Here is a 62,337-nt window from a genome sequence, read left to right on the forward strand (position 1 = left end):
GAGCTTCAGAGGGTGGACAAAATAACAGAGACACTTGATACAATAGCCCTGCAGTAACTACCAGTCTGGTGAAGCTTCATACTTTAGATTTTTGTTTGACAGATTTCTGGTTTCTTTGTGAGGTGTGTAATGTTTTCTTGAGAACTCAGTAATAATAGTGGCGACTGTCAGACTATTGAAGTTGCCGCACACTGCTAAATGGCATTCAACTTCCTGTGACTCACTTAAGGAGCTGCTTTTGTAATAGTTTTTTTTTTGCCCAAACAGTCAAATTTAGATGGCTATATCGAGGGCATTGATGAAAAATCACTTTCTTCCAAGAAATTTATTTCTGTTGTCAATAAAAAGGTAATTTCTCATTTTGAATCAAGACAGAACCATTTGTGTAGTCTGGCTATCACCAGGCCAAGCTCAATCTTTTAAGATTGAACATTAGTCTGGGGGAGTCTGCTCTGTATTTTCTCTGCACAAGAGGCGTGATCAACGGGCGTAGTTCAAATGACTCTGTATGCAAGTGGATAGTCCTTCAACCAATCAGACCAACGATTCGGGTGACGTAGCAGCAACAGCGGCATCAATGGGTTGCTGCCATGGAGTGGTGCGCTTCGGTGGCCGGCTGGTTGAATGTAAACAAAAAGCTGCTTGGTACCCACCCAATCATTAAATGGCTTGTTGATTTTCCTGCGAGAGGATTAGTGTCCAGGATTTATGCTAAACTGTTGCAAGTATCCGTAGGCGAACTCCCAATAGTAAAGAAATGGGAGCGAGAGCTGAGCACTGAGGGGAATGTAATTAATTGGGAGACAGTTTGGGACAACATTTCCTACTGTTCCAAGAACCCAAATCACCAGCAGATCCACTTCAACATATGTCATAGGACATACTGGACTCCTCAGAAGAGATACTTCTCTAAAGTCATTCCTACTCCCTATTGCACGTTCTGTCAACCTGAACAAACTGGAACTTTCCTGCACATGGTCTGGGAGCGTGAACAGGTGCATGAGTTCTGGAATAAAACAACACCAATAATTTCTGATGTGATAGGATGTCGAATTCCTACTGATCCGATTGTTTTGTTACTTAATAACGACTCTAAATTACATCTGCTTGGGAGACAGAGGAAAGTTTGGCTAGCTGGCTCAACTGCGACCAAGAAAATGATAGCTCAACGCTGGCTCCCCCCCCCCACTCGCTTTGTATAAAACAGTGGTTGGCGTATTTTCTGGACATCTACAGCTACAACTACAACTACAGCTACAACTCTACAGCAAGGATTAACAAGGCCAAATCATCAACTATAGACCTATGGAAAGGTGCAGCAGCACAAATATCAGACCTAATGACCTCAGAATCACAAGAAATAGAGGAAGGCGACTAGGCAAGGTGTGATTTCTGTTTTTGTTTACTTTTTCTCTTTCTTTTCCTCGAGAGGGTGGTTGTTCCTGTTCAAGTGTGTTTGTCTGTTCTGATGTTTAAAATGTATCTTAAAAAAAAAAAAAGCTGCTTGGTCGCTTCTCTATCGTCATTGTGTTAAACCTGCCAATAGCGCGCCAGGTGGATAAGCCAGTTTGTGATTAAGCCTGCAAATTTGTAACGGAAGCAGGATAGATAAACGTACAGGTTTCCAGCCTGAGCTGCAGGGTGAAATCAAATCGCCGGCAGATCGGGCTGGGTTTACCCAGTCTACCATTTGTGCCTTATCAGGACAATTACAAAACAATGTGTCACAACATGAAAATATAGCGAGAATTGAAGGACATAGCCTACAACAACTAATGTTTCAGCAAGACCTAGACCTAAGACTTTTCAGCATGTGTATTTTTAGTGGGCCAGACTACTGTGATGGTGTCTATGTAGATTTCAAAAACAAAAAAAGCAAAGTTAAGTGGATTAAAACATAACATGGGAGCTTTTAGTTTCTCTCCATCACATTCATATCTGGAACAATCTTCCAGCAGATCTGAGTTTGCATCTGCTTTTTTATTACATTTTAGGGTTTTATTTCTGCCCTGTGCAATATAAGATTTTTTTTTTTCCTCAACTGAGGCACATGAAAGATTAATTGATATTGTAAATAACTGATTATATAAACCGTCATCAGTTGCAGCCCTAAATCACACATTAATTAATTAATTAATCAGCACATTTGTTTTTACTGCGGGATTATTGTAGTGGCTGTTAATTTGTCCTCTACATCACTTAAAAACCAAAGAAGAAACATAGTAAAGGCCAGAAATGGTAATGTATGGTGAGAAACACAGTCAAGTATTTCACGCTGAAATGTCCACAACAACAATGTTGTGAAAATGTTAATTTGTTCATAAAGCGAGCCGTGGTTTGCTTGTAATACAGCAGTGCATACAAAAACCTAAACAAAACATACAGAAATGAACTTTTCGTCAATGACTGGATTGAAATCAACTGTTTTTGTTGTGATGGAACTTTTGATGGGCAGCTGTGGCTCAGTGGTGCCTGCCAATCCAAGACACTGAACCCCGAGTTGATCCCGATGCTGTGCCATCGGTGTGTAAATTGTGTGAATGGTTCCTCTACTATGTAAAAGCTTTGAGTAGTTGTTAAGACTAGGAAAGCGCTATATAAAAACAGTCCATTTACATTTACTTATAAAGTCAGTATGCGTACTAATGGTAGGTGGAGGTCCTACACGTACCTTTGGCGTTGGGGTATTTTTTGAGCTCCTGCTGCAGAGCGTCCAGTGGGAACGGACATAGCTCCTCCACACGGATGAGTGCTGTGTTTTGGTTGGCTGCTGATGTCTCCCTCTGTTTCAGCAGGGCATAGTAATGTTTCCCTGAGCACAGCACCACCTTCTGGACACTGCATAGCATAAAATTGAGTGGGCTTAATGTATGAGTTATGCTTTTTTAAATGTCTTCCACGTGGAGCAGGTTTTTCTAAAAGGACTATTCAAAACAACCAATGACACAATTCTTGTTTAAGAAATGTAGTCTATGAACACTGCATTGACATCTGAAGCCTTGCAATTTGAATTATTCTTTAAATATATTTCACCACATTGAGGACACACTACAGAATACATGTTTAATTATTAGAGGTTGTGACTTCTTTACCTTTCTGCTGTGACTGAAGTATCACCCAACACTGGTCTGAAAGATGTTCCTGGCATCATTGCAGTCAGACTGGACGCTGCCCCCTGTGAAAACGACACACATTATTCAGCCACCAGCATGGAAATGTCTGTGAAAGGGAGTTGGAAATGTTATACGTTTCTACAGTGCTTACAGAAAATCTGAGCAGTGTCTTGGGTCCAACCACAATGAGAGGTTTGCGGAAGTTCCGGATCATCTGTCTCCTCAGCAGGTGGAAGTACTGAGCAGAAGTGGTTGGGTTGACCACAGCCATGTTCACGTTGTCACCGTCCACACCCTCTTCTTTACTGTCACACATCTAAGAGACAAAACAGGACAAGTTAGCAATCATTTACAATTCAGGTAAAAGCACATTACCAACTAGGAAGCTGCTGGTAAGAAACATCCAAACATAAATCTGTAAAGCAGTTAACAAATAACGGCAGAGATAGAGCAGTGCTTTAAAAAACTAATCAAAAATCAAAAGATTACTGTCATGTGACACTAAAGCTGTCAGTGATGACGCAAAATGACGATGATTCTTAAATGTCTCAATTAATAAACTACAGTGTGCCTATTACAGAGGGAGTAAAGAGTGATTTCAGACACAGCCTCCATCTGATGTCTTTTGTCTGCTGATTGCTAATGGACAATGAAGAGACATTAGCTCTGTTGATTTGTTATTGATTACACCGGTTAGTGGCATAGTAGTTGTGTGAGTGAAATACTGTGTGTTGACAACATAGCACTATATCCATTACATTTAGATTTAACTACCTTAAACAACAGACTTTGTCTGACCTGAGGCGTCCATGTTTGATTTTCAGGCAGTAACGTAATATTAAAAGGGGAACTATGCAGTTTTTTAGCTTAATTTACCATAACTGAACAGCTTCGGAATCATTGGAATGGTTATATGACTGTTTTTTGGGTTGAATGGTGGTCATCTCGCTTCCCCCTAGCGCCTGTGAGCGGAAAAACCACCCTTGCAACTTTGGGCCGGCGAGCCCCCGGCCTCAGCGAGTATCGCGTGATATCAGGTCTCGCAATGTAACAAATTGCTTCACGGCACTGCACACATACACGCCGCTACACGCCTGCATCCAGGAACCGGCTAGCTATAACAACAAGGTAGCGATGGAGTTTTTCACACTATTGTCATGGCTGAGCCGGCAAAAAAGAAGCAGAAAGCTAGGAAAGCATTGTCGGTGGAACAGAGAAACAGGAAACGGCAGACTGAGAGAGTGAGGAGTCAGATACGAGTAAACATCGGACCTGCATATTCAGAATGGCGAGAACTGAGACAAACAGAAGCCTGCAAATCCGATGCTGACCTGGCGTTCTTGCTGTTGCACTTGTAAGTATCTTTGATCAGAAACTTTATCTGCCACAGAGTTTCTTGTCAGCTTGATGTTGGCAAATGCAAGTTGCTTCTGCTCCGACAGTGTTCTAAGGCCATTGTAGGAAAAAAGAATAATGTTACGGACCCGGGAGAGAAGGGTAATATTTCGAGAAAAACCTCAGTGGACACGGCTCCGTGCGTTCGCCGGCTTCTTTGAAAACAAATGCACATGACCAGAGGGAGAAGATGGGAGGGGGAGAGTTGCCAACGAGTTTTTATGACAGTGTTGCCAAATATCTATTCTGAAGCTGTAGGTGGAGCTCTATAGAGAAACCTGCGAGCAAAAAGCGAGAAAACAGCGAAGAAATTGCTGAAACTGCATAGCGCAAGTGCCAAGACTGACACATCGTCTCCCAGTTCTAATTACAACTGGGATGTTGACATGGCTATCATGTTGACTGGCTTTACATTTCAGTCCCACAGACCTGGAGGAAGCGCTCCATACGGCAGGATGAGTGTTCGGGTCCGGCTCCATCATAGCCGTGAGGCAGCAGGATCACCATCCCACTCTGTAACAGCCACTTGGCTTCACCTGGGGACACAGCAGTTTCATATCTGATGTGTGAAGAAATTTCAGAAATCCAGAAATATGATGATAAGAGTAATTGTTAATCTGTTGATAGCACAAGTGTAGTCAGAATGTACCTCCAGTGAGGAAGGCATCAAAGATGATCTGCGCTCCGTTGAAGAAATCTCCAAACTGAGCCTCCCAGATGGGAAGGAGCTTCGGCTGTGCGATACTCATACCATATTCAAATCCAAGCACCGCCTCCTCAGACAGTGGGCTGTTACACACCTACACACCCACACACCATAATATGAAACAGAAAAGGATGAAAATTGTTTGATATTATTAGGGCCCCGAGAACGTCGGCGAAGGCCATATTAAAATTGAAGGAATTAATATTCCAACAAATGAATCGCCTTTTTGAGGGCCTAAACATGCTCAAAAATTCACCTGAATTTGCCTATGCATCGGGCCTGGTGGAAAACTTTATATTTTAAGGGTTTCAGAAATAGACGTGCAAAAATGGCTCGCTAGCGCCCCCTACAAAACTTCAAAAATTGAGCTCCTGCTGTACGTTTCAGGTAGACTAATGAAAATCGGCACACATACTGTATGTATCATGGCAAGACGTACATAAAAGCCTCCTGGAGCCCCGCCCTAAACTCAACAGTAAGTACGCCATTTTGAATTGACCGTGCGTAATTAGTGCATTTTTGGCCATTTCCACGCGTCATATTTTAACGAACTCCGTCCTAGAGATGTCATCCACTCAACTTCAAATTTGGTCCGTGCCATCTTAAGACCATAAAGATGAGAAGTTATTAAAAGCAAGACTTTTCATCAAACAGTGTGGGCGTGGCGGCCATTTTGAGCATTTATCGATGAAGTTGTTCTAACTCCAGTGTACATTGTCCAATCTGCTCAAAATTTCCCGTGATTGACAAGGGTCCAGGCCTGAGGACATCTACAGACCAATATTGACTCGTAGTCATAGCACCCCCTGCTGGCAACAGGAAATCAGCCTTATATGACAAACATCATCTGATTTACATGAAATTTACAATGTGTGGTCTAAATGTAATATTGAGCCGCCCCCTGCATTTTGACCATGCCCCTACACGTTGGCCACGCCCCCTTTCACAACTCATGAACCGTTTGACAGAGTCTTGTGTGAGGTATCATTGAACTCAGCAGAGAGTTCCTTTTTCATTGGTTGTTTTCCTATGCTTTAGCCACGCCCCTTTCATAACTAAAGACCCATTTCTCATAGACTCTTGTGTGAGGTATCACTGAACTCAGCAGAGAGTTCCTTTTTTCATTGGTGACGGTTTGCGGTGTCCGACGGTCACGCAAATGCACGGCAGAAAGGAGCGGCGTCTGTCGGTAACCCCGACGTGCACAAAGGTGTGAGGGCCCGTCCAACGCTGCTTGCAGCTTTAATTTAAGAATTAAGGATATGAATATGTCATGCTTTAAACAGATTGTGTTCACACTGATGTTTTATACGAATTTTACCTCCAGGAAGCCTGTCTGCTGCGGGCTGATGTGGTTCAGAGGGATGTACATGTCATTAGTGTCTTGACACACCACCATGGCATGTCGCTGACTGAACGTGCCTCTTCCAACATCCTGTCCGCTGATTCGAATATTAAAGCCTGTAACCACAATCATTTTAAATCTACAAATCCATTTCTTGACAGCAATAATAAATAAGCAATCATAAATAAATATTCCAAGATTCTTATATTTGATCTGGTGTACAGTATTTTCTGCTTAACACTGACCTTGGGAGAGGAGAGAGCCGAAAGCCAAGGCCTCTGCTGTGGACCAGTCCAGTTTGGTCCCTTCTTCCAACTTGTTTAACCGAGCCTGAGTTCACACAGGAGGAAAACATCATCTAGCTGCTGCCATGTCAACAACAGACAATCCAATAGAAATTACAGAGACGATGGTCCACCTGTACATGGGTCTTTCCAAGGTGTCTGTGCAGCTGGATTTGCTCAGGGATGGCCACAGATTTTGCTCCTACAAACTGCAGCAGGGTAATGGGGACACCTGTGTCCCACGTGGTGACTCTGGCCTGGGGTTCCACCAGATCCCCCCAGCGGCCCTGCAGGTTGGTGGGTGGAGGGCTGTACAGGGTCATGTTAGACAGCTTGTCGTTGAGCATGCCGTAGTGTTGGGACTTGATCGCATCACGCTCGACATCGGTCATCAGACCCTCAGAGATCAGCTGGTCTGAGTAGTAGTCAGGGACGCTCTTACGGGATCTGTGAGGATGCAACAATGTGACAATGTCTGTGTCATTCACCAGTATATTACACAATATGTCTGTTTTTAAGCTATACAAATGATTCCGAATTGCTTCAGGCAAACAAACTTTTTTGGTTTAACTCTATTTTGGAAAAAATCTTGAAATCTCCAAATGGAATTTAAAGACACTCAAAGCAATTTCTTATGTACGTCAAGATGCAACTTCCAATGGTACTGTTCCCATGGGCTCCGCTTGCAGGGTTTCCGCGGCTCGCCAAGTTGACTTCCTGCTGTGCATCGGGAGATTTTTGTTTTTTAAATGTATTTTTAAGATGTTCTTTAAACTAAAATGTGTTACACAAGTAACTCTTTTAAGGAATAACTTAGGGCGTAGGATGTGTGCGAGTGTGCAGTCGAGAGTTTTATCATGTGCTAAAGAACCCTGAGAAATATGCTGTCTATGCTACAGTAACTTTTAAAGTGAAAATGCGTTGTGATACAAAGTAAACAAGGTGAATATAACTGACCGGATGATCTTGTACATGGCTGGGTTGGTGAAGAAAGGCTCGTCCAGCTCGTTGTGGCCCCACTGACGGTAGCAGATCAGGTCTACGATGACGTCTTTCCTAAAAAGCCTCTGGTAGTCCACAGCCAGCCGAGTGGCCCGCAGCACCTCCTCTGCATCATCACCGTTTACGTGGATCACAGCACAGTTCACCATCTTACCTGTGTAACAAATTTGACCATAACTTTCGGATTATAAACAGGATACATGACTTGTGTCAAGTAATATTTAAAAAAAAAAACATATTTCGTACCACACTTGGACAATTCAAATAGGTTTCACCTTTTCAAATACTTTCAAATATACTTTCAAATATGATTTGACAGAGATGTCTATGCTTGATTTTATATATATATATAATTATTTTGATATGTTTCACTGACCAACATCACTACAGTACAAAGAGGATCTCGCTCTCTCGGATGGAGTGGTGTAACCCACTTGGTTGTTCACAATGAGATGGATGCTCCCACCGACTCTGTAGTGAGGGAGGTTTGAAAGGGTCAACGTTTCTGGAACAATCCCTTGGCCAGGAAAAGCACCATCACCATGGACCTGTGGAGAAGACAACAGAGATTGTCCTGAGCTTTTAGTAAAACTGCAGGACAGATTGATAATGACTTCTTTAACAAGGCCCAGAGAGGTTAAGTGTCATTACCTCCTGCTAAGTCTGAACCCTGAATCAGAATAGAAGAGTAAAGAAGACATTTAGATGTCTATTATTGGAGATGCACATGTTGTAGGCAACAGTGGCAATTGTTTTCATTCTAGTAAGTATATTGGTTATTGAGAAATAACGCTTTAAAAATGGTCACATGTGGGCACCCAGATAGCTCAGTTGGTAGAGCGGGCGCCCATATGTAGAGGTGTGCTCCTCGACGCAGTGGGCCCGGGGTTCGACTCCGACCTGCGGCCCTTTGCTGCATGTCATTTCCCTTTCTCTCTCCCCTTTCATTTCTTCAGCTGTCCTGTCAATAAAGGCCTAAAAATGCCCAAAAAGTAATCTTTAAAAAAATAATAGTCAAAAGTTTCGATGGAGAGTAAAATGGAGGGGATTTAAAGACTGGAGAAACTAAGAAAAAAATAATGGCTCCTTTTGGGCGGCTAATTACTGCAGATAGAAAAGAAGAATAAGAATAATTTATATGCAGTGATATATATTTATATATATGAATGCATGGGCTGTGGTGGAATTTCCAGATATACCATGATAAGATGAGACAAAGGCAAAGCTTAGACACATTAGGTTATTCATAGGTCACAGGTCAGGAGACAACACCATTCGGCCAGTCTTTAATAACTACACCTCTTCATGTATGAATACGTTTGTGTCTCTACAGCCTCAGAGTCTAGACAGCTGTATGATAAGGGAATGTTTTGTTCCAGGACTGTCTCCTTTTGGAGGTCGGTGGAAACCGCGTAAAGGGGCCTGCCACAGTTTGGCATACATCCCAGAACTAGGCTAAAGGTGACCATCTTTTGTTTTGGCGCCATCAATTTCTTGGTATAAACACAAACTTGACAGCTTGTGCTAAGGATATTTGCATCAGCCAAAAGGAACAGAACCTCAGAGTTGAGGACGACACTGCCAATAACACATTGTGTTTAAACTGTACCGTCTACCTTAATCTCTCCTCGATCAACATCAATAAAGGCTTATGTGTAAGACGTTAATTCTCTTGAACCTTCATGTATCCAGAAGTTAAGCAGCTCCTGAGTTTTTCCTTAACATGGGCTGATCACTGACATAGTGTAACTGGATACATTTGCTTTGCCCTGTAGTAATGAGTGATAAAGATGTAATCACAATAACAACAAATATGTTTTATGAAACTCCAAAACCCAAAATGAATACAATAGCCCAACACATTTCATTACAATTTGTTTTGATTTATCAATTAATTTCAAATTACAGGGGAATGTATAATTTATTGTATAACCTGTATTACATGTCATAATCCTGTCTCTCCCCATGTTTTTAGTCTCTCCTGCGTTACTATTAAATAAAAGGCAAGGTATTAAGTTGTTCTTCCTCTTCTTGTAAAGTTAAACCTATTGACTGCATGTGTGTATTAGTTTTTGTGTACCTGCAGACAGACGACTTGGTCCCCCGGCTGGGCGTTGTCTTCAGGTGAATAGTCTCCTTCCTGCCTGAGCTGCTGCCTGGCTCTGGTTTTGCCAAGAGCCACGGGGTTGATCGCCTCGAGGTGAGATGGGTTGGGCAGCATGGTCACATGAAGAGGGTGTCCAGCTCCAAACTCCAGCTCCACCGAGGAGGTGAGGTGGGAGAGAACGTCACCGATGGCAGACGAGGTGTCGGGGAACTCGCTGAGGCCACGCATCTTACGGAACATGAGCTGGAGAGAAAAAAAATGATGGAAGAACAGTGTGGGTTGATGTTATCTTACCATTGTTAATTTGTCAGCTGGCTGTGACTTTCTGTTTACTTCTGCTGCTGATTACAGTCATGCAACATAAACAATCTAATCTTGTCAGGTCACAGATAATTTAGCTAAAGTACACGTCTCATCAAATGTGGCTGTGTAAGACTAATTAACCTCTGGTGGGAACTTCAGCAGGCCTGTCAGAAGGTTAAGTCGGCCTCTGTGGGGCATGCCGATGACAATGTCAGTGACTCCGCTGTGGGCCAACTGGTGGAAAAGCTCGTAGAAGAAGGCCATCATGCTCTCTGCTCCTTCTCCTCCATAACGTTTCACAGTAGCAAACTTGGTAGCCAAGAAGTGGTCAAATTCCTACAGGTGGGGAAAGAAAAAGTTAAGAAACAGATTTTTGAAAAAATGATAAGATCTGTCAAATAATACAGTACATTTTTTGCACCCTCCTCTTTCTTCTTGGACCTACCTGAGATTCCAGCATGATCTTGGCCAGCTGCCTCCTCTCCTCTGTGGAGAAATTATTTTTCCTGAGTTCCTCAAAGCGGTCAGCAAACCACTCCCTCTCGTCGAGGCTGCTGAGCTGGCTGGTCTCCACTGACAGGTGGCCACAGTAGGCTTCTTCCAGGTAGGCCTGAACCTCTTCCACTGAAGCCTCCGCTTTGCCAATGTGCCGTAGACCTGCAGAAGCACATTGAATGAGCCGTGATAACACCGACAAGTGATCAGAGGGGAGCGCTGTTTTTCATGTTTGTTGATTTTCATGTTTTACTCCTCAGGACTGAGAGCGCCACAGTCTTTATTCTAATCTTATCTAATAAAGGACTATTCTATACATGGTGTAACTGGTGAATGCAATTAACTAGCTGACTTTTTCAAATTTTTATTTTAACCTGAGCTAAAAGGTAACACCATCCTCCAACCATTTCCATCCTTAGGTTTATAAAACAATAAAATGTACAACTAAATAAAATCACAGTACTTTGTATAGCACTTCGCCAAATACTCAGATAATTTAACATTAGAAAAGACAGAAGAATAAACTGTTTTAAAACGTTTACCAGGTTTTTGTAAATGTGTTCTTTCAGTTACTTTCAGTTTTCACTTGGCAACAGGCCTACATTACAATTAACTGTGGTGGAATGTAACTAAGTAAATGTACTCAAGTACTGTAATTAAGTACAATTTTGACATACTTGTACATTACTTGAATGCTTTAATATAACGCTACTTTAAAAGTTGTACTCCACTACACTTAAGGGAATATTGTACTTTTTACTCCTCTACATTTATTGGACAGGTGTATTATTTTACAATTATTTTACATACAAATGACAAAATATGATATATTGTAACAACTGCCAAACTTTCTATAAAATAGTTAAAATTAGCTCCACCTTGACCAGCTACTTATACATGACTGCATCAGTAATATTAAACAAATAATAAAGCACAGCTTTTTAAAACTTTATTTTGCTGATACTTACATACTTTTACTAACTAACTGATTTTGAATATATACATTGTACTTGTATGGGAATATTTTTACATTGTTGTATTGCTACCTTAACTGGATTAAAAGGATCTAAACTTCTACCACAATCAATGAATCACTATCAGTGACGTTTACCCTGCAAAGCATGAGAAAATGTGAATAAATATAATAATGACAAAATGTTGCATGTATACAAGTAATAAAACAAGGTAACAAGGAGGAGAGATTGTCATTATCCCAACTTCTGCATGCTTTCTGTAGGTCTCCATCCACAGCTGTAATGTAACAGTTACCTGAGGTGTTGAGTGGTCCTGTGATGGTGCCAGTCAGCATGTTTATCTCCGGGACGCTGTGAGCAACAGGCTGTTGGGGTAGTAAGGGGTTAATTTTAGCAGCTTTGTGTCCATGTGCTCTGTATGCCTCAACCAGACGGGCAAGACCATGATCTGCAAGACAACACATTACACTCAGCCATTGGGTGTAATGTCAACTTCGGCTAACGTTAATTGCAACAACCATCCTCTATAAATCAAGACAAGTGTCAATTTAAATGGAATAATATTTTACACACATAATACTGGAATAAAATAACGCTATAAAATAGAATCAATGCACGTCTCTTAGTCAGTAGCGTTACTTCAGTTCCTCCTCTTCTTATCGGGTGATGTTAAATTGTGCACACAGTAAATTAACCCCATACTGACCTTGATTCAGTGCTGCGATGCGGTCGCTTAACTTGTGGTTGCTCTCGGTCAGTTTGGGTCGGTATCCGTAAACACCTTTCTCGGTGTGATAACAACAGCCAACCACCTGCCGAGCGACACTCGGTGGCAGTTTGCTCAACGACTTTTTAAGGAAAAGTACGGCCGACATTGTTTGAAAGTGTAAAACTATAATCTTTATATCCACACACACCAACGATTACAGGACGGCGGCCATACTGCCGAGAGAGAGGCGTTATGGGAGGAGACGACGCATCTGAAGCCTATTGGCTGAGGTTCATGTAACGTTACACGTTTCATAAGTTAACCTTTCACTTTTAATTTTTCATTACTTTTGTCTCAGATTTATAAAAAAAACCCCACCACTTTTGTATTTGTAATACATGATAATACATTTTGGAGCAACGGCTCCTCGTGTTAAAATTCCGAAGTACTTCAAGGAGCCCCGTGACGTAGCGCCAGTGTCTAGGAACGAGATCAGTGCTGCGTTCATGTGTTTATTGTAAATTCCAGACTCCACATTTGAACGTTGGAAAGCAGGATTTTACGTGGTTTTGGTAAGAAATTGACAATTTTCTATTTTTCTATATGTTGCTTTTTATAGTTATTAATTTATCTCATATTCTCCTTAGTCTAATAGCATACAGTTCAACAACAGAGGAAACTGTATAATAAAACAAGCGGAGATGCCTCCTGATCTTTCTCCACCCACACCACTGTTATTAGACCATGATGCAATGCAGCAGGACATGTGTCTTGGTTAGAGGGTGAGATATAGGTGAGGCTCCCTTTGTCCAATAGAAATATCTTTAATATACCACGTTAAACTGATATTACTATACTACACAATAGTCAAGTTGCTCTGAAAGCGCTACATCTTTATTTGCATCTTTTTACAGCAAAGCCATCTCTAAGACGCACTACAAACAAACACTGAAACAGGGAATGTTGTCAAAGTAACAGAACTATCTCATCTCATGAGGAAAAGGTAGGCAAATTAAAATATGCAATTAGTTTAGTTTAGTAGTTCAAATTAGTATATGATGTAATAGTGGCATTAGAATGTGCCAGAGGCCACCAAATTTGGGCTTTCACAGCCAAAAATTCTCAGAGCGGGGTATGCCTCTGGACCCCCCTCCCCCCACACACCCCTCACCTGGTTTTTGGAGCTTTTCTATGGAATAGGGCTGCAATTTATAATTATTTACCTTATCAATTAGTTAATCAAAAGATGCTTTTTGTCATTTTGTCTACAAAATGCCAGAAAATGGAGAAAACACCCATTACAATTTACAGAACTCTAGGTGACGTTTTCCAATTGCTTTTTTTCCAACCAAAGGTTTAAAGTCCGAATGAACTTAGCACAAAAAGTAAGGAAATTTGTGTTTGGTAGATTATTTCTCTGTGGTAACAATGATTTTTGGCAATTAATCTTATACCGTTGGAAAGCCTGTTTAGTTCCCTTTCAAATGGTGCCCCATTTGTAAGGAACATGCATTTATGGGATGAGCAGCAGCGCTGAGTATGTGGGTTGCAGCCATAAAAAATGTGCCAAATCTTCTCTGCCAATGCCAGACAGCTTATTCTGCCATTGACTCGTTTGGTGTTTGGTGGATTGAATGATTGAAGTTTGAAGAAACAAGACATATTGGCAATTTAACAATTTATTCATTTCACAAACAGGAGCCTCAGTAGCGTGTGGAAGAACCATACACAGCCACAACAGCCTGGCACCTCCTCCTCATGCTGGTCACCAACCTGGTCACACACTGCTGTGGCATCCCATTCTTCAACCAGCATTTGTCGCAAGTCAGCCAACGTGGTTGTGTTGGTCACTCTGGCACGAACAGCACGCCCAAGCTGATCCCACAAGTGTTCAATGGGGTTAAGGTCAGGACTGCTGGCAGGCCATTCCATCCTCTCCACTCCCACATTCTGGAGGTAGTCTCTGATAACCCCCGCCCCCTGTGGGGGCGAGCGTTGTCATTTTGGAGGATAGAGTTTGGTCCCAGACCTTGGAGATATGGGATTGCCACTAGTTGCAGAATCTCATCTCTATATATCTCTGCATTGAGATTGCCTCCAATGATGACAAGCCTCATTTTTCCAGTGAGGGAGATGCCGCCCCACACCATCACACTGCCTCCACCAAAAGGTCTTACTCTATCAGTGCAGCAATCAGCATAGCGTTCTCCGCGTCTTCTCCACACTTTGACCCTACGATCCATCTGCCATCGGCAGAATTTATCCAAACACCAAACGAGTCAATGGCAGAATAAGCTGTTTGGCATTGGCAGAGAAGATTTGGCAAATTTTTCATGGGCGCAACCCACATACTCAGCGCTGCTGCTCATCCCATAAATGCATGTTCCTTACAAATGGAGCACCATTTGAAAGGGAACTAAACAGGCTTTCCAACGGTATAAGATTAATTGCCAAAAAGCATTGTTACCACAGAGAAATAATCTACCAAACACAAATTTCCTTACTTTTTGTGCTTAGTTTATATCCAACGTAAAATTGTATAACACATAAGGAAGAAGAAAATCCTCACATTTGAGAAGCTGGAACCAACAAATGTTAGAAACATTCGCTTTCAGGGTTGCACCAAATGATAATTTCCATTATTGATTAATAATTTGGTCTATAAAGATTTCAGAAAATGTTCAAGAAATTCTCTTCACAATTTTGTAGAGCCAAAGTTAACATCGTCAAAGGACTCATTTTCTCCCCAAAAAACATCCAAGACCAAAAGTTATTTTTTCAAGTCAGGGAAGAAAGAATATCTTCAAGTCCTTACATTTGAGAAGCTGAAACTAGTGTAATAATCATTGATCGATTATCAAAATGATGGCCAATTAATTTCTGATGACAGACTACCATTTTCAGGTCTAAAAGCATTAATGTTCTGTTGATCAACTAATCATTTAACTACTATGGAGTCTAAACTCAAGGTATTAACTGTGAATTCAACTTTGACAGGAAATGTTCATTTATTTGTGTAAACACAGGGTGCAGCTTCACAGATGTATAAGAAACCCAAACTAGCTGTAGAATAGCGTTTTATAAATGAAACCTAAAGTAATTACCTATGACCCCCCAGCCCATCAGACACCTGGAGGTTCACATTAAGATTTAGATAAACCTGCTTTCCTTCATCGGTTACTGCTCAAAAATAAGCAAAGAGAAGCACAACAAAGAGAAACAAGTTAGCGAGACATGACACACTGGGGGAGGGAGGGGTAGTTTGTAAAATGTCTTTACAACACTGGACAAGCACAATACACAAAGACACAGTCCATATTAGGGGAAATGGTTTAATTTGGAGACAGAGGCAAAGAAACACACCACACATGAACAAACATTGACCAAAAAAGAACACACAGTCTTTCGGCTACACACCCCGCTATGGGAAAAATCTGAAAACTCTACACAGGTATAAAGCAAGGCTCAAACTAAACAGTTAACTCTTCAACTAAGACAATTATCCACAAAAGTTGTTGAAATCCTGATGACCATTAAACTATGTGGACAGCACAAATACTAACATGAAACTTACCACGATTTAGAGGATCACCCCCGAAAAGGAAACTGATTAACGAATAGAGAAACACGAAGAGATTTGCGTAAAATCAAAATCAGGCATCTTTTAGAGACAAAAAAAACTAAAAAAAAAAATTGCTTGACACCACCAAGAGGCCAAACTCCAGACCTGGTCAAGGCGAGGCCACATTGAGAGGCCAGACAATTTTTTTCCAATATAATTTTTTTTCTTTAATTTCCAATATAAAAAGCTTCACTGGTACAAAATACATATGAACAACCAGTTGTAGAAATTGGAAAGCCTGTGCATGTCTTTTTTTTCCTTTTTCAAATCCCACCCAGTTTCAAAAAATGTATATTGACTGAACAGAAGAAAAAAAAAAAAAAATAACTACTGTATGCATATTACAGATCACATCAAGATGCACCCACTTTGGCTTTCATCAAGACAAGATAAAACATCTATTAAATTATTGGTGGAACATGAACAAAGTCCTACCGATTATCAGACAAGAAAATAACAGGAAAAGTTTTTTTTTTTTTCCTCTTTTCTTTTGGATCAAGACAATATCTATAGAGATGCAAAGCTACCACACTTGTCAAAAAAAAAAAAATAGCACTTCAGAATATGAAAACAGAACAAAAAAGTGATTGTTAGAGCTTGAACGGGATTTGTGATGGAAGCCCCTGAAGTGAGTCAAGTTCCTGTTAGGACCGCTGTGGACCGTACATTGTGCTTTTTTTATTCATTCACAGTAACACTTTACCATACACTGCATACCAACCGCAGATCTGCAATAATTTCAGTGTTTGACACATTTTTATCATTTCAAGATCTTAACATGGCACTCGAGCCGTTTTTGTTAACTTGAGTTTTAGCTCGTTTACTTTGATTTTGAAACAAATTCCCTGACACATCTGGTCACCCATCGTTTGTATCGCAAAGTGTTACAGTACACGTGTTCACACTAAGAAAGAGGTTTAAACTTCAAATGTATAGGGAAGTTTATTGTTTATCTACAATTTTTTTTAACCAACTGTTCAAATTGAGTACATCACAACACACATTTACCAATAACTCAACACACAGGTGGTGGGGGGAGTGGAGGAGGAGAAGAAGGGGGGACATGAGCAGGTGACAAGAGCTTTCGATTAAACTGGCATAAATAGACAAAAAAGGCGAACTGCAGCAATCTCTAAACCAAGGCCTGATAAGGATGTGTAGGCAGTTTCTAGACGTATATATGGCACTTTGAATATTGTATTGCATTTGGATAGAAAAAACACTGTAAAAAGCACATGCCCATATTAAAAAGTGAAATCAGTGGTACCTTGATAATTTGGGGATTATAATCACACACACACACACACAACATTCTGCAAAAGTGATTAGCTCCCACAATTGTGCTTAATGTTTCCTTACAAAACCACAACACTTTCCTCGAGCACTTTCAGTTTCAAATTTGGTACCTCTTATTTATTTTTATATATTTATTTTTTTTGGAATATTTATGCATTTCAAGAAAAAAAATCCAAACTGAAAAGGTCAAATGGTGAATAATTGTGCATTTTTGTGTCGTAATTCTGTGTGAGTGTCTAGTTTCACACACAAAAAAAGCCCCTGAGTTGACAACTTTTTAGCGCCACCAGGTACGCAGTTTTAGGGAACCCTTCTTTGGGAGTGAAGTGGTTGTTATTTTACCAGGGTTGTCTCAACGTGTAGTACAACAGACAAAATACCACCCCGGCAAAAACTAAATGTAAACTTTGTGTTGAAAAAATGGAATGTATTTGTAAACCAACACTATTTGTGGTGGATTTAGTAGTATTAATGTGCTGTGCATCGTGTACGACTGAAACATGATACTGGAAGTCACTTAAAAGAACAATCAGCAAAAAACTAAAATAAAAAAGCAAGAGTGTGTGTGTGTGTCTACAAAATGTGCAGAGACCCACAGGTCGTGTGTTGTGTCCAAGTGATCTCTTCTTCAGGGGCTCCCACATTTGCAACCACAGAAAGTGTTATGCGTGTCACGGTGTGGGGATGGGTATGTGTGTGTGTATAAAGAAAACTAGGTAATGTTACAGGAAAAAAAAACGTGTGAATTCAAAAACACTGAGTTTGACACATGGGCACTTTAACATCAAATTCAAACAAAAATACATTGTCTGGCATCTGTATGATTAACAGACATTGTAATCATCTTTCAACATGAGGCATCCAAACTAAACCAAGGTGAAACATCCATTAATTAAATTAGTAATGACAAACTCACAGAAAGTCAACAAGACGTACCGTGGAAGTTGAACACTAAATTTTTCTTCAACGCTGAATGAAGTCTACATACTGTGACCCTTATGAAATTTTTTTTAAACTTTTTCCCAGATGTTGAAATTACAATTAATGCAGAGGATTTTTTTGACTTCGTTTTAATTTACTAGAAATGATCCTCAAACGGTCACGCTGATCAAACTGATTTTAGTCCTCTTTAAAAAATGTAATACACTGAAGACCCCCCCCCACACACACACAGATGACATTACAACATAATCTACAAAAAACCCAAAGTTTTGCCTGGGTTCTGTTAGTTAAACTTCTATAGATTCAATGGTATAAAATATAGGTAATCTAAGTGTGCATTTAAACCACAGATTGTCTATTTGTGAATCAGTTCTAAAAAAGTTGACTCATGTAGGTAGTCATTTCTCTAAGCAGAGCAAATGTACCTTTTATTGTGCCATCAATAGTTCAAAAAAAGGTAAATACACTGGATTTTTGTAAATGAAAAGAAAATATATTTTTAAATAGCCTTGGTGTAAATCTTCACACTGCTCGCAAAATGTAGAGATCATTACAGAGCACTGAGAGGGGTTTTACTGGTCAGACTTTCAAAAAAGTGTTTGAAAAGTGGCCTGTAGCATTTCTTCTTTTAAAAGAAGCCAACATATTGCTAATGGCACCAAATAGCACAGCTGTGTGCCAATCCCTGTATTCAACTTTCAAGTGAATTTTACTGAGAGAGGTAAAAAGAAACACAAAAAAACAAAGCTAAATTAAAAATACGAAATCCCACAGGTTGGTTTTTAAAACAGTCGCAAAAAAAGGAAAAACATTCGAAAAAAGTTCTCTTAAATGAATGCACGCAGGCAATTTTTCACATTGATTTGCTTGACCTCTCTCCCACTTGTCACATTTCAATACAGAAAAAAACAAAACAAAATGAATATACATGCAGAAAAATCAGGTTGAGCTAAGGTCAAGGGTCAGTGGGTGGCCAGGTATTGGTCAGGCGAGCTTAGAGAGACATCACAGACAATGGTGGGATGATGAGGCCAGGAGTTTGGCTTGGCTTTCAACATCATGAAGACATGCTAGGCTAATGATGAGCAAACAGGCATGGAGATTTGTTCTAAAAAAGGAACAAAAACACAAAAGGGGGAGAGAGAGAGAGAGAGAGAGAGAGAGAGAGAGAGAGAGAGAGAGAGAGAGAGAGAGAGAGAGAGAGAGAGAGAGAGAGAGAGAGAGAGAGAGAGAGAGAGAGAAAGAGAGGGGGGGGGACAAAGAGGAGAGAAGAGAAAGTTAGGGGCACAGCACAAGAATCGTTTAGCCATGAGGCACAAAAACCAACAAAAACAATGCCAATCACCACATACATTAAGGACAGTGCAGTAAACACCCCCCCCCCCTCCTCCCCTGACACACAAAAACAATACACAGAATTAAGGAAGTGACACCACCAGGACATATGGCAGAGACTCCAACATGCTGTATACTTGGCACCCAAAGAGATCCATCTAGAGCCAGTCTCTCTTGCGGGAGACTTGGAGGATGGATGGAATGACTGGAAGAGGTTATTAATAGAGAAAAGAGAGGTAGCCTAGCTTAACATGGCTTAGATATGAGAGAAAAAGAGTGGGAGACAGAAGAGGGAAAGAAGGAGGAGGGAAGCAATGATCTAAGAATTTAGAGTGCAAAAGATTTTCACATTAAGAATGACAAACAAATGAGACAGACTAAATGTAAAAAGCCAAAGACAGGTTGAAGCTCTGGGTCTACGTGGCCTGGCTTCAGCCCTTCAACACAATAACTGATCCTTAGTCAACCTGTCTAGCTTGACCTGAAGGCAATGAAATGGCATGGAAACACACCTGATGGTCTCAACTAATTACAGTGACACAAAATACCTCCAGCGAACACTGACTCCAGTGATAGTCATAAATAATCATATACATTAAAATATTTAATCCGACTCAAATTACATGATAAAACCGCAGGAATGAAATACAGTAAAATGTGGAAAGATCATTGTAACCATTTTTTTTTTTTGTTTTGTTTTTTTAAATTAGGAGTAGAGTGAGTCTCCCTCCTGTGGTGGGTTCCTTCCCCCCTGCCCCATTGAGTCTCTGCTGTGGTGACCATGGCTGGAGGGTGAACTTACCCTAGCAGTGCTAGCATTAGAGCTGGGGAGGGGGGGGGGGAAGGCCCCAGGGCTAGGATCAGTAGGGTTTGCTGTCGTTCTTGGAGCGCTTCAGCTGAACCTTCAGCCTCTTCATTCCGATCTGGAAACCATTCATGGCCTGGATGGCAGCTTGCGCAGACACAGGATTGTCATAGCTGACAAACCCTGGTAACAAAAAGGTGGAGGGCACATGTTACATACATTAAACACCCTGTTTGAACTACAACACACCCCCTTCACATTTAAACACAATGGTGCCTGGTACTATTTAGAGTATTTAGTGCTCTAAATATGAGTAAACTAACTCTTAAAACACAGTATTTCATGATAACTAGGCCTGCATGATATTGGAAAAAAACTTACATTGCGATATATTTTTCCCCTGCGATATATATTTTTACAAGAGGACATAAATAGCCCTATTTAGAAATACTAAGTCATTCTCAACTACTGGGGTGATTTTGTAGGGAGTGCATCTACAAAGAAAATAAAAATGGAAATGTTCTTATATGAACCAGTCTTTGTAATGCTTTACAAAAACCAAAGCAAGTAAGCGCTGTGACTACTCTTCTGAAGTGATTTTGGAGAGGGAAATTAGGAAGAAATACACTGGTTGACTGACATGACACCATTGTATTCATATAATACTATTAATCCAGGCTAAAGTGAATGATATTAATAATGCATGTTGCTTCCTCTAAATATCAGGTTGTGGTCGACTAGCGGGGCCAGCTTTGGTTGTTTGATAAATTGATTAAAATTGATCATGATTGGTGGTATGCTGTGCATGCAGAGCCTGCATGTCACACTCTTGCAACAAACTGTATCCAAGAACACTTAAATCAGTGTAAATTACGTTATATCAAAAACAGACTGCTGTTGTAGATTAGTTTTACGTTTCCAGCATCGCAGCTCCGAACCATAACGTTAATTGGGACAGATGCCTTGTTTCTTTAGGCTAACAATGTTAGCTTTAGCATGGCTGGTAGCAGCTTTCTGCGGTGAAAACTGGCCGGGAGATGTCGTGATTACATTGCATTAATCAGGTGATTTAGTTTGTCTTTGCAGCGAACATAAAACACTGACTACTGTAGCTTCACTACCCATGGACAAGCATGTGCATCACTGTGTCAGCAGCAGCTGCCGCGGTACTTTTCTACACACGGGAGAGCCTCACTTCCCATAATTGAACCGTACTGAAGTCATAACTTAAAAAAGGAACACGCCGACTTATTGGGACTTTAGCTTATTCACATACAACACGCACGGAGATGAGAAGGGTATGTATGGACTTATCCAACTCTGGGGGATATGGTGAATAAAATCCCAATAAGTCGTCGTAATATCCACCACCAAGCGTAGCACGTACATCAATTATACAATAAAGAGGGCTTCAGGGCCCAGTGGTGCCAACATACTTACCAAAGCACTTGCTCAGATTGGTCTGCTTGTCAATGAAGACTTTGGCAGAAACCACATTTCCAAAAGGCATAAACATCTGCAGAAGATCCTGGTCCCCAAACTCCTGGGGCAGGTGGTAGATAAAAAGGTTGGCGCCCTCTGGCCCTACTCCATTTGATAAGAAAAACGGACAAGACTCAAGTTAGAAACGTATTAAGATGCACCCACAGATACAATTAGTTAATCCTCAAGTTAATGTTATTTAACAAAAGTGATAATGCTCACCTTCTTTCTGGCCGCCAGCAATGCTTTGCTGCAGGAGAGACTGGCCATAGAGGGAGGGCAGGGCGGAGGCGGTGTACTGCTGCATCCCTGAGTAGGCCTGGGTCAGAGCGTCCATGGAGCTGGCTGCTGACCCGTTGGCCATGGAGGCTCCCAGGCCTCCATTCATGGCCCCCATACCTGGAAAACGGAAACAAACGAATGGGTTGTACACTCATAACAGATTTGGCAGCTTACAGAAAACTGAGGAATTCCATGTTTTTGGCCACCAGGGGGCAGAAAAACAAACAGCCTTTTGCTTCTCATGTTACACTCCCTGGCCACTTCATTAGGTACACCTATACAAGCTAATGCAGTCCAGAACAGCAGCTCTGCCACATATTCTACCTAAGTGTTAATTCCATTCATGTGTTTATTACTGAGGTCATAGTTAGTGGTGTTGTTCTGGACTGCATTATATTAAAATGCGTTACTAATGGGCAGAACATCTCAATATCATGAAGTCCAGTGAAATACCACTGCAAATTACATCCTCAATAATAAATCATAGTTGAATAAATACCTCTCAAAACTGATCATCATCATCGTAAAAGGTAGAATTTATGACAATATGTTCTATTGATTTGCATTAAGTTTTACAGGTGTACCAAATAAAACGGGTCTATCTTTAACATGCAGCAGCAAGAACAGAGCAATATTTGCTTTTCAGTCCAGCAAACCGAAAACAGTAAGGTTTTTAAGTGTTGCTGCTCCCTAGTGGTAACCATTTCTTAATGCAGCATTGACATTAGTGTGCAACTGTTAAAAACGGACATTCTTACCACTGATACTGTTGGTAAGAGCGTTGAGGTTGAGGCCCATAGAGGTGCCAGTGAGACCCTGCAGTGTGCCCAGAGATGCCAAGGTGTTCATGGCAGCACCTGCACTGGACGCTGCTGTTGAACCGACTGTTACAAGACACAAAAAAATAAATAATTATATATACACTGTATATGTAATAAAAAATTACCACAGGAATGACTAGCACATGTTCAACACACCTCATATCACTCTATACTGTACGTCTGGCATCTTTGCCACAAATTGTTACGATTATGAGAGGATGACACTGCAGTGAGAGGGCAGTTAAAAATCTGTCTCTTAAAGCGGAGAGGTCGTTACCGCAGCAGCAATATGCAAAACTCAAGACAGATGGAGCCAATGTATATTTACACAGATTAAAGGGAAATTGGGGCGCTCATAAAATTTTATATAAGGCTGATTAACTCCCATAAAATAATTGAGGAATGGCTGGGGGCCGTTAGGCAAATAGCGGAGGGAGGTTTGCAGAGCAGTTGGTTGATACGATCACAGTAGCATGAAGGCTAACTGTGAACATGTATGTTCATCTCAGTGGGTGAGGGATTTTTATTTACACTTAAGATTTAATGGTTATGTCTGAAGAGAAACTAAGATAACAGTAAATTTAGCAAACAAGGTCAAAAACTCAGCAAGCAAAACATCCATAAACAAGTACTCTAAACTAAAAATAACCATGAACAGGGTTCGACTCACACTGGGTGCTGATTACTGTATACACAGTACATGCACATACTACGGCTCATGTTGGTTTTAGTTTTAGTTATTACCTGGACTGGCCAGGGCTCCCAGGGCTGCACTGTTTGCAGACATGGTGCTGGTGGAGTTCGGGCTGCCAGAGCTCTGGGCTGCAGCTGCAGCAGCAGCTAATGTGGCCAAATTCTGCAGCTGAAGGGGGTTCATGCCTGCTGCGAGAACGAAGAAACAGAGGTGACTTCCAAAGCTACTCTAAAGTTCTCGCAGACACGCACCTTTCTAAGAAAGTCTTAGGAGGGAACAAACTTCTCTAGAATTCAAACAGAGAATATATCTTTACGGTTTAAGACGGGATGTGATTTTGGGACTGTCAATTAAAAACTTTTTCTCACAGCCTCCTCTATTTTACACTGCCTGGACACAACGTGGCTTTCTTGTAATACTTCTTGCTGTTTTCCATTCACTCTTGTTGGTCAGGTTACCATCTAACCCATCCATAGAGTTCTTTCATCATCTCTCATTGTTTTGTTTTTTAAAATCATAATCAAGCTATTGCATTTGGTCACTTTGGCATTACTGTACCAAATACAATCCAAATGTGTTTATTTTAGTTTTCACACTCGTTTCAAGGTTGTATTAGAGTACTTAATACCAATGGGAAAATGCAGTACTGGTTTTAGTATTTGACTTGAAATAATATTTCAACATACAAAACTGGCCTATTATGGTGTGTGCCTTTTCGGCCAGGCTCATAACCTCGAAATTCTTTCCTTCTATGATGAAGTTCCACCATTGGTCGGAGTGAGCGTGATGATGTCAGTGTTGGCGTTTCCCGATTGGCCATTACTCTTTCAAAATGTACTGGCGCGACATAGGCTTTTAACCCATCAATCAGCTGCTTAACTTCCGCAATACAGAGACAGCAGAGAAGAAATACACCGTAAAGTTGTCAGGTGGTAGTAAATGTTCAGTGTAGGTTTCAGTTTGTGCATGAATAAATGCTGCAGTTCCTCAAGACCAACATTTGAGGCTGTGGTTCAATTGTCATGGGGTGCAACCTAGGTCTGGTCTGTTTAACAAACTAACATCAATTACACAATAACACTTTGGCAGTGAAAAGCAGTCTTCAATTATTTGTCTTAAACATTTCTTTACCTTGTCATGGAATAAGATACTTCAGTAAAACAAAACTGGGACCACAACAGATGACCATGTAATATCTATATTCCCATTATAGACACTACCGGTGATTATCCCTGTAATAATTTGGCCACAATTAAGCACATTAACCATACATGGTGCAGCCATATACTAGGTTTTGACCTAGTCTTGTTTAATTTCATCAATTTATGGTTATGTGCTGCATGTTTGTCTTTAAGAAGCCTGCACAGGCCTAGAATAACAGCACTGATTATGAATGTGCCACTGATCTGAAAGCGTAATGTATTTTACAGTAGTTAAAAACATGTGCGCATCAGACAGTCGCAAGGTTGTTGACATGAGTAGTGTTGGCTTGTTCATTTATTGAGGATGACTTAAGAACAGTGGTCTTGACATCTGAGAGGGTGAACTCACCTCCTAGCCTCTGCATATTATTGAAACTGCCTTGGTTACTGGTAGATGTGGCCTGTTGGAGCAACTGTTGAGGACAAAGAAACAAAGACTGAATTCAAGAATCAAATGGGGGGGCACACTATAAGGTATTAATTCATCAACAGTATAATCACTTGCTTGTTTTGATGAATTTCAGAACAAGAGACATTTCAAGTGTTGCCATTATACAGTGAATGTGACACAAAGATTGGATAATGCAAATCAGGGTCTGTCTGCTCCAGTCCAGGAAGAGGTGGTAATGCACCTGGAGCTGTTTGGTAATGGCCACAAACCCCAGAACAACAACAACATTTGCACTTCAGCACTCCAAGCTCCGTAAGCTTATGTTGCGTTCAATGTTATTATAAAATACCCTTTCAGCCATCTAGGGTTTCTTCTTTTTGTTGCTTAACAGCAAACGACTGGTGAAAAAAGTTGTTATAAGTTATTGGTATTACATTTTAAATCATTTAAATTTAACCATATGGCCATAGCAATAAACAAGCCTTAATTTAATTTTTAATATTTTATTTATTTTCTTGTTATTTAAGACAAAATACTAATAGTTGCACTTTTGATAATAGGACACATCTGCTCTTTTGCAGAGTTTATATAAATAAAAAGGAATATTTTTCAGTCATTTCATTCTGAAAACAATAAATAAAAATAAATTGTGAGAAAATCGTATTGTGTACTTAAAATCGTGAACCGCATCGAATCGTGAGTTGAGTGTATCGTTACATCCCTACACACAATTATGGTTAAACTTTGCAATTAATCCGCGGTTTACATGCATTCCGAATCGTAAGTGTTGATCCGTACAGACCGTGGTCCGTTACACCCTTGTTGTTATATTGTGAGGTGTTAAGGTTCATGTTTGAACAGACCACGCAGTCTCAAGAAAACTGAAAAAAAAGGCAGGATTTTTCCCAGGCATATTTTGTATTGAATTATATTGTTAGGTGATCCTGTTTTGTTTACCTGTTTGTTAAACAGTGACTGGATGGAAATGCAGCGGCCATTTTGTTTACAATATAGACTCCCTCATAAGCAAAAAATGTTAAATATTAAAAAGTTATCAAAAAGATTAGCTTATTATGGGGCTAGTACATAAACAGTGTGATGGTTGAGAATGTAAATAAATCAAAGGTTTACACATTGAACTAATTCTCTTTGGCTCAGAGTAGAAATATCTTGTTTCACTCAGTTTGTGTTCTGGCTGAAGGACACATGGCATGTGACCTGCATGTGCTTACTCTGACTTGGAGCCAATGAGCATGTGACTTAAACATGGACATAACATGAGCAGCTGAGCGGTTTCTGGCCAGAAAATTAGAGATAGAGGCTTTTGCATGCACATTAAGTAGTGACAGGCAAAAACAGATTGAACTGACTGAGCTGCTCTTTCCATCTATCCAAATATCACATACAATTTGATTTAAGGGAAATAAAAGGACGCTGTAGCATTAAAAGCAAACATGAGGCAAACATCTGCCATTAGGGTTAAGTATCGTTTGCCCGGGTACGATTTTTCCTGCAGAGTCACAAAATGATTTACGGCAGCTAGACGGCGCTACAGAGCACACATTCTGACGGGTCACAGATTTCTTTGTAACACCAGAAAAGCCTGTGCAGCCACGTAAAAGGTAGCAGGAGATTTCTTTATATAGGCGTAATTGTATTTTAATTTTAGAAGTCAACTGTTGTAGTTATGGCTGATCCTGGGGCAGGGCCATCACAGAAAAAAACTTGATGACTAACATTCATCGCAACTATAGGACCTCCCGGTCCCGGTAAAGCTTAGTAATACAGCTCCGTAAAGAAAAGATCTTTACGACAGCAGGTGTGGTAAACACACTACCGCCTTTGTCCAAAGTGGCCACTAGAATCAACACAAACTGAAAGTTACCACTAGCGACATTGTTATAAATAGAAAGCATTTTAAAAACATATTTTCCCCCCTTTTTTGTGCCGATCCGAAAATGTATCCGATCCGTGACTCAAAACCGTGTTCCGATCTGTGAGTGTTGTGATCCGTTTCCACCCCTAATGACAACCACACCACCACAAAAACACCTCTCTGCTATCTGATTCCATGTATTGCCTTCTATGGCTAAATTATTAATACATTTTGAAACTGAAACATGAATACATGAGTAACTGTATAGCTCTGCAGTGGTGTGTGTTTGAGCAACACTTACTGCCAGGTACTGCGGTGTGAGGGTACCCAGGCCGGCCAGGTTTCCCCAGGTGGAGGCGCTGTTGAGCTGCTGAATCTGCTGCACTAGCTGCTGCTGCAGGCGCCGCTGCTCCTTATCTCTCTGTGTGTCGGCAAACTTCACCACCAAAGGTGAGGAACAGCCCTGAAGCAGTGAAGAGGTCAGAGATGTTAGACCGCTTCAGAAGCACACAGAAGAATCCAGTTTATTCATCAATGCAAGGACACAGTGATTGCACGGAATTTTTCAAAAAAGGGTTTTCTATGCATGTTGCATTCATATCAAAGCTAACACATCTGCCATGCATAGCTGAGCCAGGCCACATTCCAAAAAGGGGCACAGGACAATGCTGCAGACAGTGAATCACTCAAGGAGCTGAATTGAGTCCACAGACAAGCAGACAACAAATGGAGACAAAACTTAGAAAACAGACATTCAAAACAAAGATATGTCAGCAGACAGTAACAAGAAGAATGCATAACAATACACACAATCTCACAAACAGACAGTCCCATGTTGTTCAGACAGACGCATGAACACGAGGCATGCGATGCAAACGTATTTTGAGAGTTGAGAGCCAGACAGGGACCAGGCTGGACAGGGAAAATGGCTTCTACACCAGCAGCACCTCCCATGGCAGCTGAGAATTGGGGAGGTTACGATATGCGGGGCAATAGGTGGCAGCACCACTGAGGCCTGCGTTTAATCTGGTAGAAGGAGTGTTATGTTTGGTTGGGCTCCTAATTAGACTTGGTCTGCTGCTTCACTGGGGAGCCTCTGACCTGCTAGCTGTCAAATTACTGCTGCTCCACTTCCACAAAGATACCATTGGCTACATGATGACATGGACCCAGTTTTTAAAGAAATCTAACAGAGTAGCTACTCCAGCCTGGGTTAATTCTTGTTAACTATAGATGGTGTGAGCTCTTTTTCCTGTGGTCCAAAATATAGATTGATTATGGCAGACTGTGATGGCTAGGCTCTAGAATATTATCAGAATCAATTAATGAAATGCATTTAGTTCAGGCCAAAATTAGAGAAGACAGCAATTCTCATTGTGTCCAGTTAGCTCCGGATACAGCAGCTATGCAAGAGGCAATGTTTCAAGTTTTATTAAATTATTTTGCAGATGACAATGTAATTTTGTAATAAGCAAGAGTGGTTTTGGAAATGACTCATGCTCTGTGATGAATGGACGCCATCTGTTTGGACAGTTTCTTCATCTTTCCAACACAAGGTGGCAGCAGAATGTATGAGGGGGGGGAAGGGGGGAAATGAGAAATAGGTGCTAAGGGGTACAGTACCTCCATAGTCTGAGAGTGATGCATGGTTTTGATTGCATTCTGTGCCATTGCCCTGGTAGCAAATGTGACAAACGCACAGCCTGTAGGGGGGGAACAATAGGAGAGGGGGAAAGGGAGGGAGGGAGGGACAAGAAGAAACAAAACAAGACAAAAGGTTTGGACAACTCGTTATGAACCCCAAAAAACACATTACAGTACAGAGAATGGCAACTCCCAAGCACACAGAACCACCCTCACTGGTTAGCACACGAAGAAAGAACACAACAAGGAGAACAGTAACACATGTCACATGAGCACAGTGATTGACGGATTAAATTGCCACCCAAAGAGGCTTGACTATGTGGTGTCATGGTGAAACAGTCCACGTGATTACAAACATAAAACGCACACAAATACACACCGAAAGGCTTTGATTTGCTAAAAATGTGAAAAATGCAAACATCAAAGGGTGTTTAGGTTCCATTTCAAATTGAGGTTACATTGTATAAATGTACTTAAAAAAATAAATTCATGGCCAACTGTCTCTGCTGTGAGGTTTTATCGTATACACCAACACGAGAGGCAACAAGCTAATTCCAGCCTTTGTAGAGTGTGATGAAGGAGGCGGTAAAGGAGGAGCTGAGCCGCCTGCCAGCTGAGCCCACGAACACCAGCAGCCAGCGGTTGCCAAGGCGACGGGCCATTGTGCCGGACAGCGAGTGCAGTGGCCCTTCGCTGCAAGACATGGAGTTTAACAGTGACGGGAGGATAGACTATGGGGATGGAATGGGTGCCACTGGAGGTGAATAGCACTTGATTTTGGGGGCGGGGGGGTTGAAATGAATAAGTAGGGAGGGGCCTGTATAGATACTTGATGAGAATATGTGCTCCGCTACACTGAAGGTGGCGGCTGTGACGCGAAGAACACTGTGCCTACGCTGAAAGCACACCTACCTCTGCTCTGACCATCTGGTCCCCGGAGAATTCGGCACTCTTCCATCTGTCCGAAAGACGCGAACATCATTCTGATCTCGTTCTCGCCGTATTTCTTTGAAACCATTCCGATGAAGAGTTTTCGGTCTTCTACCGCTGCAGAAGGATAAAAAGAGGAAAGCTATTCAGACAAAACAATTATGGAGCTATGAAAGCAGTTACATTAGGCGTTAAATTTTGCACTTCTTTTTCAAGCTCTCTCCTTGTCATGCTGCCACATTCAAGGTGCCAGCCTCTTGTACAAATCTCTGCAACTTGCAGCTTTGTTTTCCTCAGTGTCTACTTCTCAAAACGGATAACTATCATCCATTGGTGCTCTCCTCCAGATCCTCTGTACCTGCTCCACTCTTCTCCCCTTGGTGCTTTTTAAAGCCCTTAATCCTCCTAACCCCCGACACTATATAGAAATTGTGTATTGCTGCACATTCCCTGAACTAAGTTCCTCTCCGGCCTTTATCTGGCATTAAACAGTCATAATCCAGCCCTAGTCTTTTTAAAATCGTATACTACATTCATCTTGGCTAAATCTTGGCTTCCTATTTCACTTACCACTTGTTTTCTCACTGTCAGCGGGTTTCATCTGAATGGGATGATGCATCTGGGGGAAAAAAGAAAAAAAAAAAAAGGTAAAGAAATGGTTAACACCACACCTGCCACCATTATAAACTATGCAGGTGATTGGTCTTGTTATCTCTCATCACAAGAGTCTCATGTCTTCACACATATATCCATCTTCAAGCATTCCTCTCTGCCCGTTTTGTTCTCTCACTCAAAACACCATCATTCCTTACCACTGCCAGATTCAGGAGGAAGTGTCTATGAGTTGATGACAGGGATCGAATTCTCCAGTATCAAATTTCACTTCTCGCTGTAGTGCAGACTTGTGATGGAACTTATTGATTCTTCCTGTCAACATCCCTCATCTTCTTTAGAACAATTTTACAGATATAGTTGACAAGCAAGCCAGTTCTGTATGGCTTTCAAATGTACAGTAAGTCTTTGTTTTTGATTAAATATTATAGCACATACAATTAGAACAAAGTGTGGCCAATCTGAGCTGTGTAAAATCTCATTTGAGACAGCCTAACATCTCTGAACATGGCGCTTTTTCTGAAGCTGTGTTCATTATGCGAGAAAGTGCTTTAGGATGTGTCATTTAAATTTAATTTAATAAACACATTTGTCCAAGGCGACTCACAGAACTTCAAGTGAATATACTTTTAGCACATTTTACCTGCCACGTGACATGAAAAAGAATAAATAAATCTAGCCATGAGATGCTTCAGCAGGTTGTACTTATGAAAAGTGGTGGGTTTGTTTTTGATAAGCACTAAATGAAACAAGCAGACAGATGGCCTGCTCAGTATGGATATTGGCTAACGTCACTGACCAAGGAGAGCAAGACACAGAAAAAAGAGAAAACAGGAACAGAATCAAGCTTTTCCACTGTTACGCCAACCAAACTCAGTCACCTGCAGTCAATGCCAGTAACTGTATGATCGGGTACTGGGATTCAGGAGCTGAGCTGTTAGACCACACTATTTGAAATGTCTGGCTGATTGATAGTCCTCCAGTAAAGAGAGCTAGGCCAGTATAGTCAGCCTGCTACACTCATTTATCAACCCGGTTTCAATATTTACCTGTAACCTCACTGACAGTGGGTCCATTTTCAATAGACTGTGCTATTGATTTAATTGACGGCTGGAGTTGTTTGTTATCGATTTAATTGATTGGAAGGGAGTATTTTAGAACAGTGTATAGACAGGGCAGATCTGAGGGGGTTTAAAGCCTACTACACACCGAGCCAATAATCGGCCGTCGGACAGTCTGGCGAGGTCAGTGACTTGAGCCTGTTCGGTGTGTTTCGGCCATCGGCCTTCATTTTGGCCAATCTGACATGTGTAATCGGCGGGGCGGGCACTGCCGGCAGTCGGACTCAAATGACCCACCTGATTGGTAGAGTGCTAACCCGGAAACGGGGAATGGAATGAGCGTGACTAGAGTCTCTCAAAATCTCGTTTCGGTGAACTATTTTAATAAAATATGAGATTGTATTCTGGACAAGCCGCAATGACAGTCTGTCTTTGAATTTCCGGAGAAACCAGACCCAGGTGATGCGTTCGTCCAATCAGCTGCCGGTTTTCATTTTTGAGCGACAATACAGATTAGCGCCGCCTGATGTTATGGAGATGTATTACGTCTTGATGCTTTGGTGTGTTGCGAGGCACGTTTTTTGACCAACTTGGTGGCTGATCAGTCCAACTGCCTTTTCTGCCGAGGGTCGGCCGTCTGGTCGGTGTGTCTGGGCCTTAACAAGTGACTGCACTTATTCCATTTGACCGGGCTTTATCTCTAGATAAATTAGATAAGGAATTAAGAGACCATACTCCCTCTCATCAGGCTTCACTGTTAAAAATACTTCAACTCCCCTCCTTTTATACCGCCAACTTTGGAAAATAAAAATGTAGATGTGCATCAATGATTCATGAAGACAAGCATTGATAATTTGTTCCACTTTGTGGCGATCGGGTCCTGTGCTTCAATGAATAACCTGCTGCCTGGTCAAGCACACTTTACCCGATACCTGCATGTGTATGTATGTGTGTAGGGTCAGCTGGCTTATCAATTCAGTGTGTTAAGAATCAGGGCAGTCCTCCGTGTGATGTTAATGCATAGTGGGAACCAAGATATTTTTCAGGTCAGACAGGAGTTCAGTGAGCCGAGAGCTCATTATCAGCCAGCATACAGCTCACAGCCTGCACCAGAGATGCTGAGGGGCTCAGCAGCTAAAAGCAGCCCATACTGTGCTTACTCACCCCACTTAAAGTCTTTATGTTGTGCAATGCATTCTGGGCCTCCAGTGCAGCTTTTCTTGTATAAAAAGTTACAAAACAGCATCCTGCAGAGAGAGAGAAACAGGGACAAACAATGGGCGGGGGGGAGGAGACAAAAACAGCATTAAAAGAAGCGCATACAGACCGTAAATGTAATGCCACAACTGCTGCAGAGCAGGAAAGAAGCTAAACGGATGAGTGTATGTTCTCCGCATATCACGTTAGAAACATGTGACAGGATATTCTTAGCGCCAACAGTTAGATGGTGCACACAGCTCATGTAGGAGCTTGCAGCGAGGACAATGGAGTAATGAGATAGGTGAAGGCTGCTGCGCAACATGGCCATAGTGACCACAGGTCACTGTCAGGAGGAACTGATGCACAGTCCGCAGGTCAACACAGCCCAGGCATGCCAGGGCACAGTGCCAACACATCAGAGAGTGGCGTCGCATTACATAAGAATTTATATATACACAGGAAGCATGAAAACAGCACAAAGCGACGAGAGAGCAGAAGTGAAAGCACGGATGAGGAATCATGGGAGGAGAGAGGAGGTGGGGGAGGGGGATGAAGAAAATAAGAGCTAGGGAGAAGAAAAAAAAAAAAAGCCTCTCATCCTTCCGTCCCAGCAGACCGCCAGTGGCGTTCCAGCCTGTCAGTTTCACTGGGTTGGGGAAGTGGAGCACTGCAGCGTCTCTGACCTACATAGTGTGTATTATGCTGTTACTGGAGCTCCCAGGCCGCAGGGAGGGCTGTTGAACTCCAATATGCATTGAGCGGCTCTCTTCTCTCTCACAACCAGCTGAGCTTTCCCTTTCTTTGCCGCTTAGCCCTGCCTCCAATTTACCAGAGCTAAATAAACCATCCAGAGAGGTGTGATAGTTATCAGATGATTTTTTCATGGCCTGCGGTAGACGTGACCTACAAACACGCAAATCTGATGGCTCCTCTGAAGATCTGTGGCACAGTAAACAACCAAAATGGAAGTGGGATTACAGCAATTTCCACAAACAAATCAAACAAAAGCTAGATTAAGACATAAGAAGGGGGTGAAGGGTGTATTATCTGCCCCTACTTCTCCCAGTAGGAGTAGGACTACTGGGAAAGGAGGACAGCAGTGAAATTGATGGGCGTGGGGGTGCTGCTGCAACATATTCACTTCACACAGGCTGAGTGAGCCAAAGAACTCTGTGATCAGGCCCGATTATCTATTAGAATACATTAACATCGCATTAACATGTCAATAGGCCATCACAGCTGACACTCCACATAGAACTGGGGAGGGCTCTGCTAAAACAAAAAGGGGGGTTTGAAGTCTTCAGCCTCCCAATGAACTGCACAGTGTTGGCTGTATCACACACACACACACTTTCTATTATACCTTTGAACACACTTAGGATTATTTGGTCACATTAGATGTCTGTTTCTTTGTAAAAAAGATCATGTGAATCAAACACTGTCCTGGTCACAGGGTGTGTTGCCAAAGGGCCTTGACATACTAAATGCTATTTTTGGCCAAATAATTACAGTTAAGTGAGGAACCCTGGGATCTAAATCCAGAGGTTCCTTTTTGCACATTCCATGAAGATTTAGAAAATTATACTGCTAATCACTTAAAAAGACATCCGATTTATTTACACAGACAACACAGTTGTCATGTTATAATTTGCTGTTGTAGACTGACGTTTGAATGCTGGAAAAAAGACAGAGAGGGCGTATAAGCGCCAGAAAGGCAAGATGTCTCCAAGTAGCAACGTTGTTGTCAGCATGTCTTTCACTTGTAAAAGAAGAAAGGGTGGATGCAAAAAATAAGGACCGACTGCGCTAAATGGGTAAAATCACTGATTCACTTGGCTGAACAGCCAGTCAAGCAACACTCGCTCTCAGACGGCCGCCACTACGATTATACAGACTCAATCAGCGGAACAGAGGCTTATAAGGGTTAAATAATGCCAATGATTCTGGAAACGGCTCAAGTAGTATGGCCGACGGTTGGCCAGAGTCCTTTAATGACGGCCAAACGGCTCCGGACGACTTGGTGCGTCAGGAACGTGAAACCACTGGTAGCCCAAAACATTTCGCTCCATTTAGACGCCGAGTTCAGCATCAAACAGGGTCCCACCACATTAAAACCCCAGAGTGGATTAGTGCATTTACCCATAGTGCGTCATCCAGCCATCAAGGGAATTGAAATTTGGGTAATGTTGTAAACCCAGGATAGTTACAGCAGGGAAACCGTCGCTTACTTTAGTCACCTGCAGTTAGTTACAGGAGACTGAGCACTTCCAATGGCACTTTGCATACAGCAGGTATCCACTTTACCATCTCTTCTAATTGGAACCTAAACTGAATCGCTCAACTCAAGCACCATTTCTGAAAAGGTAAGAGCATCAATAGATGTCTTAATGAAAAATTGCAGTTGTGAAACACTTCCTTCATATAATGCTGCTTTTAAGCCAGCACAGCAAAAGTAAATTGAAAAGAATATTCCTATAATGCAGGGTTATGAAAAAAAGTGGGTTAGTTTTTAACCCTTAAACAAAAGACTACTGAATCATCTCATCTGTAAGCACAAACCCAGCTGCATGGCGTGTGCAGACAAGCAATGCTGTGCGCTGCCTAAGGGGATTGTGCTGAAATGTAATGGTGGATGACGTGGCAATAACAGGGTTTTGTGTATAGTGCTTGACCACTTAAAGCAAGGCAAATACAGGTAGAAGACAATGGTGGCCATATACAGGTCTACGTTTTTTTGAAGGTAACAAACCAGTATTTAGATCTGCCAATTTATTACGCTTCTAACAAATAAAATAAACAACGTATATTTTAAATGAAACAGATAATTTACTCTAAAAATATAAAGATCATCAACATTCCATGACAAATAACGTAAAATCTTCTCTTCCTATAATATGAAATGGAAAGATCCAAGAAACTGAACAAAATAACAGATTATCAATTGTAAACAGTGCAATTTCTGTTAATCCAATTGATTAATTCAAATGAAATTAAATTTTATAAAATAATGTAGTGCTCTGACCGTACCTTTGCTCTGAGGGGGATTCTGGGTGCGATCACGTAGGATGTTGATCTGATGCACAGGTCCGAAGGGCTCAAAAAGCTCTTTAAGTTCTGTTTCTGACCAGGATCGCGGGATCTGTCCCACAAACATCTTGATGGAGTCTAGGTCCGGCTGGTCCAATTGCTCAAGCGACCCGTTCATCTTGCTGCCGTTGCCGTTGCTAAGAGAAACAAAAGAAATCTGTTATTAGTATACTAGGGTCCAAAATATTTTGTCAATCACAAATCCATTTTAACAAACTGTATTGTTGCTGCCACACACTGTCAAATACTTAGTAACATTCTAAATTATTGTCAGAAAGATTTACGATGCATTTGTCTCCTAAAACAGCCAAATCAAAACAATAAATCATTGTTTTAGAAGGCAGTTTCCTAGCCATCTTAAACCAATTGTGATTCTTTGGGCAGTGGATGGTAAGAGTTGTTGGTTGAAAATTAGCACCAGCCATCAGCCAAATGCTGGTAAATTATGCAAGTGGCTGCTAGATTTGCTTCACTTGCCAGCCAAAAAAACATTGGTAATCTATTGAGTCACCGTGGCAGGTGGACAAAAATATTAATTTCCAACCCACATTTAAGTCATTTCAGGTGAGCGAACGACAACTTTAATCAATCAAGGTTTGCATTTTCCTTAATCTAAATCCTAAAAAAAAAAAAAAAAATGCCGATAATCAATTATTTGAAAGTTATGAGACTCTTGTTGGCTTGTTTGCTAATCGGCCTGCTCGGAGAAGGATTGTCATTAGTCATCATCACTGTGCAGGCAGACTGTTTATATGAAACCAATAACCCAAACATACTGAAATGAGGCGAAATTGTGATTCATTAAATAGGATAGAGTTTGTTTCTATGGATTTTCATAACTAATTTGAATGTGCTTCGATTCATTTCTATACATTTCAAATGTACTACCAAGGAGTCAAATAGTTTATAGAGCATTTAAATGAAGTAGATGCTGAAACAATATATTGTTTACAATAATGGACAGTGCAATAACTCTGAGTCAACAACGTATTGAGTAACAATCTGGGTGTTAGGGGGTTAGTAGAGCAATGATGGAGATGAGTGAAATACTAAATCAAGCCATTTTCCTTTGAGGCAAGCCTTAGGGACAGAGAATCAATACCCACCAGTGTACCTACGACTACAGCACCTTTGTCTCACTCACTCGCACACAAATATTCCCTGACAGGTGCAGAGGTCCTGGAAACCAGGAATGAGGCAGGGGCTACAGCCATCCAGGGATGTCAAGGCAGAGAAATCATGCTAAACATAAAGCATCATTCCCAATACACAATCTAGTGCCACAGAGGACTACAACACAATATGTGTAGACTATGGTACAAAGGATGACACACACACAAAATTCTTAAAATTGTAAAAGGAGGGACTGACAAAAAAAAATACACTAAAAACAATCTCTCACACAGACCTTTGGACACGAGCCATCCATCTCTTACAAATTGAGCCCAGTCGTTCCGCAGAAACACCAAACTCCTTGAGGGACCTAAATGACATGCTAACAAATCAAACTTCAGTTCTTGTTCTTCTGAAATCCAACTCCACACCTCAGTTTGAATGTTTTTCTTCCTCCCTGGAGGTTGTCAATACATTTCAATGATGAAATATAAACCGTAAAAAAAATAAAAAATAAAAAAAAAGCCTCTCTCCACCAAAAAGAGGTGAGTGCCCCCCTCCCACCAGCTCCAACAGCTAAAAGGAAAACGGCACTGCAGAGCTCTAAACCTACAAAAATCGCTGTTTGCAGACAGGGATTTTGCGGTACATCTCCTTCTCAGGCGCTTTGGCGATGGTACAGAGAGTAACCTACAGCTTCTTCACCACAGCAGGGGAACAATCACATATTGTTCGCCCATGCTGGAGAACACTATTCACCGTTCCTCTACAGCACAATGGGCCAAGTCAGAGAGATGCTTTGGAACACATCGAAGGCTACGTCTGCTAAGGCCACAGCACTGGTGGGTGACACCATTTATCCAGTTTAGCCAGTGGCATGCGGCCGCCATTTTGCTGAGGGCCCTTTGATGAAATCTCACTGACTAAACCTCACTTGAAAAACTGTATTTGTGTCACAGCATTCAAAAACATGAAGGCTCTTTGACAGTGTCTCCTAAACATTCATTGAACACACAAGCTCCCTGCAGCTGCACATTGTCTTTTCAGCTTAAGGGACTGTTAAAGAGAAATGTAACTGCAGTAATTATATATATATATATATATATATATATATATATATATATATATATATATATATATATATATATATATATATATATATATATATATATATATATATATATATATATAAAATTCAAATTGTCTTCCTCAAAGTGCACAGACCGTGATCACACTAAGAGTGTGATCACACTAAGATACTAAGAGATGTATTGACCGCTTGAGTTGAAACGGTAAAGAAGAGCAAGCACAGGAAGGTGAAAAAATGCCAAACATTATGGAAGAGCATTTCACGTTGCGGTCGTTAATGAATAGTTATACATTATGGGAAATATGCCTCTTTCATGCAGAGTGTTAGAAGAGAAGATTTACACCACTCTCATATCTGTAGGTAAAATATGAAGCAAGTGGCCAGTTAACTTAGCACAAAGACTGGAAATAGGGGGAAACAGCTAGCCTAACCAAGAAACCAAATAATCATTCCCCAAATATCGAAACATTCCTTTAAAAGGGCTAGTAATTAACTATGGCTAGACATGCTAGCTAAGCTACCAGAAGGTAACAGCTGCACGGATTAGTATCTGCCAGTAGCATGTCAGTTTTAAGTGACACCTGCTGACATTAAGTAGTATCAGTGGAACTAGAGTGTTAAGCTGCATAATGTCATGTCAATACAGCAGAGTGAATACTTCAGTAGAAATTAGTTTTCAATTAAAACGGTGGACAATGGGCTCAGTGATGTCAGAGTAACCAGGACCAATGCTGTTTTAAATGTATTTTTTCAAAGATTTAAGCACAATTGAAAATCCATTCACCTCTCTTGTATTGGGGTGACACCTGAGATCTCAAGATGGACATTGTATCTCAAAACCTGACAAAATGTAACCAATGCTATCTGTATGGCTTAAGGCACTAGGGGCAGCGTTTCAGCTATATACATATAGCAGCCGTGCACCGCTGTGGAAGTATTGCAGTGAGTGTCAAATTTTCAGTGAGGACCAAATACAGTTTTAGAGCAACTGAAATCAATTTCATTAATAGTACATTCAGTTTAACATTTTAATTTAGTTCCAAACTGATACATTCAATTTCAAATTATTCCATTCAGATTTTCAATTAAATTATTCAAGATAGCCAATTCAAATATAACTAATTCAAATTCAGTTTCTAGTGACACGTCTGCCCATAAAAGACCGCCATCGTATCCACATTAGCAACTTTTCCTCCTCACTGATCTTATCATTCACCCCTGCTTCAGATTAAATATTTTATTAAAAAAGGCACAAACAAGAAATGTTGGCACATCATTGATAAGGGTACTAACTCAAAAATATTATAATTATGTCAACACTGCCCAGTTCTGCTCCCTACACCACCCGACAGAGTGCTCCGAGACAGGAGCGATGAAGTCTTTTGCTGAGCTTCCACAAACAGCCCTGCGATGTGGCAGAGACACCCTGCAGCAGCTGACGAGTCATTCAAAGCCAAAGCCATGACAGTTGCATGCTTACTGCTGCACCACCCATAAAAACAGGTGATTTATCTGGAGCATGTGTCTGTCCTGTTGGTGAGCTCTGACCGCGCAAGTATGCCAGCGACACCTTTGCTATGCCCATAATAGAAAGCCAGCCAATTTGCCTAGTAATGTACAAGATTTTCAAAGCTCAGCATTGGGTGTTTGGACATTACTCAACCCTAAACCATCAGGGGTCACAGCAGCAACACGTCACATGATTTTGTTTTGTACTGCTGATGGAAAGCAATATTTGTAGTCCCTTAGATTAAAAACCCTTGCTTGCTATAATTGTATTTTAATAATTACTAGCCATTCATGAATGCTATTTGCTACTCAATTAACCTATCACAATGTTGCTTTAATTAAAAATATTGAGCTAACAAGTCTTGTTAGGGCAACGTTATACATAATGCTGAGTCTCTTCCTGTTTTGAGTAATATAATAAAACGTCTTTGCCTTGGGCTGTTTTGGCAACCAGCGGCTGTCATGCTTATTGGGGATAAAAAAAAAAAAGTTAAAGATCACATGGACACACGTAATGCTTCTGAGAAAAGAGGAAATTCAGTTGACTGAAACAGCTGTTTGCAAGTAATACCCTTAAAAAAAGGAGTTGCTTCTTCTTTCAGGAAACTAGTGGCCTCATAAGCTGATTCAACGAGACACAGAAGCCTCTAATGCCATAGTAATATCTTTGACAGCTGTCAAGCAGTACATGAAGGTTCTTTCTTCTAGTTCCATCTATTTTCTCTACTACTACAAAAGGAGGCAGAACATCCTTTGACAGGTTGAATAAGGTTTAACACGTTTGGCATAAAAATATCCTCATGACAGGCTTGGAGTTGTAACTTAAAAAACAGTCACAGAAAACAGCAGCAGGATTTACATAACATTTGCTGTAGGATCCATGAGGAAGAATCACTCAAGACTCGTGGCCCAGGTTTGAAAGAACAAATGAAAACCATGGATGGATGTCGCTTGAGGCCAGAAAGCAGAAATATGAGGCCTGTGTTATTTGATTTCCATACCAAGTGGTCGACCCTAATCAGCACATTGTGGTTCTGATGAGACGTTAGTAAGATATTTTCCTCCTGGCATTAACTCCAATTCAGCTCAATATGGCCTGATTTCATTGTTGCATTTCCCCTGATGAAGACAGACGTGTTCAGTCAGCCTCTGAATGGCCTGCATGTTAACAGACGGCCAGCATCTGACGACAAGGCCCGCCCCATTAACTCCATAATCACATTAAGCATCACTGGCGGTTACGAATTACGTTACTAAAGCAAAGCTCGTGTGAACGAGCAGTCACACATCCAACTAAATATTGAATTAAAATCTTCAGGTGGAGCTCACCGGAGCAGGCAACAGCCTTACTAAAAGCAGCAATTACACTTGATTACTTTGACAGTGTGCTTACTGCCCTGACTTAATCATTAGCGGTGTCACGATTTCAAATCGAAAATCTATCGAAATGAGCTTTCAATTTTGACTATTGAAATCAAAAGTAGGATTGGCAATTCCCACCGTTTTCTTTTCTCTCCACCCCCCTGCCTACTTGCAAATGTCCAAAGAAAAAAACAAGAGACACAGCATAGCTTACTGACTGGTAGCATGCAGCTAAAGACACAGTAACTGCCAGAGTCAGAGATAACGGAGAAACAACAGAAATGGAAAACCCTCCCGTTTCCCTTAAGTCACTGGTGTGGCAACGTTTCACATTCTCCGTGAGTGAGTTATGTAAAAAAACAAAGGTAGGGCGTGTGGGCTCAGACGGGACTTTGTTCATGTGCACCTCGTCAAACTAATGGTGCATTCAATTAAACTTGTTAATTTTGAGAAACTCAAACTGTTGTAAAGTACCCTTCTGCCATCTAGTGGCTCTTATTGTGGCATTTCCGTCACTGCTGAAAATAATGTTTTTATCAAAAATGAAATCAAATAGTGACCTTAAAATCGAAAGTCAAATCGTACTGTGTATTTGGAGAATCGTGACAGCCCTATCAGTCATCCATTACCCTAACCAGTAATAGGCAACAGAACATCTTCAATACAAAACCCAATTAGGTCTGTGCAATTAATCAAATTTTGATTTTGGCTTCCAACGATCACAAAAACAATGTAATCGAGAAAAAATAATTACTGATTTCTGACAGGAAGCTTTTTGCTCCACAAAGCTAATCTAAAAAGAGAGGTTCTCTTTTTGTCACATCTCTTCAATCCATTAGTGCTACTCTTGACTTGTCCACACAGGAAGCACTTTTCTATTCAACTTCATGTGTACTGCAGACACTGACTTGTAGGTCACAAGCATGATGACCTGAACAGTGAATAATCTTGAAAATATTATACTAACTGATATCTAATTTTAGAATCATAAGCTCAGACATGCCATAGCTTATTTCGCTGATTTAACATGAGTGTAGACTTTGTTAATAACTAAACCGCCGCACAGTACTGACAAATGCATGGACATGATGGGTGCATCTGGTCTTATGTAACCCTTACCCACAATATCTGTTTGCTAAGCTTGCAGAGGAATTTGTTCAACCTTCGATCACACTGCACCACATAGGGGACGTATTTATGAGCATTCCAAGGCTGTGCATGTAGCTCGAGGACAGCCAGTCGTGTAATTATTGCAGCACCAAGGTAGCAACAGGAGCAGAGAAACAGGTGACAGGCCAGATCAGAGCCTTCCTACTCTTAAGGCAATGACCCACCAAGGCGACTGTCGACCAAGTTAGGCCGATGGTGAGCGACCGTCGCCCTAGTTTGTGCGGTATGTCCCGCACTGTCACCACCTCTGCCTTTTTTCCCCGGAAAAACAAGTCTGATGTGCTGAACAGCCAATCCATTTGATTGGCTGTTTTGCTTGAGAATGGTAGCGAGGAAAGCTAACAGACTGTGAGAGGGCACACAGAAGGCTCTTCTCATTTTTATCTCATCTGATCAAATACACAGAGCTGTCAAAACTGGCTAAAACACAGGTTCAAGCGATTGAAATATCTATTTTTGCACATTATGTCCATAAGATGGCAAACGTTGGCCTATGTATATCAAGATACATAACTACTTGTGTATGTATATTTATTTCAACATAAACCTGTCGTTCAAAAGATCTCTACATACCTACACATTACAAAATAAACTAGCATTAAACGATTATCCTTTAACATTACAGTGAAATTGAATATGAAGACCGTAATAGACCTACCTCTCTCTGCACCGTCTGTACTAGGGCTGCAACCAACGATTATTTTCATAGTCGATTAATCTGTTGAATATTTTCTCGATTAATCAATTAGTTGTTTGGTCTATAAAATGTCAGAAAATGGTGAAAAATGTGGATCAGCGTTTCCCAAAAGCCCAAGATGACATCCTCAAAGACTCAAAGATATTCAGTTTACTGTCACAGAGGAGAGAAGAAACTAGAAATTATTCACATTTAAGAAGCTGGAATCAAAGAATGTTTTACTTTTGTCTTAAAAAGTGAATCAAACCAACTAATCGGCTGTAGTATCTGCTGTGTGTTCCAGTGCTAATTTTTGGTCAAGACAAAGGCAATGTGAGGCAGTCAGCCTTCGTCGCCCATGTGTCGGGGCCTTTAGCCTTCAACATCTGGCTGCATGGCAACCCCACCTCCGCCACCCTCAAGTTGAGCAGAACAGCTGGCCCGGGCAGCCCTCAGACCATGTGCCAAGATTCTACACTTTGCACAGATCAACAGCTCCCAACCACAACAAAGGGGATCACTGTGACGCTTATCTTACTGATACAGCACTATGGATGTGTTGGCTGCCAAATGATCACACTTAAGTCACTAACTCTCAACAATCAGGTGGATAAATCAATCAAATACAGCTGGAAGAAAATCTAATCACTACCTCACCATCTCAAGTCCAACAGATGAGAAATTCTTCTCAGAATATCCTGTGAAAAAGTGTGAAATATACACACACAAAAAAAAAAAAAACATTCATTATATACAGGCACCCATTACCTTCCCCAAGCAGCAAATCCTTACATTTGTTAAGTTGGAACTAGGTAATGTTTGGTATTTGATTTATTTTTCTGCCACACAGTAGAACAAAATAAAGGGTAAAGGACGGGAAACACACATCAAGAACTGACCTTGCTGCCATTCACGTCATCCACACTGATAAAGACACACTTTAAAAATTTGTTTGGAGAAATACTGTTACAAAAATAACTGTTTGATCGCGACATTTCCTTAAGTGTAAGATCGTTAAAATAAAAAAGGACCAGGCCTATTTTACTGTCAAATATAAGATGGCACTCCTGAAAGAGTAACCTTTTAACTTTTAAACAAACTGTCTTGTAAAAGCAGGCTGTAGTTTGGAAATGTTCTTTGTCAAGCATGGTTAGCTGGCGTTATGTAAAGGACAGTTAGTTTCTCAAAATGATGACTTAGTATCTCAAAACAATAAGAAACTCACAAAACGATGACTTCATCTCTCAAAATAATGGACTCAGTATTTCAAGATAGTAAGAAACTCAAAATAATGACTTAGTATCTCAAGATAATGAGAAACTTTATATACCAAGTTTTTTTTATTTTATTTATATATAAATACTAGCTAACTCATTCGATTGACTGTCTTACATGATCATGTTTTTGATCACATCGGTGGAAATGAGCATTCATACTTTTGAGTACGTACCCTGTCACAAGATGTCCATTAATGGCTCAATAATGTAGCAAAGCACGTGTTATCTGCCGTTAAGTAAGCACTCTACATTCAACATGGACGGAAGCACCACAGCCTATGAGGTGCAGCTAACGAGGATAGCTAGCAGAGATGAACTGGGAGTGCGCCAGGCAAGCCGAGCTAATAGCCCGTGTGCTGCCTACAAACAAGCTTATTCTACTGTTGAGCTTTAGCCAATGAAACTAAAAACAAACATACTAGGTCGGCAACACATTATTAGCGAACTTTACGTCAACTTAACACGGTAACTCAACTCACTTCCCTTTAACACATACCAGTTACCGTTTCGATCGAGCATACGTCAACGTAAGTTAAACACGTCCATTTGCAACTAACTAAACAAGACGGCGGTGCCGTGTGTATTCAAGTAAAGTAACACAGACAAGCCAGGTTGTTATTAAAAGCTAATCGATGCCGTTTTCCTAGACTGATACCGAAACGAGTGATCTCCGGAAGCACATGTCACTTGACTATTGTAGGGCGCCTAGTATCCGATTCCGTTGCTAGCAAACTGCGTTTTGTTCCAGTCACTTCGAGTAATATGGCGTTAGCCCAAACCATGTGTGCTCAGTGGTAGTTAGGCCTCGTGTTGAATTTACTTTACCGACTCCTGTTGAGGATACTTCCCTTATTATACAACTTAGACAAACTACTTTAACTCCAGGTAAAGGTAGTGCCACTGCTCGTATGATTAGCAACGTTAGCATCCCAGTTAAGCTAACGGTAGCTAACTCCAACTCGCCCTGAGCTGTGTTGTTTCTATCTAAAAAACACTCACAAATGTTTGCGCTGCTAACACAGAGAGACGGAAATGCAACGCAGATAGTTAGTTGGATTACTTACACGGTGTCGCTCGAAGCCATTAACCGGCTTTCGGCCAGAGGGTGGAAATCCAGGTTGTACGCCGAAGTCATACTGAAAACAACGTCTATCTAACAATGAGAAGCGACGTCCGCTCACTCGCAAGAGGCTCAACTCCTGCGACGAGACGGCAACAAGACGAAGCAGAACAGGTGCAGGGAGGGGGCGTCTTCTTCAAAACTGCATAAGAGAGCGGGCACCGATATCCGCCTTATTCCTTCCTCCCAATTTCTCTCTCGTCCCCGACTGAAATAAATTCAGACAAGCCGCTGTCACACTGCACACCGAGCTGCAGCAAACCAGAGGCGTGGCCTTTTCAACAAAAGTCTGAAACCATGCTGCCTACTGCTGCTTCTCAGCCCCCTCTACCCCGATGTAAAAATATTATAATAATAATGTCCCCATAGGGACTGGCACGTGGTCTTCTATAGAGAGTTTAGTGACCTATTTGTAGTTTATGATGTTTTATCTGGTGTGGCATCACTATTTATATTCTTTTAATGACATAAGAAAAATGGCACATTAAAAGAATCAGACCCAGTCCAGCTTTATTTGTTAGTCTGTGAATGAGTTAGGGATCTTATGATTAGAGAGCAATTTAAATATAGAACCCCTTATTATTAAGATTAATGATGCTGCTCCTGATTCCATATTATCTCAGTCCAATACAGGGACCTGCTTTTTTTTGGATTACACAAATAAGTAAGACTATGTACAGCTTGTTTATTGCCTGTAGGTCCATAAATCTTTCTATCAGTCAAAGTGAGATGGTTAAAATGCAGTTTTTCTTGCTGTCTTGCTTTTCCCCAGGGTCATAGGTCATGTTCCTCTTTGTGCTGGGCTGTTGTTTCCCTGGGGGAGGGGAAGCTTATCTTCTTTTGTTGTGTTGGACTTGCAGGGCGAGGCCTCTCCACTTGGGGGGAAAAGTAGGGGGACCATTTGCCAAAGCAGAGAGGCAGGGGGGCTAGCTTAATTATCAAATCATTCTTTATTGCTTCAGCAGCTGCACAATCCAAAAATATTATTCATAGCGAGTGTTAAGAAACATCCCATTTATGAAATCCGATTTAATCCTTGTATCCATAGCAATTTCAAGGCAACTTGGCACCAGTGCAGAGTATGCTCTATTAAACAGTGCCTAAAAGAGGTTTGTATGCATAATGTGATATGCGACCTATTTTACCATATACATGCAGAAGAGCCCACTTTGCAACATGCATTAAGCTTGAGGGGCTGCTATAAAAAGATTCTAAACCTCTCTGGAGAATCAGGTTTCATTAAAATGGAGGAAAAATACAATAATGTCATTCCATCTGCAGCATCCACATATTTCCTTTGACTCAATTAGATCTCAGGGGATCTTATTGAATAGATTTGTTATAAGAGGAACAGGATTCTTGTAAAGAGCAGCTGATGTTACTCTCGTGGGTATGTAAAATATATACAGTACTGCTTTCTGTACAGTTAATACACAAGTTTATGCGTCTCCTTGTCTTTTCTTAGAGATGTTTGTTGGAGTGAAATCCAGAGGCAGATGCCTAGTTGCTAGCACTTTCTAATACTAGCCTTCTATTCTTAATCTCACATTATTACTACTGTAATCCTATCATAATCCTCCACATGTACCATGCTTTTGTTGTTTACATCAAATGTTTTTCTCTCATGCAGTGGAGCTAAAGTCCCACTCATTCACCCATCATCCTTATCATCATCCTGCATTTAAATTTGCACCCCTTCTTGACAAACTGCATGGTGTAAAAATAGGCACGCTTCAAACCCAAATTGGACACATTTTCTCCGCTTTGCCTTTTGTGGAAGCATTTGCAGAATGGCGACCAACTAAAGGGCTCTTAAAATGGAGAGAGAGAACTTCATCTTATCATGCTTTCTAAAGGAAGTCTACTTGGTCAAGATGTACTAAGCACGCATGATAACATTGCCTTAGCATCAGGGTCCAGTTCCTCTAAATTAATGCAAATTCCAAGATGGATGTACTTGTTCCTTGTTCTTTTAAAGATAATTGATATAGTTTGCAGTTTTTTTACTGAGGGGGTACAGTAAGGCCTGGGTTGGCTTCAGGAGAGATATAATAATCGCATAGGTTTGTCCTTTTTACTTCAGAGACAAACACCTGCTTTAATGACATATTCATCTCGCTTTATTTATTTATAGTTCATGCAAGTATCTGAGCCCTTGTGGAACTTTGAAAAGAGGAGGAAGGTAATTAAATGACATGAGAATGCTATAAGGTATTGATTTTTCTATTCTGATACAGTTTAAAATGTATCCACTACCTCCTGATCAAATAACTTTTGTCTAGGGAAGATGGGATTGACAGGAATATGCAAATTCATTAGATTCATATACATAGTTTCTGGGATCCAAAAAAACAAACATATTGTGACACCAGAGGGACCCTGCCCACAGTCACAGCATGGGAGAACGCCTCAACTGGAAATAATACATCTTGTGACAATATTCAGCCCAGACAAAGAAGCAGTCCAAATACAGGGTGCTCCACAAAAGCTAGCCCAGATTTGAATGAGGGGCCAACCCCAACGTACCTCACAGGCAGGTCCTCATTCCTGACAGAGATCCCGGCCGCAGAGGGGGGACAGCGCATGCTGTTGGCATACAAACTCTGCACCAGGGCCAGCTCAGAAGAGTGTTCCAACATCGGTGCTCTGGAAAAATCCACCCGGTGTAATGGACACTTTCTTCTCTTTCCCTCTTTCCTCTATGTATTTCTCTCCCTTTCTCTGTCTCCCGCCCACTCTTTCTCCTCGGTTTAGTGCAGCAGAGTGGCTCCCACCCCCTTCGCTGACTGGCGTGGCTGAAATAATCCTCTCTGACAGCTCATCGTGCACTAATGCATTGTGCTGCCTGCGGCAGCCCAGTTTGCAGGCTGTAAAGCTGTGGCCATAGTAGCACTCTTGCACTAATTGACACCCATATTAGGAGAACTCAACTGGACATGGGTGATTTATTCCCACTGTCAGATGGGGAAAAATTAGAGGTAACATTGACAAAGTTGCCACAAGATCTTATCCACAATTCCTGGTTTTGTGGCCTGCTTCTGTGCATGTTGGCATGTATGAATCAATGAGCTGCTCCAAATAAAGGCCAAAGCAAAACATACTACTGGAAATGGGTTTGTTAAGCTTGGTACCCTAGAACTGTGCCCATTATAAGTTTTTTAATATTACACATTCTGCTCATCACTGAGCACCTGTATATACAGGTACATATTATAACCATTCTCTATTCAGCTCCTGTGGGGATCTACATGTCACTGTCCCTCTGTGAGCTGGCTGATGATTAACCAGTGGGTGACAGGTAGAGAGTTGACAACCTCATGTCATTATTATTGTGGAGTGGATAAGGATAAAGATAGCCTGCTAGAATATAAGCATACTTTATAGTCAGCATGAATACTTGTTATATAAATAAGGAAAGACAGTACGAACCCAATTGTTCACCATTTCAGACTGCAGGCAATCTACGCTGAAATACCTGCAAATACTGCCTGCGACTGCTACAGGCCCACCTATGGGCCTGACAGTGTTCCAGAGCATAATGGCATGTACCTGTATGTAATTCTGCTAAACGACCCAGGATAGGTAAGGGTTTGTCACATTACAATTAAATTACTAGAACCTAATCATCAACTGATGGCACATTGAAGAGGCGGAACAACAGAGTGTTATCAGAAAACTCCTTGCATGTTAATTTGCATTTGACAGAGCTCATTTGCCTATGTTCTGAGCTTATAGCTGGTACGATAAAGGCAAAGCAGTTTTTGAAGCTGCTTAACATTGCACTACACATATTCAGAACTAGCACACTTAAAGCAGGTTTTGCTGTTACTATGCCATCTGATTAAAAATGTTAAAGCCATTTTTCACAATATTCTTTGCACAAAACCCAGGAGAAATCAAATCTAGGTCTCATTCTCCCATAGGTGTTGTGTCCTGTTAGAGTAACGTGACATTAAGTAGGAAAGTCATCTGAAACAGGGTCATGTCATTTTGTGCCTGTATCATAACTAAGAAGACCATCATGATGGGGCTCCACTTCCTCTGATCATGGCACAAAACACTCTTCATTTCAGCCCTGCTCTTTTCTGCTGACATAAATATTTTAAACACTGATGTTGAAATCCCGCTCTTTATGATGTGTTGCTGCTTAGTATGACTGTCAGTGCCACAGGCACCATGTAGAGAGCACATCCTGTACTCACAAAGCTCTGTTCTTGCAACATGTAGAGCACAAAAGCACACTCAGTATGTTAACGTGTGCATTGATGCTTTCCAGTTGAAACCTAATTCAAAAGAGGTTGCAGAAGTAAAATAATACAACACAAAATGGCACATGAATGCTGTTTAAAATGCATTTGTATCTTGTGAGAGCTGTAACTATACATGCAGCAAACATGCACTGCTGTGAGAAAACTACCACATCCTGTTCATATCCACAGTGAAGAGAAAGGGTTTTTAGTGCATGAAACATATGCACTCATGCCTGTCATGAGTCAAATAGTAGCACGTTTACTGCACTGCAGGTGTCCTCATGATGAGTGAAAGCAACCATCAGCTTTCCCTTTTTACCACTTGTGGGCTCTCTTGGGACTGATTGCACAAACAAATACCGTCTGTGTTTTTGTGGATTAAAACTGAAACTGTTACAGCTCGATGCACATTGTGTTCTGTAGCGTGTCCTAATGCACAGTACTGCGCACATGAGTTTTAACATTGAAGAACTAAAATTCATATTTCGTATAACATCAAAATGATATCCTGTTTATGAGGCAGTGTAGATGCATCTAGACAAGGTGAAAGCATTTTTACCTAATAAGAAATAAAGACTTAATCCTTTTTATGTCAGCTGTGGCAGAGCTCTATCTTTACCAGCACTGGGCAGTAAAATTTAAGATCCAACAGATGCTAGCAGCAAGCTTCGACTGTACGAGACCTGACACCAGCATGTGTGATTGAAGAGGGAGAGAGACGGCGAGAGAGGCCTGCAACCACGAGTGAAGGTAGTATTTTAGTATAAGAGGAAACCGCTATCTATGACCTTCTATCTACAACTTGACTTATTTGCAAATAATTCATCACTGAAGTACTTTAATAGACATGTATTTATTAATATACTGTGTTTCCCCCTCTAACTCTGTTAAATGACTGTTCATGTGGGCTTGCAGGAGTGAATGCTCGTATGATAAAAAGCAACACCACATTGAAATGTCAGTTTGTTTTGCATGGGGATAATTCATTTAACTTCCCCTTTACTTTAGTTACACATCATTTTTTCCACTTCCTCTTTGATTTAGTGTTATCGGAAGACACTTGGTAGATTTTCATCTGGTCCATCTAGGGGAGCAACACACGCAAAGAGGGAGAGGTGAATAAGTAAAAGGAATAATTCACAAGTTTAAAAAGGTAATGAGTCAGGTGTGCTTTCTGGCTCTAGATAATATGAAGGATCCACATATAATCAAGGTATCTGATGGCCTGAGGTTCAGTCCTATTTATTACTAAACTATAACTTGTCTGTGAGTGCACTCACCAAATAAGTCAGTAATTGGGTGTGCATTCCCTTCAATTAAATGAGGATACAACTGAAATAATAAAAAATAGAAAGACTGAAAGGCATCCTGATGTCGTCATGATTCAGACGGCAATCAAAACAAAAATCAGCCTTAGTATCACACCAGAAATATAGCAGAGTTAGAGAATGCTTTTACCCTTAGAAGGTTGAATCACTTTAATGAGCTTTTCTCAGGTTTTCCTATGAGCTCTCTGACAACTCATTCAGTACAATGCACCACTCCGTCAAAGAAGTGATTTTAAAGTACTGCTACGGCTTATAAATTATTGAATGGTTTTGCACCAAAATACATTTCTGATATGCTATAATATCAACCAAGTAGATTTCTGAGGTCCAGCCAGCACTGATTGTTCCCAGAAATGAATAAAAGCAAAGAGAATCCAATACAAATCTAGACCTTTCAGAGTTCAGAATGTGAAGTCAGACTTGACTGGTAATAAAACCTTCTGCTATAGATATAACAGTTGCAAAACAGCACTTGACTTCAAAGAATGGAAAAGGTTAGATCAAACATGCAAAACCTGCCTCACACAAAATGATATTCCACTGATAACTGGGGACACACAATTTACAATCTCACATTCTCTTCTATAGAAATCAAAATCTTCTGGGGGGCTATAAATCCTATTTCCAGTCTATAGGTCCTTCCATGAATGATGGCACTTCTGGAGCTGGTTTTACTTGCATACTTGGATTCCACATGCATCAATTAAGCTACTTGTCACATTTCTTACATTCATAACGGGGTTTGTGAGCTGTTTTTTTGTAAGCATGCCATGGTGTCTGTACATGTCATGAGCAGTATGCTACAGTGTCTGTGCATAAAGAATGACACCATGTGGTCATTGAGGGGAAAAGCAAAAACAACTCTGCTGCAAATGGCACAGGAGACATTGTCAGACACACTTCTAAAGACGAGAAAAGCGCACATTCCACAATCGATCTTTTGGAAACGCAACCCTGTGCAAAGTGACTGCCAAGCGCTCCACCACATATCTCACGTAGGTGAAGTGCAGGATGACAACTCAGTAGAATAGTCCCAAATCTAGGCTAATGCATTGCACAGACTGCTGCAAGAGAGGATCTCGGATTTGATTTGTAACCAACTGCACACTGTCTTAAATTAGCAGGATCAAAATTCAACATTGGTTTGTTAAAATGTTTCCAATCTATTCTATTTTTCAAGCAAACACAACCAATCAGCTACTGGAAACATTTAGATATGTCTGTCCAGGTTAAAAAAAAACAAAATAAGGATGCACAGAAGTGGTTAAATGTAGGGTAGAATTTTGATGGTAATGAGATTTACATCTTAAAGTCTGTGAGTACACAGACTGTTCATCTTTAATATTGAAATATCAGCGAAATGAATTACATAACAAGCACAGCTACAGTATTAACTCCAGGACAAATCCATATGAAGAAAAAATAAAAATACAAACTTTAAATTTAAAAAATGTACAGAAATTACAGAAAATCATTTGAGTTAAAATATCTGAAAATGGATTTAACAAGTCAGAATACCTAAGAACAAAATGTACTTGGCTTGGAAGTTGGTATTGACACATTTACACACACCTGATGCCATCATCATTATATACATGACATTTCAATGATACTGCAGAAAACTGGGGTTAAGGTTTGACTTGGCGGTCATTCATTTTGTGTTGCAACAAAAGAAATGGCCACAGAACAGAAATAAAGACAATGGATGTTAGTTGTTCTCTGGTTCTCTGCTTTGTTGAGCTCTCATCTTGGACAAACTGTCATGGTCTCCTTATACAAACATAATTGTCATGATCTCCAAAGACCGGACATCCAAATCAACAAGTAAACAATTTACAGGTGAAAAGGGAAAACCACATGAGAACTAAGGCTGGATATGTGCTGGTTTAAGCCTTTTTTTCTTACCAACTCACAATGCATCATGGCTGACATCATTAAAAAAATCATCAGATGTTAGTATCAGCCACAATTTTTAAACTTTCTTTTTTTATTTTACAGCAGTGCCACGAGTGTTTAGTGATGGCTTCAAGTCCAAAAAAGTCCAAAATGTGTGCTTTTTTGCATAGTCTCAATGCAGTTTGTGTTTCCTTTTCTTGTGTTTTTTGTCCTTCTTCTTGCTGGAACATTTAACACAGAACCACTGCTGGTCCTCAGGAGGGGCTGTAAGGATCCCAACACAAGGCCTGTGCAGACAAGAGAAGAGGGTTCAGGTTAGTAAAAAAAGATTAAGTAGGATCTATTGGCAAAATTAGTGGGTAATCACCTGAAACTAAGAATTGTGTTTTCGTTAGCTTAGAATGAGCCCTTAATATCTACATAGGGAGCGGGTTCTCTTCCACAGGGCCCGCCATGTTTCTACAGTAGGCCAGAACGGACAAACCAAACACCGGCTCTAGAGAGGGCCTTTCACCTTTTGACGCTACCTGAAGGCCACCGTAGGTTCTACTACATGCTTGGAAAGGGAGAGGTGAGGGAAGAGGTATTCAGTTGGTTGCAATCTGTAACCTCGCCACTGGATGCCACTAAATCCTACACACTGCTCCTTTAAATGGGGAAGAAAACTGAAGCACAAACTGTTAATCAATGTCTGAAGAGGCTGTCAAGGGGTCTGGCCACGGAAAAGCTGACATACACTACAACTACAGATATTCCAAAAAATATGGGGATGCTATATGCATTACATGGAAACCATCTTTTTTTTTAATGACATGTAGCAAGGGCCACAGGGCGGAGTCGAACATGTGGCCGCTGCGTCGAGGGGGTAAACCTCTATACATGGGCCCCTGCTCTACCAGGTGAGCTACCCAGGCACCCAATTCTGTACTTTCTGATAATAAAATTAAGCCGTTATATCACAGTGTGATGAACTTATTTTTTTATTTTTGAATTCTGTCCTTCTTCCATTCCTCTTTTTGTATGTATGTATGTATGTATGTATGTATGTATGTATCTGTTTGTTTTGCTTTTTATGCCCGTATTTATTACATTTAACAAGCGTGGGATATTTCTAGAGTTCCACCCGGACAGCTTTGGCAGTGGGACAATTGATGAGAAATGACAAATGAGACCAGAGCTGGAAGATTTATTATTTGGAAGCATTATGGTTTCCCAGTAAGATATAATGATGCTGGACAAAGGGTGGAATGGGCGAAAGCTGTGTGGCGACCAGCTGAATTACGGTTACATTAGGTAAATGTGTAAAACTTGAACACAGAGTGAATGTACTCTGTACTGAAAACATACCAACCCATCAATTTTGTATACCATTACAACCCAAACAGGCACAAAAACAGACCAGTGAATTAAAGCTGTAATTGATTGTAACAATTTAAACCTAATTGTCAACTACGCAAAACTATAATCTTACAACTTCTTGAATCTTGAAAAATTAGGCCAGAAAATGTAAGGAAATAAGTCTCTTACCAATGATACCAATCATCACAGTCATCACATCCTATCATGGGACTGCCATCATCAGCTTTGTTGCATCCAGGACAAATCCAGATCTGGTTACCCCATTCATCTCGGATCTAAGGTAAATACATATAACAGAAAGCATTAGCAACACATCGCTCAATAACAAAATAGCTATTACATAAACAATGCACATTAGTGAAAAAAAAGTGGCAAAAGATCACATGAATGACCATATAGTTTGCTTTATCTTAGGTATAATTAATTTACTGTTCATTTTGACTCAGGAAAACCTCTTAAAGATTAAACACACTGCATGCACTTTATAGAAACCGTTATCATATGAGCTAGTTATCAATAAACAAAAGTAGGAACACTCACCACATAGGTACTGACAGTCTCAGTTACTACGCTGCGGACCGGTGTTTTGAAGGATGCAGCGGGAGAGAGCATAGGGGCAGGGGAGAGCAACGATGAAGGGGCCGGCGCTGGTGGAAGTGGAGAGGGAGCTGGAGGCAGAGTGGGTACGACTGGGCAGAGTACTGGGGTTGGTGGGGGCGTCCTAGGGCGATTCCCAGGTCCAGACTTGGCCGTGGGGGTCTTGGGTGCTGGCATCTTGGGCTCTGAATTTGGAACCACCTTGCTGATAACACTAGTGACAGTCAAGAGATAAATACAAGTTAACACAAACAGGAGGCTTTACTATCTCTATGCAAGCTATATAATGCAACGAATATAAGTGTCAGAATCATTTTTAACACTAAGTGGATGAAATATGTAGAAATAACACCATTGGAACATGCTTTTAAATCTTAGTGTTTTAATATGTACTTGTTTTAACTGGGTGATGTCTAATTTGACTTATTTTTTTATATTTATTAATTGATTTCAAGTTCTGCTTTGTATACCTCTTTTTTCTATTCTAATGCATATTATTGTTCTTCAGTATAGAGTTTATTTAGTTTTTACATTTACTCAGGTCTACCTTAAAAATAAGACCTGGATCTCAGTGGGACTCTACCCATTTTTTATTTATTTATTTATTTTAAATATAATAGCAATAAAATCCCTGAGTTTTGATATATGAAGCAAAACATTACTTTTTTTTCAAATACTGAGTAATATAAACATGCCTTTTCCTACAAAACCCCTTTTTCATGTAACAAAAGAAGCCAAACCTTAGTTAGTACAAGAGCTTAACTAACTCAGGAGCTATCTTATAGGGGTGGGAATCACCAGAGGCCTCACAATACGATATCATCACGATACTTATGTCACGACATGATAATGTTGCAATTTTAAAACATATTGCAATATTCTGCATTAAATATATTGCAATTTATTACCTTTTTTTTCCAACTTCAAATTGTTCCCAATATCAAATTATGTCCCCAAAAGGAAACTTTGTCAACATCTGTTTTATCTAAAAAGATACATTTCTCTGTTTGTTCATCACACTTAAAAATTGTATTGCTGCAAAATGGGATTGTCAAGCAGACAAACTGACCGACACATATATGATAATAGATCGATACTTGGCGTCTGTGTATCGATACAGTATTGCCACAGAAAATATGCTGTATCGATTTTATCAAAAAAGTAAATAAGACTTTGGATCTGAACAAGCATTTGATGGAAGCTTTATATAGACTACAGTTTTCAAAACTGATATAATAATGATAGCAATAAAAAAAATATAATGCTAAAGAAGTTTGATACCCAGCCCTAGTAATATGTGTCATGATAATACCACTGCAGAAACAAACATGTAAGCAACAAGCAAGTATAAGAGAAGCTCGCACAAACCTGCAAAAGGGGCAATCAAAGAAATTTGACCCTATCACTAGAAACTAGAGATGTTCCGATACCGATACCAGTATCGGTATTGCCTCCGATACTGCCTAAAACGCTGGTATCGGTAAGTATTGGAGTTTATGCACCGATCCGATACCACGTAATAAAGCCCTAAAGAAAATCTACGTTAAAAGTAGTTTATTTATGTTGTTTTTCCGTTATAACTGAGTGTCAAACTGGAGAATAAAAGAAAGTTCTGAGGCGTTCATTGTTTGTGTTTGTTCATGTTTCGCAAAGAGTTTAACCTGAGCCAGACCGACAACAAAGATAGAAATCATATCACATCGAAACAGGGATAGTAGTATACAGTTGTTAAAACATAATAAAATATATGACACACTGGTATCGGATCGGTACTCGGTATCGGCCGATACGCAAGTTCAGGTATCGGAATCGGTATCAGGAAGCAAAAAATGGTATCGGACCATCTCTACTAGAAACATTGGTTCAGTGCTTACATTTTGTCCTGGCCTGCCCCCACCCTGAGCGTCAGTCTGGGGATGACTGGAGATGGTAGAGCTGCTGGAGTTTCTACTTTCACCTAAGGAAACAGGATGGGTAAATATCAGTGACACTGTAACACAGACACATCATGACATACCAAACAAAAAAAGTTACCTTCTCCAATCGAATTCTCTCTTTTTCTTTTTCCTTTTCTCGTTTTTCCTTTTCCCTCTCCTTTTCTTTCCTCTTCTCTTCTTTCTCCCTCTCCTTTTCTTTGGCCTTCTCTCGCTCCTTATCCTTCTCCTTGTCCTTCTTTTTCTTTTTCTCCTTCTTGTCTTTCTTCTTGTCCTTCTCCTTGCTCTTTATGTCCTTATCCTGGAGGATCGGGGCCAAAGGAGGAAGCATGGAGGGGATGCGCAGGCAGGCAGAGGGGCTGAACAGTGGTGGGATTTCACCCAGAGCAAAGGAGGCTAACGCAGATTGTTTCTGCCGGTCGTCCTTGCTCCTGTCTTTACCCTTGTCCCGCTTATCTTTGTCCTTTTTACTTTTTTCTTTATCCTTCTTTTTGTCTTTGTGTTTCTCCTTCTCCTTCTTAGGGCCATCTCCATCTCTGGTTTTTATCTTGATGGAGCCCTCAGGCAGAGTAAAGTCTCGCTGAAGGAAGTGCTCATCATCCTTCACCCCAAACTCCTTCCAGGGCATCTTGCCATCCTTGGAAAAGTCCTTGTTTTTATCCCTGTTCTTATCCTTGTTCTTCTCTTTCAGCTTGCCCTTATCCTTTTCTCGGTCTTTGTCTTTCGGCTTGTCTTTCTCCTTCTTCTTCATTTTAGTTTTGAGCTCCTTCTTCAGCTTTTTCTTGACATCTACTGATGACACAATCTTGTTCTTCTCCTCAAACACCTTGAGTAAAGGTTCAGGAGTAGGTGGGGAGGCCGAGCCTGATGAGACACAGTCTCCTTGGTTCGGTGGGGGAGCGGACGGACCCCCCTGGTTGACCTTTCGGATCACCTCATTGATGGAATCATCCATAGTCCAATTTCCTAGGCCTGCGTGTGCCTGTAGATGAAGTGGTGTTGACGTGTCTTTTACAGAGATGCTTCCCCCAATCAAGAGTTTAGGTGTAGACGGCTCCATTATGGTCAGCCTCCTGGGGCTGGAGAATCCATTGCTATCTGAATCAGAACCCGAAGAGAAAGCAAAAGGATCAGGCTCCCGCTCAGCACAAGCTCTGGCAATCACAGCATCAATGGAATCATCGATGGCTGCATTATCAGGCTCTAGTTTCTTGAAAGGGCCCTCAGCTAACTCCCTGTCCTCTATATTTTGACGCATATGGATGTTCTCTTTGCCCATCCTCTCACTCAGCGCAGACAGCGGTAGCTTATGCACAAGATCTGTCTTGCTCTGCGGTTGGGATGCTTTGGCTGAACCCACCTTTGGGCTCTTGGGGCTTTTAGGACTCTTCGTCCTCCCTGGGGATTTCTTCTTTTCCTTAGACGGTTTTGGAGAATGGATGGGACTACCACCCACCGGAACAGGAATAACCCCTTTAGGGGACTTAGTCCGTTGTCTGCCAGGGGATGAGACCTTAGGCTTTCTTCCTGGAGTGGTGAGGCCCTTTTGATCAGAGTGTTTTGGTACTACCGGCTGAGGTCTGAAGGAAGGCAGGGCTCCAGAAGGTGTTTCAGGTGACAGGGGGTCAAGGCTATCATGAGAGGGCGGCATACCTGGAGGAACACGTTGAGGGTTGAGAGAGGTAAGGGGCTCCCTGGGCTCAACCCCCCATTCTGGGCTGAGGCCAGGGTACATGCGTGGTCTCTTGGAAGTAGGCATCATGCCCATAGCGGCATCAGGACTGTCCAGGTGCCTTTTCAGTGGGTGGTTCTCATCGTTGACCGTCTCATCTTCGTCCATTTCCTCCTCATCCTCTTCCAGTGCCACCTGCATAGCTTCGGCTGAGGTGCCCATGTCAGCAAGGACTTCTTCCTCTTCCTCTTCTAGAGAGGAAAGGGACAAAAAACAATTGAATGAATGAAAAAACTGTTGAGCAATGTTTTCAATTAATGTCCAAGGATTCTCATAACCACGCCTGTTTTAACACATACAGGTTATTATGGTGGCCTATCCAAGCTGATTGGCCCTGACTCAAAGATATGGTTTTAAAAACTAATTTGCCAGTTTATTAGGTAAACCTTGCTAAACAGCAGTCTAATATAATAATGTTCAGCTTTTGTTGAAACTGTATAGAGGGATAATTCAACTTTATGATCATTTTAAAAGGATGTAGTTTGTGGTGCTACGGAATTGTATTGTCATGTTGAGGTGTTTTTAGTATTAAGTCTCCCCTCATTACTTGAAATGGAGTGGATAAAATATTAGAAAAAACAAAACAATAAAAAGCAATCATTACAACCCTTATGAACATAGGATAAATTGCCATTTTAGCTAGCTGTACCCAAAACTGGAACATGAGGGTATATTAGTATTATGTATTATCTATAAACTGTGGATTAATTGAAGACCCGTTGTCTACTAAAAATAGGCCCTAAACTCAACCTGTGGAAAACAATAATCCACACACACTCCGAGATGTGCATGTAGTCATTATATGTACTGACCTTCTTGTAAGGAGACCAGAGGTGGCATGTGATCTGGAATGTAATCCTTCCTTTCCTCTGCATCTCGGGCTCCAGGCTGGGGAAACTGCAGGACGTTGTTTTTGCTGACAGGAAAGAGCGGCGTTTGTTGGGCGAAGGGCACAGGCTCTAGGTTGTGGACGTAATCCTCCAGTTCACTCAGACTCACCCCCAGCAGTCTGAAAGCCTGGCTGACATCATCCAGGACTGGATCTGTTCTTCCATCTGAAATGCAGCATCATAACAAGCCATTCAATCTCAGCGCAGACACTCTACATTTCTCTTGTTCACTAAACTACCCTGTTAAGGTTGATAATAGCCTGGGACAGAAGTTTGACTACATACTAGAGACTGTGAGACACATACAAGGAGGTGCCCTGACTGATGTTGACATTCAACCTGAAGCAAAAAGTAATGCTCAACAGGTCCTTGATTGCTAGAGTAAATCTCTTTTTTACAGACACGAGTACTTCGGTAACTAATGTGACATCGACTAACAGAATGTGGTGACCACAGCTGGAAGGCATCGTGATCATAGCCACAACAACATGGAAGCTAACGTTACTTAGCTATGTAGCTACTATACTTTTTGACACATCAACCTTTGCTAGGGGGCGCCAGCTACATACCTAGTCAACAACAACGTGATCGACTACTTCAGGTTTATGGGTTGAAAAAGTAAACAGGGTAACAAACGAAGCACTTACAGAGCTCAGAGTACCGATGGCAGACCCTGGCCAACTGCTGGATATATCGATGCAGCACATCGGACAGCTGATCGCACGCAGTGAGCTGAACCGCATCCCAGCCCAGAGCCTGGCAGATCTGCGCCACCGAAACACGCAGCAGCGAGCGGGCATAGCTCTCGCACATCTCGCTGACTTTGTTACGGTATTAATCCCGGTCAGTTCCTCTTCCAAAACATACTCCCAGTCTTCATGTTTCACGGAACCCCTTAGGGGCTTGAGAAAACCGGCTACCGCGGTTAATTTGGGACATCTACTTCAGTAAATATATTGGCGCTTTCGCCAGAGTCGCCATCTTGATTCCATCGATAGACCCATCCTCGTCGCACATGCGCACAAATCAGCGTCTGCCTACACGGCTCTGCTGTGTTCGAGCGGTTCATCAACGTCTGAAGATGCGCAGGCACTCCCTACAAAGTAGTAACGTCAAATGTAGCTAGCTAATGTGTAGCACAAACTGCGGTAGTTAATCTGTTGGACCGGTAAAGTGTTCACTGTAGTCATGGCTGTGGAGGACTGGCCCTGAACGAGTGTTCTTAACGTACAAAACACACCGACAATTAGTTTCGGTTTTCGCTTCACATATCCGCTGTGTCACACTGAAGAGATAAGACTTACTTTGATGCATAGATAGACCAATATTGACGCGACGGCAACAGTTTAGTTCAGCTTCTAGCTAGCTATTCAAGGATGTTTTGTAATTTTAACGTACGACCTAGCTATATTTTTAATTACATCTTTGATTAAAAACGGCAAGAGAGTGGGTCCCGTTCGTCGCAGGCAGGCAGGGATTTGGATTTGGTAAATTATTGGGGTGCTTAAATTTGATTTGATCTGATTTATAGTGTCTAATGGTCGCCGTCGCAGATGACTAAACTGTGGTTAGATTAATAGTGAAACTGTCTTCAGTGGGCGGTTTGATCTGGATTAAAATCCAGCCAATTTTAGCTACAGTGGCAAAATCCCACTGCAACAAGTAGCTATATCTCAAAAGTCTCAACTAGGGTTGCTTGTAGACAGTGGTCTACGTGATACGCAGGTATACGCAGTATACTCACTAAGAAAGCTCCAGGACTTCCATATACCCACTTAAAAATGCGCAATGACATACAACAACATACTTTCCATCATATTTTTGACATATTTTGAATTGTCATTTTTTTTTTTCTTTGCATAGGCTAAATAAAGGTATTTCAGCAGTGAATTTGTGCATAAAAGTGTATCAAAATGCAGGAAATGAAGTCTTTGACGCTCAAAATTTCCCTGGGGGAGGACACCCCCAAAGTCCCATTTTGGCCCGTACATATACATATACAGTACAGTATACCCACTACAATACATCAGACTACACCACTGCTTGTAGAAGTTGTGTAGAGGTGGAAAAAAGTAGGAATTCAATAAGTAAACTATGTAAAATATTTCTGAAAGTCTTTTGACTCATCTAATATTTTCTGTAGGTCTAAAACGTTCCTCAGAAATGTTTTGTTGGGGTTGCAATCCTTTTAAAGCCTTGGTTGCACAGCATCTGTTCCCTTATTTTCATTCATTCCAGGTCCTAATTTATAGTGTTTTCAAGCATGCTCGTTTTTATTTAATTTTATTTACAAGATAACTCATGTCCCTTTTTCAAACAAAGTTGCAGAACTGCTCCTATTCACCTCCCCAACCTGAATTTTTAATTAGAGAGGGGAAATATGACCTATACTTATTAATACCAAATAAAGGAACTCTTTCTCATTTGGTTTAAATCACATCTTAAATAATAATTATTTTTATTTTGTGTGTCAGTTTTTTAAAAACAATTTTATTTGGTTGCAGTTTTAGGATAAATAATGATCATCAGTGTTTTTTATTTTATTATTTATTTGAAGCCAATGCATATTTTTTTTATATTCCGTAATGGTATGTGTACTGCTATTTTATCAGTTTTACATTATCCTTATGATCATATCTACTAATCAAATTTTATGTAATTCTATAAAGTCTGATCTTTAATGTTTTGCAACCTCTGTACGATGTGCTGCTGCCGTCTTGTCCAGGACACTTTTTTTATTCTCAGTGGTTAAAGGTGTTATAATTTCCCATTTTTATGTTTTATGCGTCACTTTACCTACAAACAAATATTTTTTCCCCACAGTAGAGAAAATAGATAATTTGCTCATTTAAGTCTATTCCCTGTACAGCAAGATGGAGGCCATTTCATCCTTCCATTGTTACCCGCTGTGGGCCTTATTCCTGTAAGGATGGTCAGAGTGGGAACACATGGCACATTTCCACTGCATGGTACGGCTCTATTTAAAGGTGCTCTAAGCGATGTTGGGTGACGGGACTTCTTGTTGACGTTCAAAGTATTTTCAAACAAAACAGAGGCTAGCTCGCCCCTCCCTCCTCCTCATTCCATGCACTAACCCCCCAACCCCAAATCCTTCTTGTCGGTTATTGGCTGGAACGCTGGAACACGGTTTGTTATGTTTCATGGTGCAGGTTGGCGCAGTTTGTTTTTGTTGCCGTTTGTGGAGCCTGGGCTGTCTACAAAGACCGCGTTTTTTTACAGTGTGTTCAGGGGACAGGCAGCTCGCGGATAGTGAGGAGATGTTTGCTGTATGCGACAAAAAAATGTTGTAGCCTAAAAA

The 62,337-nt window shown here is 41.0% G+C and overlaps 3 protein-coding genes across 11 annotated transcripts in view; all 3 read right to left on the minus strand.

Moving 5' to 3' along the window:
- The window catches only part of dhtkd1 (dehydrogenase E1 and transketolase domain containing 1), a 15,782-nt gene extending 3,081 nt beyond the window's left edge, over positions 1–12,701 (minus strand). For both annotated transcript variants that reach the window (XM_078257315.1, XM_078257314.1), the window contains exons 1-15: positions 12,431–12,701; positions 12,020–12,172; positions 10,701–10,912; positions 10,397–10,591; positions 9,926–10,195; positions 8,222–8,393; positions 7,801–7,999; positions 6,978–7,290; positions 6,805–6,889; positions 6,536–6,675; positions 5,158–5,308; positions 4,938–5,044; positions 3,265–3,429; positions 3,093–3,175; positions 2,672–2,838 (exon numbers count right to left, since the gene is read on the minus strand). In XM_078257315.1, the coding sequence (XP_078113441.1) occupies positions 2,672–2,838; positions 3,093–3,175; positions 3,265–3,429; positions 4,938–5,044; positions 5,158–5,308; positions 6,536–6,675; positions 6,805–6,889; positions 6,978–7,290; positions 7,801–7,999; positions 8,222–8,393; positions 9,926–10,195; positions 10,397–10,591; positions 10,701–10,912; positions 12,020–12,172; positions 12,431–12,599 (2,581 nt within the window). In that variant the 5' untranslated portion in view covers positions 12,600–12,701. The remainder of the gene's footprint in view (positions 1–2,671; positions 2,839–3,092; positions 3,176–3,264; positions 3,430–4,937; positions 5,045–5,157; positions 5,309–6,535; positions 6,676–6,804; positions 6,890–6,977; positions 7,291–7,800; positions 8,000–8,221; positions 8,394–9,925; positions 10,196–10,396; positions 10,592–10,700; positions 10,913–12,019; positions 12,173–12,430) is intronic.
- A 6,211-nt stretch (positions 12,702–18,912) lies between these two features.
- On the minus strand, positions 18,913–45,292 carry LOC144522331 (CUGBP Elav-like family member 2). Of its 8 annotated transcripts, none has more exons than XM_078257325.1 (14): positions 44,977–45,292; positions 35,656–35,852; positions 32,593–32,675; positions 30,326–30,374; positions 29,738–29,872; positions 28,805–28,884; positions 27,483–27,644; positions 25,264–25,327; positions 23,763–23,897; positions 22,956–23,081; positions 22,138–22,314; positions 21,874–22,020; positions 20,431–20,616; positions 18,913–19,401 (listed from the first exon to the last, which is right to left on the minus strand). In XM_078257325.1, exons 1-13 carry the CDS (start codon positions 45,045–45,047, stop codon positions 20,489–20,491), a joined length of 1,554 nt encoding a protein of 517 aa, XP_078113451.1. In that variant the 5' UTR covers positions 45,048–45,292; the 3' UTR covers positions 18,913–19,401; positions 20,431–20,488. The 8 variants fall into 8 exon arrangements, with proteins under 8 accessions (XP_078113451.1, XP_078113454.1, XP_078113450.1 ...); XM_078257328.1 differs by having other exon boundaries at positions 21,874–22,017; positions 44,977–45,291; XM_078257324.1 differs by having other exon boundaries at positions 21,874–22,017; positions 23,763–23,900; positions 44,977–45,291.
- A 6,611-nt stretch (positions 45,293–51,903) lies between these two features.
- On the minus strand, positions 51,904–60,057 carry taf3 (TAF3 RNA polymerase II, TATA box binding protein (TBP)-associated facto). The gene is made up of 7 exons (XM_078257333.1): positions 59,666–60,057; positions 58,941–59,183; positions 56,497–58,319; positions 56,337–56,419; positions 54,406–54,676; positions 54,034–54,140; positions 51,904–52,793 (listed from the first exon to the last, which is right to left on the minus strand). The coding sequence occupies exons 1-7, from the start codon at positions 59,829–59,831 to the stop codon at positions 52,679–52,681; spliced, it is 2,808 nt and encodes a 935-aa protein (XP_078113459.1). The 5' UTR covers positions 59,832–60,057; the 3' UTR covers positions 51,904–52,678.
- Positions 60,058–62,337: the final 2,280 nt, after the last annotated feature.

The sequence above is a fragment of the Sander vitreus genome, chromosome 8, assembly GCF_031162955.1.
Source record: "Sander vitreus isolate 19-12246 chromosome 8, sanVit1, whole genome shotgun sequence".
Classification (NCBI taxonomy): domain Eukaryota; kingdom Metazoa; phylum Chordata; class Actinopteri; order Perciformes; family Percidae; genus Sander; species Sander vitreus.

Excerpts from the sequence above, each read along its gene's own strand:
- LOC144522331 (XM_078257323.1), bottom strand. The coding sequence starts at position 45,047 with ATGACTTCGGCGTACAACCTGGATTTCCACCCTCTGGCCGAAAGCCGG. Across the intron at positions 27,645-28,804 it reads ATCACTCTCAGACTATGGAG|GGCTGTTCCTCACCTTTGGT; the intron begins GTACTGTACCCC and ends TCACTGCTTCAG. Across the intron at positions 23,082-23,762 it reads GGGAGCCCTGGCCAGTCCAG|TCGGTTCAACAGCAGCGTCC; the intron begins GTAATAACTAAA and ends GTCTTGTAACAG.
- taf3 (XM_078257333.1), bottom strand. The coding sequence starts at position 59,831 with ATGTGCGAGAGCTATGCCCGCTCGCTGCTGCGTGTTTCGGTGGCGCAG. Across the intron at positions 56,420-56,496 it reads AGAGAATTCGATTGGAGAAG|GTGAAAGTAGAAACTCCAGC; the intron begins GTAACTTTTTTT and ends CTGTTTCCTTAG. Across the intron at positions 54,141-54,405 it reads AGACTGTCAGTACCTATGTG|ATCCGAGATGAATGGGGTAA; the intron begins GTGAGTGTTCCT and ends TATTTACCTTAG.